The 72,089-nt window shown below is 32.3% G+C and overlaps 2 protein-coding genes across 2 annotated transcripts; one reads left to right on the forward strand and one right to left on the reverse strand.

Annotated features, from left to right (window-relative positions):
• Window positions 1–19,759: 19,759 nt before the first annotated feature.
• LOC126884612 (tenecin-1-like) lies at window positions 19,760–28,314 on the reverse strand. The gene is made up of 2 exons (XM_050650657.1): window positions 28,004–28,314; window positions 19,760–19,941 (listed from the first exon to the last, which is right to left on the reverse strand). The coding sequence occupies exons 1-2, from the start codon at window positions 28,137–28,139 to the stop codon at window positions 19,784–19,786; spliced, it is 294 nt and encodes a 97-aa protein (XP_050506614.1). The 5' UTR covers window positions 28,140–28,314; the 3' UTR covers window positions 19,760–19,783.
• A 20,007-nt stretch (window positions 28,315–48,321) lies between these two features.
• LOC114344222 (tenecin-1) lies at window positions 48,322–50,153 on the forward strand. The gene is made up of 2 exons (XM_028295068.2): window positions 48,322–48,675; window positions 49,934–50,153. The coding sequence occupies exons 1-2, from the start codon at window positions 48,540–48,542 to the stop codon at window positions 50,089–50,091; spliced, it is 294 nt and encodes a 97-aa protein (XP_028150869.1). The 5' UTR covers window positions 48,322–48,539; the 3' UTR covers window positions 50,092–50,153.
• Window positions 50,154–72,089: the final 21,936 nt, after the last annotated feature.

The following is a 72,089-nucleotide window of genomic DNA, read 5'->3' on the forward strand; positions in this document are numbered from 1 at the left end:
AAATTCTGAACCGAAAATGCTGTTCGCAGACATTTCATTAATCACTACCAAGGTTTAACAATAAATTTCTTGTGATCTCCTTTGGGGTCTTTTTGCTCCCGTTTCTTTTGACTATTCTCGTTAAGAAATTACCCGGAAAATATCACTATGACCGGCGGTGTCAGCTAAAGATTAATCTTGCTCAAAAATGCTGATGCACCGACGAAATTATAAAAGAAGTATCGACGAGCTGTATTTAGTGAATTCTACGAAGACAGTTTTGGTTATTTAGCAAAAATTTAGTATTACGATCGCTATGTAACTTATAATTTTAATAATTAAATGCGAAATGTAAGATCTTTCATCCGTCTTTGTTTATGCATATTAAAGCAAGTATATTACGTACATTGATACAAGCTTTAAATTTAAAGAATACTATTTGCTTATCATCATCAATTATAGCTATTCAATCCATCGTCAAATTATGTAAGCTTTCCTAAGGGTTCGAACATGCCGAAGATACATGGATGAGCGCGGTGTAGGTCGAGACCGCGGTAGAGGTTTACATTGACGACGAGCAGAACATACCGAAGACACCTTCCTTTCAGTGTTCTTTACGGTTCATATACAGGGTGATTGATTAGTAGGGTAAAGCTCAATAGCTCCGCTATAGTAATAGATAGCAATAAAAGTTAATACCAAAAATTTTAGCCACCTTTGAGCTTTACATTATAAAATTAGTTAAAATATTACAGGGTGTTTGATAACAGAGTGGCAGACTTAACTTATGTTTTTTTTTAAATGGAACATCCTATATTTTATTTTATATTCCAAATCCTGTTAACTTCTCCATCACAAAAGTATAAAGGTTTGTAATGTTATATAGGGTATTTACAAAGTTATAACCAATTTTGTATGAAAATCCTAACAAGTTCAACTCCCTGTATAAATAAAAATAAGCACAACAGCAATGGTTTATTAATGCCATATTTTTTTATTTATTGTCAAAATTTTTATGAATTATTGATATTGCTAATTTTCTTTATATCAAATACAGGGTGAGTCAAAACGCAAGTACATTATTTTCTCAGTAATGTTAAATGGAACACCCTATATTTTATATCATTATTTAAAAGTAACATTAACGTACTTTAATTTTTATATAATTTTCCCTATGCCCAAATTTATTATTTTTCGAGATATTTTCATTTTTCAGAGCAAATTATTTTAGGTGTTTAAATTTATCTAAATTTTAAGTAAGCCATGACTGAATTGGCAATTGAAGATTACCGATTATCAATCCGGTAATAAATGTAACACTGTAGCAAATAAAGAAATAAAAATAATTTATTAGTAATACATTTTACAAACAAAAATACAATCACTATATGCAACATTTTTGAAACAATTAAAAACTATTTTTTATGTAAATGCAACGAATAAACAAAGAAAATTAGTAATAAATTTTACAAAAAAACACACAAACACAAAATACAATATTTTGTGAAGACAATTAAACACTACTTTTTTATGTAAATGTAACAATGTAACAAATAAAGAACGAAACATAATTTATCAGTAATACATTTTGCAAAAAAACATGTTTGAAAAAATTAGAAGCTACTTTTAATAAAATATTTTTAATATCTAATTACAAGGTGTTCAAAATTATCTCCTAACACATTTATGTACGCCTAAAATCGATCATTGAATGAGCTACTTACTCTACGGAGCATTTGTAAATTAACACATCGAAATACACTTTGTATTCTATTTTTCATCTCATCCCTTGTTGTTGGAGGTATTTTATAAACTTCATTGTTAACGTATCCCCAAAAAAATCAGACCAGTTTATTAAATCTGGTGATTTGAGTGGCCACGCTACTGGTCCATTGAAAAATGAAAATATCTCGAAAACTAATAAATTTAGACATAGGAAATGTTATCTAAAAACTAAAGTACAGTAATGGTACTTTTCAATAGTGATAGAAAATACAGGGTGTTCCATTTAAAATTACTGAGAAAATAATGTACTTCCGTTTTGACTCGCCCTGTATTTGATATAAAGAAAATTAGCAATATCGACCATTCTTGAAAATGTTGACAATACGTTAAAAAATGTGGCATTAATAAACCATTGTTGTTTTGCTTATTTTTATTTACACAGGGAGATAAACTTGTTACGATTTTCATATAAAATTGGTTATAACTTTGTAAATAGCCTGTATAACATAACATACCTTTATATTTTTGTGATGGAGAAGTTAACAGGATTTTGAATTTAAAATAAAATATAGGGTATTTCATTTAAAAAAACATAATTTTGGTCTGCCACTGTGTTATTGTACACCCTGTAACATTCTAACTTATTTTGTAATATGAAGCTCAAATGTGGCTAAAATTTTTGTTATTAACTTTTATTGTTATCTATTACTATAGCGGTGCTATTGAGCTTTACCCTACTAATCAATCACCCTGTATAACCAAAACTTGTCGCAACCTGATTACAACAAGAAATGAATAAATACACCAGCCGTATCTCCAGCGAATATCACGTGGTTGAAAAACCAACAATAAACTTTAATTTACCACTCCATCAGCAGCTCGATCGCGATGTGAAACAAACTATTTTGTAAAGTAAAAGATGGTTTTGCTTGTTTTTGATTCAGAGGGATGCACAATCGCTGGACAGCTGTTTCCACCAGTCCTTTGAATTGAAAAACAGCTCGACCAACTATTTAAGGGGAATTTCAAAGATGATTGAAATTCCTATTGGGACGCGATCCAGCGACATCTCTTAAACAAATTGAAAAGTCTCAGATGCAGAACTCACCACTATAATAAAATTAAAATGGTAAATTTTTATTTAAATCTGAAACTTTTCGTGTTGAAAGTTCTTTCTGTTACATCCTTAATCTGCGACTTTTACAATTTATAAGACAGCAGACGACGAATATAGAAAACAAAAAGGACTCTACTTTATGCAGTCACGTTCCGTTTTTATTCGCCTAGGAAAAGGACAGAAAGAAACTTCGTAGTACTCAAATCTGAGTAAAGATAGAAAAGTAAAAGATGATTTTGCTGGTTTTTGATTCAGAGGGATGCACAATCGCTGGACAGCTGTTTCCACCATTTCAGGCTTCCTCAACAGCGATAACGTGCAGACCATTTTACTATAGTGGTGAATTCTTCATATGAGACTTTTCAATTTGTTTAAGAGATGTCGCTGGATCGTCTCCCAATGGGAATTTCAATCATATTTGAAATTCCCCTAAAATAGATGGTCGAGCTGTTTTTCGGTTCAGAGACTGCACGTTAGCGCTCTTGAGGAAGCCTGAAATGGTGAAAACAGCTGTCCAGCGATTGTGCATCCCTCTGAATCAAAAACAAGCAAAACCATCTTTTACTTTTCTATCTTTACTCAGATTTGATTACTATGAAGTTTCTTTCTGTCTTTTCTAGACAAATGAAAACCGAATGTGATTGCATACAGTGGAGTCCTTTTTGTTTTCTATATTCGTCGTCTGTGGTCTTATAAATTGTAAAATTCGCAGATTAAGGATGTACCAGAAAGAAATTTCAACACGAAAAGTTTCAGATTTAAATAACTAATTACCATTTTAATTTTATTATAGTGGTGAATTCTGCATCTTAAACTTTTCAATTTGCAAACTATTTTCTTTTGACATCGACATCGCTGTAAACCGCGATCATAGGTCGCGAGGGTGAATAGGTGACAAATCCTTGGTATGAGCGATCTCATAAGAAAATAAAGGTTTGTTTTGACATCGACGTAGCGACCGCGATCGCGACCTACATCGCTCTCATCCATGTATCTTCGGCATGTTCGTACCCTTAGGGTAAGAACAGAACAAGTAGGTCGAGGTGGAGGTGTAGGGTCGCGGTCGATGTCGACATCCATGTAAAACAAACAGATTGTAATGAATGGAAACGAACAGAGCAGGATGTCTACTGCTCGGCCTACAAGGATGCTTCCCTGTAATTGTTCCGTTCGAAGCCAAGTTGTCATTACCTGCGCTATGAGTTATATCTATCTGCGCTATCTGAGTTATTATGGCTATAACGAACAAACAATTAAGAAAATTTTAAACCAAAAACTCCATAAGAAAGCCCTGAAATTGGTCTATCCACCACCACAGAAAGAACCCAGTACCTTCTGCTCTATCACATATACTGGCAAGATAACAACAAAAATAGCCAGATACATAAAAAAGAAAGGAATAACAGCAGCTTTCAGAGTTAATAACAACTTAAGCAAATTATATGTTAAGAACAATAAGAGCCGAAAAAGAAAACAATTACAGAGTGGTGTTTACAAACTAACTTGAGGTGACTGTCCGAAAACTTACATCGGTCAAACTGGCAGAACCTTTGACAAACGGATAACAGAACAGAAAAGGCTTTCAACAATAGAAAAACAGACACTTCTACGAGTACATAGGCACTTCACCTTCTAATGTCCGTCCCACCTTGACTTTACAGTATAGAGAACATAGGCAATCCAGTCCTTATGAGAGTTTTTAGCGTGGTGATGCCGATTTGATCAAAAATAATTTGTAATCGAACATTAGAGGGAACATTAAAACTGTTTTAGAAAGACAATCTACAATTTTAGAATTCGTATGCGTTTAAGTTTATTTGATATACTAAAGTTATTACGCATATGAATCCTAAAATTGTAGATTGCCATTCTTAAACAATTTAAAGGGCCTAGCCGGGTAAGATGGTGAAAAGTGCCCCCAGCTCGATTTAAATTCCATATAGGCCAATTTTTAGCATATATAGAGGAACTCACTTTCTGAAATTTTTAGCCCCCTAGGTGGTCACGTGACCCCCCTAGAGCCTAATTAGGCTTTTTATGTTTTTATTTTTTATCTCAGGCGCATCAAGAGCTAGCCAAAAACTTTATTAAAAAAAGTTGTAAGTTCCAAAAATATCTATAAGAAAAAATTTTTCTTAAATTTTTTGGCGGGAAATTCGAATTTTTAGAACAATTTTAAACTTTTAAATGAGTCTGAAAAAAAAACTAAGACACTCGTTTTTACGAAAATTAATTATAATGTGTATTTTTGCACAATCTTTCACCCTGAATTTTTTCAGACTTTTAAAATTGGTGAAACGTACCTTTAAAAATAAAAAACCGCATTTTTTCAGTTTTTTTTTCGTATTTTGAAACAATTTTATACATATTTTTCAAAAAAGGTAACACTGTCACTAGAATAGGTAAAAAACTGAAAAATAATTGGGGTTTGCTTTATAAAAATTTTTTGTAAAGCCATCCATTTTCAAAATACAGGGCGTTGAAGAAAACATAATTTTACACATTTTTTACGATTTTGCTGAAACTACTGGCAACATTGTAATAAAACTTGGCGGGATTTAAGAGCTGGTTATTGTGCATATTTTGACATACAATTAATGATTTGATATTCATCATTGGCTCGCATAGGGGTAATGGTCTGAACTTTTTAAAGAATAAAGATAGTACGCCACTGACATATTTCAAATTAACAATCGTTTTTTAATTTCTCGTTCAATTTGTGACAAAAAATGTATCTTCTTATTTTTTCATACGACGCGCCATTTTTATTCAAAAAATAAAAGATCTTAACCCTTACAAAGTATTCGAACTTCTAGTAGTTTCTACATCTACATACATAATAAACTCCATACATCCATTATCAAAATTAATTCGAATACTTTGGAAGCGTTAAGATATTTTATTTTTTGCAGCAAAACAGCGCGTCGTATGAAAAAATGAGAAGATAGATTTTTTATTGCAAATTGAACGAGGAATTCAAAAATGATTGTTAATTTGAAATATGTCAGTGGCGTACTATCTTTTTTTCTTTGAAAAGTTCAGACCATTACCCCTATGCGCGCCAGTGATGAATATTAAATCCTTAGTTGTATGTCAAAACATGCACAATAACTACCTCTTAAAACCCGCCAAGTTTTATTACAATGTTGCCAGTAGTTTCGGCAAAATCGTAAAAAATATGTAAAATTTTGTTTTCTTCAACGCCCTGTATCTTGAAAATGGATGGCGTTACAAAAAATTTTTATGAAGCAAATCCCAATTATTTTTCAGTTTTTTACCTATTCTAGTGACGGTGTTAAATTTTTTGAAAAATATGTATAAAATTGTATCAAGAAAACGAAAAAAAAACCGAAAAAATGCGGTTTTTTATTTTTAAAGGTACGTTTCACCAATTTTAAAAATCTGAAAAAAATCAGGCTGAAAGATTGTGCAAAAATACACATTATAATTAATTTTCGTAAAAACGAGTGTCTTAGTTTTTTTTTCAGATTTATTTAAAAGTTTAAAATTGTTCTAAAAATTCGAATTTCCCGCCAAAAAAAATAAAAAAAAAATTTCATATAGATCTTTTTAAAACTTACAACTTTTTTAAATAAAGTTTTGGCTAGCTCTTAATGCGGCTGAGATAAAAAATAATAACATAAAAAGCCTAATTAGGCTCTAGGGGGGTCACGTGACCACCTAGGGGGCTAAAAATTTCAGAAAGTTAGTTCCTCTATATGTGCTAAAAAGTAGCCTATATGGAATTTAGATTGGGTTGGGGGCACTTTTCACCATCTTACCCGGCTAGGCCCTTTAATCTCTTTATTGTTCCAATATAAATTCTTTTTGATAAAATCGGCAGCACCGGGCTAAAAAATCTCATAAGTACTGCATTGCCTATGTTTCCTAACTGTAAAGTCAAGGTGGGACGGACATTAGATCATAACCATTCTTTTAATGAACAGTTTCAAATTCTGCATATTCAAAATAAAGACCTTAATCTAGCTTTATTAGGATCTATGGAAATTAATAAATTGAAAAATTCAGATATAATCCTGAATGACCAACTCGAGACAAACAGCTCCCCACTCCACTCTTCAGTTAAAGACTTTAAAAAGGCAAATCCATAGTAATCTAAATCACTTGAGCAAGGCACTCTGCCGAAACAGCTGTAGTCACATAGTTGTAATACATTTTGTGGAAGTATAGAAAACAAACGTTTTCAGTGTTTTGTTAAAAGATACTCATTTGATTTTTAAAAGCATCGATGTAAACCTTCTGGATGGCATCGCGCTAAACCTACACCGCGAGTTACCTACCTGCTCTGTTCTCTTCCATTCGCTAAAATGTGTTGTTTTACATGGATGTCGATATGGACCACGACCGCGATATCCACCTCCACTGCGATCCACTTTTTCTGTTCGTACTTTTAGGTGTGTACATTCATTTCTGTTCGATGTTTTTTTGCATCCATTCATGACCAGCCAGTAGCTTGTCCTTACGAGTACATCTAGTTTGAGGTCTGCCTCTACTTCATTAATTTGCTCTTATTCGCCATTCAATAATTCGCTTCTTCCAACGGTTTTTTCATTATTCCTATGTGTCCTGCCCACTTCCATTTTAACCGTCTTTTTAATTATTATTCATTCGATTTGCGATAACTGAAGGCAGTGTTGAGCATTCTTCGTTCCATGTATTTCTGAGTCACTAGAAGTTTGTGGACTCTGTTGTTGCATGTTAAAAGCTAAGTTTCAATTCCACATACATATTAAGAGCTGACAATATTACCGATCAAAAGTTTTTTCCTTAACCTTCCGATGACCAAACTTTTTTTGTTACACGGATGACCAAGGGGGGGCGGGGGGAATGACGCAGGTCAAAAATGTCAAAAATGACAACTAACAAAAAAACGATTTTTTTTTTTATTTTTTTTGGCATGGACTTTATGTCATTCAGCCAGTCGCAACATGAGTATTAGTGTCATGTGTAGCGTGTATGTTGAGTAAGTGTCTTGTTACTTTGCAAAGTCGACGTCATTAGCGTAAAACTACTTGGAATTACACATAATAGACGGTATTTTACTAAACATCAACTTCAGAATATATTTTTTATTCGTAAAATATAGGGATTTTTTTTATTTCAAAATACGAGGATATCTAGAATGATATCAAAGTCAAATAAAAAAATAATGAGTTAAAAATTGAAAATACTTTCGAACTTATTAAAGAAAATCTTAAGCTGGGGTCACAATTTCCCCCGCTTGGTCATCCGAATGTTAAAAGTATTTCGTAAGTTTAATGTAAATACTGTTTGTAATCTTTAAAATGCTGCTTATGCTAAAGAACTGATAGTGGATAGACTATATAACAATCATCCACACATAACCACAATTGATCGATTTGAGGTCGTGAGCTCATACTTATATCTGAGATCATTAACCACAAACACAGGGTCACTACAGGAAGAAATAAAACATAGATGTGATCTAGCAAAAGTCGCCACAGCAAAAATGACCACAATATGGAAGGACTGTCAAATTTCAAGAGCGTTAAGATGAGGTTGATCAACTGCTTATTATTCCCAATACTGACCTACGGATGCGAATCTTGGACCCATAGAAATTCGGAAAGAGGAAAGATAGACGCCACTGAAATATTCTGTTGTAGACGAATGCTACGAATTCCTTGGACCGACCATAGAACAAATAATTCAATTTTAAGAGAGCTAAAAGTTAGCCAACGACTCTCCAGTACAGTCCATCTCCAACAATTAAAATACTTTGGACATGTTATAAGAGGAAACACAGAAAACATGGAAAGGCTCATTACACACGGAAAGGTGGAAGGCCGAAGATCACGAGGAAGATCCCCAACAAGATGGATCGATCTAATTACAGGAATATGCAAAAGACATATAGATGAGTTAAAAGAAATGACCAGAGATAGAGATCTTTGGAGACGGACAATACACGATATCACGTCGACCAGTACACTCCCTCCGGGGGGTCAGGATTAAAGAGAGATGCTAAGGAACATCTACTTAAACCAGTCTTCAGATTAAGCTTTGATAGTTTGATTTTGATCCTTAGATAGCAGTAGTAGGACAAAAGGACACCGAAAAGACATTCACCATTTATTTTCCAGGAAGGCAGGAATGGCAGTCGAGTAAAACAAATTTTACAATGGCAGAAAAATGCTGCTCTACTGATGGCTCTAAAACTGATGAAGGATGTGCAGCTGGGGTATACGAAGGTAAACCAAGTATAAGCCTTAGCAAATTACATTCGGAACCTCGCCTGCTGCTCGTCGTAAATGGAGACTATTATTTTTATTCATTTTTCTAAAACTGCTAGTTTTTTTTTACAATTACTTTCTCGTATCTCTTAAATATTATTTTGAAAAAAAAAAACGGAAATATGAAAAGTATGTTTTCAGAAAACAGCAGACACAAATTGAGTGGTTACATAAATATTAAATCCGAACCCTCTTTAAATGCTCTAAGACTATTTAAAAATTCAAACCTCTGCAACAATCCCCTGAAAAAGGTATTCACGATGAAAATACATATCGACGCATCAGCACAAGAACCTTCGAGCAACAGCAAAAGAGCCCATATCTGATATAATATATATTTGACGAAGGAAAAAATATTTCACATAAATGAAACCATCCAATCGAGAGATATCTTCCTGCAGTGGATGTTAAACGGAAATGAACTCCGTTTTGATTGTATTGAGAGTAGTATCGGGAAGAAGGCGAGCACTCCAGGATCCAATTCGGACTTTAATTGACAGGAAATATAAAGTTTAACAGGGTTTCTACTGTTCGAGAAGTAATTGTTTTAAAGAAAAAGTATTAATAGTTTGTTCGGTCGCCGAAGAAAAAATTAACGAGAAAATGTTTCTTGTTTAAACTCGTCGAAACGAGAGATTAAATATTTTATTTTCTGTTGCCGCTTGTGTAAATATTAAAAAGTATAATTAACTTTGTAATTTAATTAAAATAGGGAACTAGAATAAAATATAAAACAAAAAGAAGACTACAGGGCGATTTATGCTTCACCACAGGTATTACCGTATCTGGAAAGTTTGTAGAGAGAAATACTAATTTTTGAACAACGAGAAATCTAGAAATAGAAACACTAAAGGGTTCTTATGCTGGAAAGCAAAATTCTGGTAACAACCTGAATCCGATCCTTCTACAATATGCAAGGCAGAAGGACAATAAATGAATAGCACGTGGAAATCTACAATATGTATTCCACCACTCGTCTATTGATCTAGGAAAATTACCAATTAATTTTGATTCCAAGCACTCAAAATGTGAGTAGAGCTAATAATTAAGTTCTTATTAACAAGTATTTATTTAATACTTCATACCACAAACAACGCAAAACTGGAGGATCAGATGCCCTAATATTAAATTCAATAAATCCACCAAGAGCTATTTCTCAGATGTCTCCCAAAACAACAACCATTTATACAAAAAATACTGTTCTTTACCATTTTTTCCACAGTTTACACATAACATGTCCAGGCTCCACAGAGATGTGCCTGTTAAGATCGGAATTAAAATCATAAAGTCAATTTGTAGATTGTTTTCCAACAATAAAAATCCTTTGTCACTTTTAGAAAAGACCAATGTTGTTGACAAGATCCCTTATTGTGACTGTGAGTTGTCCTATATTGGACAAACTGGTAGTTCAATACAAGGGCACGTTTTTTCGCATCTTAGCGATATTCCCTGCTCCAAATACTCTTGTGCACTTTCCACATATGTTCTCTACAGGACACCATGCTGATCTTGATAATGTTGAAAAATAACTTCTGAAAATGACTGAAAATAACCACTGAAAATAAATTCTATAAGAAATCCCTCTTAGAGATGTGTCACATGCTCAAACAACTTGCTACTCTGAACAGACATTGATAATGTCAGTGTAATTTACCACTCATTGATTTTACGTAGCAATTAATTTACACACCCACTTATCCCATATGATTGTCAATACCATCATTGCACTCCTAGCCCAGTAAATGAACGGGAAATTCGGCGATACCGTGTAATTTTCAGGGGCAACTCCGAATTGCATGAAAATTTGGATTTAGGTTCTACTTACCCTCAACTTCAAAGTTGAAATTGTGCTGTTGGTTGCTTTTACTTGGGGGGTGATAGTCACCCCTTCTCGGGGGGTGAAAAAACATGCGTTCTAGATAGGACCGGAAATGGATAAATTGAATGATTTTAAGCAACTTTTGTTCTATAGAGTTTTTTACGTAAGTCAATACTTTTCGAGTTATTTGCCATTGAAAATGTTGATTTTTCTAGAAAAAAAAACTACGTTTTCAAACGGTTTTTCGCAAATAACTCAAAAAGTAAATATTAAATCGAAAAAAATATCCTTAGCAAAAGTGTAGCTTATAAAAACCCAAAAAAAAATGGTGTATCAGGAAAGTTTATCAATCAAATAAAAACAAAGTTGTAGCTCATGAAAAATACGTTCTTATTCGTCTGATTCCAAATCGAATATTTCAAGGTGAAATCACCGAAAAATTAAGCACTTTTCGGGAAAAACCCGTTTAAACTTTTTTAAAGGTAAAAAAGATCAAGGCAGGTTTTGTTTATATTTGATTCAGAGTTGGACCATCATCTCCATATAGCTATTTCAGCATCCTTATGCCTCATCGGTGAAGCTCAGAAGTCTCAACTCTAGTGTTTATAAAAAACTTTGTTTTAATTGTTAACAAAAGTTTTAGCATTAAAATAAGCGAGTTACGCTCAAAATAAAGTTGGCCCTCTTTTTTTTTGTAAAAAATCATGAAAATCTCGCCGTGTTTAGCTCCCCAAATGAAATTAATCGCTACCGCTTTACAAACAATTTACTAACCTATCTATTTTTTTTATATGATCTGTCAGTCTCACCGGTTTAAAGTGTCTATTTTTGAAAGGGTTATAATTGAGAAAGCTTGAATGGGTCACTAATCACAAGTGTATGCACATTTCGAACAGCCATATCTTAACCAATTTTTGTCTTACGGAGATACAAAATGAAACTAGCGTATGTATAACAGCAAAACCTACATTTTTTTTACTCCTAAAGATTTTTCTTATCACTAATACTTTTCAAGTTATTTTGAAAAAATGAAATTTTTCAAAAATTTTTAGAGAAATTTTTTTATTCTAAAACCAAATGTTTTCAAAAATAAGCACCTCAAACCAATCAAACTTACAGATCATATAAATAATACACATACAGTTAAAATAGATGGTAAAGCCAAACGATTAATTTCATTTAGGGTGCTAAATAGAGGGAGGTTTTCACGATTTTTTTTACCAAAAAAAGTGGTCAACTTTTTTTTCAGTGTAACTCGTTTATTTTTGATGCTATAAGCTTTTGTAAAAAACAAATAATAAGCTTTTTTTCTATACTTTAAAAATGTTAATAAGGTTTTCCCGAAAAACGCTTTTTTCTTCGGTGATTTCGCGTTGAATTATTCGATTTGGAATTAGACGAATAAGAATGTATTTTTCATGAGCTACAACTTTGCTTCTACTCAATTTGTAAACTTTACTGGTATACCATTTTTTTCATTTTTTTATAGGCTACACTTTTGCTAAAAATATTTTTTTCGATAAAATATTTACTTTTTGAGTTATTTGGGAAAAACTGTCTGAAAACGTAGTTTTTTTTGTCGAAAAATCAACATTTTAAATCGCGAATAACTCGAAAAGTATTGACTTACGTAAAAAACTTTATAGAACAAAAGGTGCTTAAAACAGGTCAATTTATCCATTTCAGGCGTTATTTTAAACACGCGTTTTTCACCCCCCGAGAAGGGGTAAATGTCACCCCCCAAGTAAAAGCAACCAACGGCACAAATTCAACTTTGAAGTGGAGGGTAAGTAGAACCTAAATCCAAATTTTCATGCAATTCGGAGTTGCCCCTGGAAATTACACTCCAAAACGGTCATTTATTGGGCTATTCTTACTGTTTCGTTTCATAATTTCTTGCTTTTAGTTTTTTTTTCTCCCTCCCATAATATATGCCATATTTATGCTGTGGATCTCAGCTACGTCTGTGGCCTGTAGCCTTCTTTCTCATGTGATTTAAGTAATTTTGCTTACCTAATACATCGTCCGTCCACATATTAATCATTTGTTCACTCTTTTTCCTATCCCATATCCCGAATCTCCATAAACCATGGTTAAACTTACGGCTGTCTGTGACTAGCAATTGCTGTCTTATATTATTTTGGTTCCTCAAACCTGCACCTAATATTCAGAAAGTACACTTGCAAAATTAACCGCCCACCTTAAAAATGGGCAATTTTTGATGTGTCGAATTTTCTAAACCTGTTGTAGGATTTAAGTCATTTCCGAGGAAATGCTTCTTTTCCGAGATAGGGGGTGTTGCAATTTTTCTTACAAACTGACCATTTATTTATTACTTTAAAGCCGATTGAAATATACAAATGAAATATTGTGGGTTTTAATTGCGCATTGCTCCAAAATAGCTTTGGATTAATTCTGCCAGCCGATGGTTCTGTTCAACTGTTGAATTTTTACGAAGGAGGCGAGCACTCCAGCAACCAATTCGGACTTTAATTGACAGGAAATATAAAGTTTTACAGGGTTTCTACGGTTCGAGGAGTAGTTGTTTTAAAGAAAAAGTATTAATAGTTTGTCCGGTCGCCTAAGAAGAAAAAATAAACAAGAAAATGTTTCTTGTTTAAACTCGTCGAAACGAGAGATTAAATATTTTATTTTCTGTTCGCGCTTTTTAAAAAGTATAATTGACTTTGTAATTTAGTTAAAATAGGGAATTAGAATAAAATAAAACAAGAAGTATAGAATACTGTAGAATTATTTATACTGAACAGGTATTATTCCAACTAGAAGCAAAATATTAATTTTGCTTAATAGCTGGGGATTAAAAAATCATACTCAAGAAGAAACAAAATGATATTTTAATTAATTTTTCTTCTTCTCCTTATTCTTTTTCTCTTCATAGATATTCCTCTTCTTCTTGTTTATAGTTCAATTATCTTTTTATTTATTATTCATTCATAACAAGCAATTCTACTTGTTCACTTGCGAAGTGATACCTCTAGGGAAGGTTGTCACTGCATCTTTTGGGCGCTCGTCCAATATTTTGGGTCTAGGACGTTTCATCGCCGCCAGTTCATCGCCGGCCGATTCATCGCCGGCCGTTTCGATGCCGCCGGTTCATCGCCAGTCAGTTAATCGCTAACTGATATATTTCCGAATTTTCGACCAGTTTTCGACAGATACATTTATTATTTATTTTTAGTATTAATTAGGAATTCTAGGAAATGCGAGATATGACCATTCCCGTTGCCATACTTATACTTAATCTTTTAATAGACTTTTAAACTTTTATAATATAAAATATAATTTAACACAACAAATTTAATACTGTTTAATATCAAATTTACGGGAAGTAGAAATAGAACAATAAATTAATATAATAATAGAAATGAATAACCATTTTCATTAATATAATAATATAATAATATTTTTGATCTATTTATTTGTCATAAATTTTGAACTGAATTTAACGTCGTGTGTGTCATCTCCCATAATAGGCTATTGATTATGTACTATAGAAAGGAACTACAACGTTAACGGGGTTTTATTATTTCATATGGTCAATGAATCTCTATATATGAAAAAACCGCGGAGTGCTACCATTTAGAGGGGTGCGTTTTTGAGAAATGGGTGAATTAGTCCCTGGGCACAGGTTACATTAGGGTGAGTTCTATGCACTTTTGGTTCAAACACGTCTACATAAAAATTGTTCCTGGTTAAATTTCCTATCTAAATATAACTGTCTAAAGTCAAAGATACTTTTTTTTACAAAAATATATTTAAAAGAAAAAGCACAAAGGAACCCAAAAGAAAGAAATTTTGTTTTTTGTCCCATAACTTTTGTCCACGGGGATATAGGTATAGACATTGCTTTACAGAAAAAAAACTTACATATTTTATCTTTAAAATGGTGTTTGGCAGAGGTCATTAGGATTTAAAATTTTCGAAATATGATTTTTCAAAATTCGCCACTCACAGCAATTTTGGGAAATTTTCCTTGTTATTTCGCAAATATTGTTCTGTAAATTTTTTCTACGTAACTGTAGGTATATGCAATTGTACATGTAAGAGGAATAGAAATCAATTACCTTTAATATGTTCTACAGTATAATGTTGTACGACTTCTTTTAAAGAGGTTATCTTTTTCAAGACTTTATACTTTTAACGAGTTTTTATATTTTTTACGATTATTTTTTAATATCCCATTATAACTTTTTTTTCTACTTTTAGGTATATATTATACAATATAAAACAAAGCTTATTCTATTTACTTTAAAATGGCTTATTATAAAAATTCTAGGATTATTTTTGAATAAGATATGCTTTTTCAAAATGTAATAAGTACCTGCAAGGATTTTTGATTATAGGATTATTTTTTAAATTCCTCATTATAACTTTTTTATGTGGTTGTGTGTTATGATTGAATCTTATTTTTTATGTAATATTTTGGATCCACTTGACTCGGCCGGGCAAACTTCAAAATATGGATTAATTCCCATATTTACTGTCAAAGCACCTGCACCACAAGCTTTGCTTGAAAAAATAGCATGTAAATGTACCAAAGGATGTACAAAAAATTACGGTTGTAGGAAGATAGGAACTAGTTGTTCAATATTCTGCAAAGGGTGCATGTGCGTGGGTACTAATTGTGGGAACTCTAAGATAACTGAGGTGTCAGAGGAAGATATTGAAGCTAATGCTAACGAAGAGATGGACCTTGATTTTGAAATTTTTTTAAATTTAAATATAGATGATACAACATACACATACAAGAAAAAAAGTTATAAGGAGAGATTTCAAAAATAATCGTAAAAAATCTAAAAAATATTATTTTTTATATTAGGTATTATACAATATATAATATATAATATAATATTATTATATATATATTTAATATATAATATATTATATAAAAATATTATTTTATTTTTATATTATATTTTAAAAAATCGTTAAATGTATAAAATATTGAAAAACCATAATCTCTTAAAAAAAAGTCGTACAACGTTATACAGTAGACCATTTTAAAAGTAATTGATTTCTATTCCTATTACGGTTACCATTGCATATACCTAAAGTTACGTAGAAAAAAGTTACAGAACAATATTTGCGGAATAACAACGAAAATTGCCCTTGGAAAATTGTAAAAAAAGTACCATCGACTTTAAAAAGTTATATTTAGATAGGAAATTTAACCAGGAACAATTTTTATGTAGATATGTTTGTACCAAAAGTGCATAGAACTCACCCAAATGTAACCTGTGCCCAGGGACTTATTCATCCATTTCTCAAAAACGCACCACTTTAAATGGTAGCACTCCGCGGTTTTTTCATATATAGATGTCCAATGACCATATGAAATAATAAAACCCCGTTAACGTTGTAGTTCCTTTCAGCTATCTTATTCCGGATATTTCTTTCGCCGATTGGTGATTCATTTCTTATTATTTTGACCATACGGTTGTAATTCATTCTGCTTATGTGGTTATTCCATTTATAACTTGTACGTTACATTTTCTTCTATCTTCACTTCCTTTTAGATCTATCAGCGCACTTTCTGTAATTCTTCTCAGTACTCGCATCTCAGCTGTTTCCAGTAGTTTTTGTGTTGCGCCTATGTCGGGTCTTGTTTCTGATGCATATGTCTTTATAAGCCTTTCACTGGCTTTATAAATTCATGACTTGATCTCCGTATTGATATGTCGGTTTCGCCTTACAGTGTTACTAAGGCACCCTGTTAGGCTATGTACTTTTTGTAGTTTATCTTTAACATTTTCGTCCAGGTTTATCTTTAACTTTTGTGTCCATAACTGGACAGTGTAATTCGAAGGTATTTTATTTCCACTATTTGTTCAATACTTCGACCAGGTCGTCGCTGACTATGATTGTTTTAGTCTCTTAAATTATTTTGCTCTTATATAAAACCTGTGGAGTAGTCTTTGCAGGCTATCTTAATTTTGGGCTATTAATATTGCATCGTCGACGTAACAGAGTATCTTTATTTTCTGCTTTCCATTATGTACCTCTTTCCTTTGTTGACACTTTTGATAATTTCATCGATGAATAAATTAAAAGGCAGATGGCACAATGAGTCTAATGAGTCTAATTCTGCTTCCTATATCTGTAGGTTCTGTAAGTTGTCCCTTTATTCTGACTTCTCTTTGTTGTTGGGGCAGATGATTGCAATAGTTTTTATGATATTTATGGAAACTTCTCCATTATACAGAAGATGGCTTACTCCATCAAATGCTTTCTTCATGTCAATAAGACACAGAAATTCTGGTCTGTTATTTACTAGTTGTTTCTCAATAATTTGCTTTACGAAGAATATTGCATCTTTATACAATCTTTCACTAAAGAAACCCCATTTTTCGTCTGCTAAACTTATCCATTGATTAAACATGTCCCATATATCTCAGTTTTCTTCTTTTAATTGTTAAAAGTACTTCTCTTTCCTTATGTATACGTCCTCATTACATGCTGTCAGCGCTGCTCAGCAATATTTCAATAATTCGTTTGATTTTCCATCTTTTCCTGCAGATTTTCTGTTCTTCAGCTTTTTAGGTTTTTTGAAATTCCTGTGTAATTATATTAACTTCTTCATTTGTAGTATGTGGGGTTTCCGGTTCTTTGCCCTGTTATAAAGCGCCATACTTCCTCTAGCAGACTATAAAAATAATCCATTTCTTTTGGAAAACACTTCCAGTGATCATTTTTCTATTCTTCTTAAAATACCTCTTTTGTCTGAATTGATATATATATATTTCAGGTAAGTTTTTTTTTACTTGGAGGAAAGTAGATTCAAGGGTATTGATTTGGTTATATTTTATTTTAGTCCATTCTTTCACGGTTTTTTGCTCTAAATTTTAAAGAACCGCTTGGATTGACATGAAATTTGGCATACGTATAGCTTACTGGGGGTGACTTTCACCCCCTATTGGGGGTGAAAAAATATTTGTCCAAAATAAGTCCGGAAATGGGTAAATTAACTAATTTTAAGTAACTTTTGTTCTATAGAGCTTTTTCGCCAAGTCAACACTTTTCGAGTTATTTGCGAGTGAATATGTTCATTTTTCAACAAAATAACCACATTTTTAGACGCTTTTTCGCAAATAACTCAAAAAGTAAGTATTTTGTCGAAAAAACCGTTCTTAGCAAAAATATAGCTTATAAAAAAGTAAAAAAAATGGTGTACGCGGTAGGTCTCTGGATCTCGTAGAACCGGAGTTATAGCCAATGAAAAATAGATTAATATTCACCAAATTTCAAATAGAACATTTCGACGTGCAATATCCAAAAAATTAAGCACTTTTTGGGGAAAACCCATTATAATTTTTTTATAGTGTTTAAAAAAGCTTTATTTTTGTTTTTACAAAAAGCTTCCAGCATTAAAGTTAAGCAAGTTACGCTCAAAATAAAGTTGGTCCCTTTTGTTTAAAAAAAAAAAAAAAAAATCCGGAAGACCACCCTCTAATTAGCAACTTAAATGAAATTAATCGTTACCGCTCCACAAATTGTTTTACTTATGTTGTGTTTATATGATATGTAAGTTTCATCGATTCAAATTGCTTATTTTTGAAAAAAATTGGTTTCAAAATAAAATTTTTAAAAATTTAAATTTTGAAAAACATGTTTTTTTTCAAAATAATTTAAAAATTGTTAGAGATACCAAAAATCTCAGAAAACAAAAAAAGTCCGATTTGCTTTTCTGAATATCATGTATTTTTTTGTTTTTCTGTTAGACAAAAATTGATTAAGATTTGGTGTTTCTAAATTTGCATACATTCGTGATCAGTGACTCGTTCAACCCGTTTTAACTACAGCCCTTTCAATAATAAGGAATTTGAGCCGATGAAACTTACAGATCATATAAACAATATATACACGAGTCAAGAAACTTGTGAAGTCGTAACGATTAAGTTCATTTAAGATACTAATTAAGGGTGATTTTCTCGATTTTTTTACCAAAACCAAAAGGGACTAACTTTATTTTGAGCGTAACTTGTTTAATTTTTATGCTAGAAATTTTTTTTTTTAAACAAAAATAAAGCATTTTTTAAACACTTTAAATAAGTTGTAATGAGTTTTCCCCGAAAGGTGCTTCGTTCTTGGTTATTTCACGTTAAATTATTCCATTTGGAATTTGACGAATATGAACCTATATTTTATTAGCTATAACTCTGCTTCTACTAGGTGTAGAGACGTGATATATACACCATTTTTTAAAAAAATTTACAGGCTATATTTTTTATAAGAACGTTTTTTCGACAAAATACTTACTATTTGAGTTATTTGCGAAAAACCGTCTAAAAGCGTGGTTATTTCGTTGAAAAAATGAACATATTCACTGCCAAATAACTCGAAAAGTATTGACTTAGTGAAAAAACTCCATAGAACAAAAGTTACTTAAAATTAGCCAGTTTATCAATTTCCGGACTTACTTTGGACGAATACTTTTTCACCCCCAAGAGGGGGTGAAAAGCACCCCCGGGGCAGAAGCACATATCGGCACAATATCACTTTTTTTCTTTGACTTGTTAGCTATGTGTATGCCAAATTTCATGTCAATCCACACGGTTCTTTAAAATTTAGAGATTTTGCAATATTTTACCGTTAATGAACGGACTATTTACAAATATTCTTTTTATCCCTAATATAATACGTGTTGACTACATTAGTTATAGCAGTTTTAGCTGCGTCCTAATTTGGTATGCAACCACTTGTATGTTGGCTGAAATTCAAAGGAATATTATGGGATGTGGCATAAAGATTTTAATATTCTATTAATGATAACAAATATCATGCTAAATAATAGAAGCGAAGGTCATCAAAAAAAAAATCAAAAAATTTTTATAAATCTTTTATATTATTTTATTTTCTGCAGTTACACACTTTGTGCCTGTCGCACCATCCTCCTGCTTTGCCAAGAGTGAGGCAACGAATAGCGCATGCAGCATCATTTAACTTGACACCTTTCGCTTCCACGCTGAGTACGTCGCAGGTAAATCTCTTTACTCTGGAGTGTTCCTCTAAAAATAAACGCACATTGTATAAAAATCCTTTTAGTTATACGTTATACTAAAAAAAAATAAACTGAATACACAGAGAGAAAATTGTTTCCAGTGTAATGGACGCCAACTGAAATATATGAAAGTTGTTACCAGAAACGAAACTATGTGTTGGGGACACGAGATCATAAGTGCAAAATAAAAATAGTAAGCATATTATCTAAGTAAACGTAAAACTACTATACCTATTTAGATAATGGTAATTATAAAACTGGAAAAATGACGGAAAAGTCACGAATAATTATTATCAAATCGTCGCCTTAATACTATAACTTGATAACTCGAAATTAGTAGTTTTGAGATAAACGAGTTTAAAGATTTTAAAGATATTTGTGCTGCTACCATGGTGTTGGTAAATACGGAACTTACTCTGCGGCTCTAAAATACTGTTCCTTAACTTTTTGGCAACTGATATATTTAGGAATATGGTGTAAATTTGTTTTCCAATATGGAAAAAAACACGAAAAATTAAAGTTATCAACTTTTAGCACTACCATAATGTTAACATTTGGTAATGTCGCATGTTGTGCTAAGTCGCATATAAGTGAACTTTTTAACACAACTAATATTTTAAACATTATTTTGTTGAAAATTAGCCCTCTGCCATGGGGGTTGCCAGATCTGCTAACAATTCTCGAATTCTTGCATTAAAATGAACCGAATAAACAGATAGCAATTATGTGGTAAGTTCAATGGTTTCAGAGAAACACGTGCTAAAACTAGATAACTCGAGTTATCTAGTTATAGCATTCATTGTATGTCGTATTCACGATTATTTCGATTAAATAATAGCTTGATAACTTATCTTGTCAAGTTTTAGCACTGAATATTAGTGGCATTTGAGTTTTATCAACTTTCGTCAATCATAAATAAATACTTAACCCGTTTGAAGTGAGCTATCAAGTTTTTACACAATATGGAGGCAAATAAAATACATCTTGTGAACTAGTTATCTCAAAACCGTCAATTTTGGAGTTATCAAGTTATAGTACTAAGGCGACGAAATTATAAATTTATTGAAAATAACAGTCATGATACTAACAGGAATTATAGCAACAAAAGTAAATCAAAGAATTATCCAAGAAGAAAGGTATTATCACAAAAAAATATATGTACTTATACACAATTCTGAAAGACGAGTAGAACCTGTGCCATGCTACTATGTAACTTACAACAAATTAAATAGTCTAGGGCGCATCTGTTTTGAGATGGACGTTGAGAGGTGACTCAAATTTTTTTGCAGAAATTGCTTAAAAATAACTCAAATAACAATATTTGAGTTATCCTCCCACTCAAAATGGTCCGGAACATTGTTTAAATAATCAAAATGTCAAAATATGAAGGAAAATTTTGATTTTTTTCTTCGTTTTTTGATTATAACTTTAAAACTATTCATGTGTGAGAAAAGTTGTACGGACATAAAAGTTGCGTAATTAAATTTCCAACAATATAGAATTGGTTAAAAATTTAATAAGTAGTCACCCTTGTTGCAAAATAGCAATAATTGCAATAAAACCATACAAAAACAAGTATTCGCATTTTACGTTTTTCAACCATTTATGCTACACTTAGAACCTTTATATTTTACCCAGAAAAACTTTAGGATATAGTAAAACAACACTGTAAATTTCATTAAGATCGGTTTAATAGATTTTGCAAAATAAATTTTGCAATCCAGCTTTCGCAGAAAAAATTCATTTTTTAAAAATGTTGCAGGACTGAAAATAAAGCAGATAGCAAGTTGATTTTTTTTTGCTTATAGAAGTGTACTGTATCTTTCATTTACAATTTACAAAATTAAAATCGATTAGTTACCACGGCATCAGGAAACTTTTTAAATAAACATTAATTTTTGGTTCTACGCGCAGGACAGCGGTGTTCGATTCACACAAGTTGATTTCCACCAAAATTTCTTCCAACCTTGATCTAATATATTATTTACTTACTTTATATTTTGTTGTATTTTAATATTTTAATTCCACAAAAATCAAACTAATTGTATTATTGTTTGTGAAATATTGTTTAAACAATTGCATATGTTTATAAATAATAAACTCTTATTTTCTAAATTAAAATATATGAACAAAGAAAGTTTTTGCTAAAAAAGTGTTATTTCAAAGGATAGAGTATGTGTTTTTATTTTGCAATAAACAAATTTAATTATTTATATCGAAATGTAATAAAAATTAAAATGTATCAATTACTATCAAAGGTCATTGGAATGCCCAATCAGAGCAAACTATCCGCTGTCCTGCGCGTAGCACCAATAATTAATGTTTATTTAAAAAAATTTCTGACGCCGTGGTAGTTAATCGATTTTAATTTTGCAAATTGCAAATGAAAGGTACAGTAAACTTCTATAAGTAAAAAAAATTCAATTTGCTATCTTCTTTATTTTCAATCCTGTAACATTTTGAAAAAATGAATTTTTTTTGCGAAAGCTGGATTGCAAAATTTATTTTGCAAAATCTGTTGAACCGATCTTAATGAAATTTATAGTATTGTTTTATTGTGTAATAAGGTTTTTCTGGTTGATATATAAAGGTCCTAAGTGTAAAATAAATGGTTGAAAAACGGAAAATGCGAATACTTGTTTTTGTATGGTTTTATCGCAATTATTGCTATTTTGCAACAAGGGTGACTATTTTTTAAATTTTTAACTAATTCTATATTGTACCAAATTTAATTACGCAACTTTTATGTTAGTATAACTTTTCTTGAAAATGAATACTTTTAAAGTTGTAATCAAAAAACCAAGAAAAAAATCGAATCTTAACTTCATTTTTTGACATTTTGATTATTTAAACAATGTTCCGGACCTTTTTGAGAGGGAGGATAACTCAAATATTATTACCTGAGTTATTTTCAAGCAATTTCTGCAAAAAAATTTGAGTCACCTCTCAACGTCCAAATGTACTAATATTTTTGCAGATGCGCCCTGGTCTAAAATGGAATCAAGGAACAACAATTTGTTGAGTAATACAAGTAAAAGTAGATGATCAATATTATACCTATATACCAACATACGGTTACATAAAATTTTGTATCCTTACATAATATAATATATGTAGATGAAAAGATGTGTAGACGAAAGTTGGAAGCATTTGAGATGTGGCTATATCGGAGAATTCTTAAAATCCCATGGACTGATCGGGTCACAAATGAGGAGGTTCTTAGAAGAATGGGGAAGAACCGGGAAATACTAACCACCATCAAATCTCGAAAGTTGGAATACTTTGGACACATTATGCGAAATGAATCCAGATCTGCCCTCCTACAAGCCATCCTGCAAGGAAAAATATTTGGAAAGCGAGGTCCAGGAAGAAGAAGAACATCCTGGTTAAAAAACCTCAAAACCTGGTTCAACACAACATCTGTGCACTTGTGCAGCTTTTCCGCGTTTGTCCATTCTTTCACGGTTTTTGCTCTAAATTTTAAAGAACCAATTGGATTGACATGAAATTTGGCGTACGTATAGCTTACATGTCAAAGAAAAAAAATGATATTGTGCCGATGTGTGCTTTTGCCCTGGGGGTGACTTTCACCCCCTCTGGGGGGTGAAAAAATATATGTTCAAACTAAGTCCGGAAATGGGTAAACTGACTAATTTTAAGTAACTTTTGTTCTATAGAGCTTTTTCGCCAAGTCAACACTTTTCGAGTTATTTGCAAGTGAATATGTCCATTTTTCAACAAAATAACCACATTTTTAGACGGCTTTTCGCAAATAACTCAAAAAGTAAGTATTTTGTCGAAAAAAACGTTCTTAGCAAAAATATAGCCTATAAAAAGTAAAAAAAATGGTGTACGCGTTAAGTCTCTGGATCTGGTAGAACCAGAGTTATAGCCAATGAAAAATAGATTCATATTCACCAAATTTCAAATAGAATATTCCGACGTATAATATCCAAAAAATTAAGCATTTTTTGGGCAAAATCTATTATAACTTTTTTAAAGTGTTTAAAAAAAGCTTTATTTCTGTTTTTACAAAAAGTTTCTAGCATTAAATTTAAGCAAGTTACGCTCAAAATAAAGTTGGTCCCTTTTGTTTTTGCAAAAAAAATCGGGAAGACCACCCCCTAATTAGCAACTTAAATTAAATTAATCGTTACCGCTCCACAAATTATTTTACTTATGTTGTGTTTATATGATCTGTAAGTTTCATCGATTCAAAGTGCTTATTTTTGAAAAAATTTGGTTTCAAAATAAAATTTTTAAAAACTTAAATTTTGGAAAATATGCTTTTTTTCAAAATAACTTAAAAATTGTTGGAGATACCAAAAATCTCGAAAAACAAAAAAAGTCAGATTTGCTTTTCTGAATATTATGTATTTTTTGTTTTTCTGTTAGACAAAAATTGATTAAGATTTGAGGTTTCTAAATTTGCATACATTCGTGATCAGTGACTCGTTCAACCCCTTTTAACTATAGCCCTTTCAATAATAAGGACTTAGAAACGATGAAACTTACAGATCATATAAACAATATATATACGAGTCAAGAAACTTGTGAAGTCGTAACGACTAAGTTCATTTAAGATACTAATTGGGGGGTGATTTTCTCGATTTTTTTACCAAAACCAAAAGGGACTAACTTTATTTTGAGCGTAACTTGTTTAATTTTTATGCTAGAAATTTTTTTTATAAAACAAAAATAAAGCATTTTTTAAACACTTTAAATAAGTTGTAATGAGTTTTCCCCGAAATCTGCTTCATTTTTGGTTATTTCACGTTAAAGTATTCCATTTGGAATTTGACGAATATGAACCAATTTTTCATTAGCTATAACTCTGCTTCTACTAGGTGTAAAGACGTGACATACACACCATTTTTTTTTTAAATTTTTTACAGGCTATATTTTTGCTAAGAATGTTTTTTCGACAAAATACTTACTATTTGAGTTATTTGCGAGAAACCGTCTAAAAGCGTGGTTATTTGGTTGAAAAAATGAACATATTCACTGCCAAATAACTGGAAAAGTATTGACTTAGTGAAAAAACTCTATAGAACAAAAGTTACTTAAAATTAGCCAATTTATCCATTTCCTGACTTTATTTGGACGAATATTTTTTCACTCCCAAGAGGGGGTGAAAACTACCCCCAGGGCAAAAGCACATATCGGCACAATATCACTTTTTTTTCTTTGACTTGTTAGCTATGTGTATGCCAAATTTCATGTCAATCCAAGCGGTTCTTTAAAATTTAGAGGTTTTGCAATATTTTACCGTTAAAGAACGGACTATGTCTAGCATTTCAATGTCAAGGACAATCATGATCGAGACCGGATAAAATTACCTAGATCAAAGATCAAAAGTATTTTATACGGATCTAACTATTCATATATAAACAAAATAATACACAATTAAAATGGAAAGAGAAAATTAAAATAATAATTATTTAAGTGGGTAGGCACAACATTTTTGCCCAACGCTATTTAAATGCATCCATTTTTTTGAATCATGAGAAAACTAATAAATATTTTTGAAAAATTTAAACGCAGAATGATTGCAGTATTACCGAGCGCCGAAAGTCCCTTAGAATAAATAAAAAGTTTCTTTCGCATAAAACATTTGAAATTGAGGATCACACTAAATTTTTTATTTTTTCACCTCTGTAAATTATTAAAATAAACATTATAGAAGTTTCCACGGACTTTCGGCCCTCGGTAATAATGTAATATTTCATTTAGGGGAGTGCAATTAGAACGAAAACATGCATTCTTTCGGAAAAATTCAAACAAGCTTATATTTTTCTAAAACTTTTTTTGTTAGTTTATATACATGTTAAAGTAAAAAGTTTTACTCCAGATTTGGCGGCTAATTGTTTATTAATTGTTTAAACAATAACAATATTTTTGTATAAATAATTTTAAAATTATCCTTAAATTCATCATTTTACTTTGATCAAATTATATGTTTCTATTTTGTTTTTGATTATGCTGAATCCGAATATGGCATTGCAATTTGAAAATTCTTATACAGAAGCTCTTATACAGTGTGTCTGCGTAGCTAGGAACCACATGGAAAACTTTTTTATTGTCAATCTTACGAAAAAAAGTTATTTTAATGAAATACTCTGAATAGTAAAAAATCTCAAACTCAACCATTAGATATAAAATTGTATCAATTTTATACGAGTTATGTCAAAAACATGAATTTCGTTAAAGAGTAAAGTACCTTTATATTCCAGCATATCAAAGAATGCTATTATGAAAAGTTGTTTGAAATTAAAAACTATGTCTAACAATTACATCATCCTAATCGAAAAAAAAAATTAAATTTTTCCTCAAATTACGGATACTTATCATAATTTTATTACAATTATGATAACTATTTTATTATCAATTTTACGAAAAAAAAGTTATTTTTCATAAAATACTCTCCCTGGTCTATAATCTAAGGTACAACCACCAGACATCAAACTTTTTTAATTTTATATGAGGTATGTAAAAAATATGAATTTTTTTTAAGAGTTAAGTGCCCTTATTATTCACAATATTTTAATTAGAAGGATGTAATTGAACACTAAAACAAATTTTTTAATTCCAAACAACTTTTCTTAATAACAATTTTCGATATTGTGAAATGTAATGGTACTTTACTCTTGAGTGAAATTCATATTTTTTGACATAGCTCGTATAACATTAACTAAATTTGATATTTGATGATATCATCTTGGATTATATACGATGTAGAGTATTTTATAAAGAATAACTTTTTTTCGTAAAACTGATAATAAAAAAGTTATCAATAGGTTCCAAGTTACGCAGACATACTGTATAAGAGCTAAAAAAAATTTGCTGAAAATTTTTTGCTGAACATTTAGTATTTTTGAAGCTTATTATTAAATGTATTTTAGGTAAGTTTTACAGAAAAAAGTTTTGATCACTTTGTACAAACATTTTTTTAGCTGGTAATTTTCGGTTTTTTTATTAAATTTTTGTTATCTTTCTATATTTTCTTAAAAAGAAATAGTTTATTTCATTTCTAAAGTAAAATAATTTAGTGCATTTTAGGGATTACATCCAAAGCTTTAAAAAAGTGCTTATAAAACTGTAATAGATCTGTTCAAACTTGAGTAATACTGTCTTAAATTGGTGGTAATTCTATAAAACTACGAAGATTTCAAAAATTACGTTTTTTGAGACGTCATATCATTTGAACTAAATTTTTGAGATTTTTTTGAATGAAACATCATTTAGCAAGATGCTTGAAAGTTAAGTTGTGCAAAACTGAAAGTTTTATAAGAAAAACTGTATTAGTTACATATTTTTAAATCATTTTTAAACAACATTCATGTAAGGCTCAATTTCCGCCCACACCGTAGTTATGCCCATACATTTTATTTCTATCTATTATAACCATAAGATATCTTAATAATTCTTCTTTCATGTTTATTTTGTAAAATTTCATTTGATCCATTAGTTAAAGAATTACATTAAAATAACTCAACCATGCACTTCGCCGTACGTTAGTTTACAGTGCGCCAATGTTTGTGAGAAGGGTGACTTTAGCGTTATAATTAAAAATTATAGAAGATACAGATTTAATTTTAGAAAATTCTTTATAAAAGGTTTTTTTTTGTAAAATAATCTGAATTTTTCAATGATCAAATCAGTTTTGTTCTAAAATTTATATTTTCGGAGTTATTGAAAAAAACATCTAATTGCGTAGTTAATTTGTTTAATAAAAAACGAAGCACCCAGTTCTCGAGTAGAACGTTTTGATATATTGTTTAATAAACATTTTTTAATGAAATTACAAAAAGCTCTATCTTGTTTGATTTTTTTCGAAGTGAAAATCTATATGCACTTCCCTAATTCTGCGTTTAAATTTTTCAAAAATACTCATTAGTTTTCTCAGGATTTTTAAAAATTAATGCATTTAAGTAGCATTGGACCAAGATTTTGGGCCTACCTCCTTAATATGAGAAATTATTTAAAATCTAGACTAAGATAATATATTATAATCAATTATTACAACAAAGAATATAAAAATGTATATTTCATGTGTACAAAAGACATACCTTTTTGTTCTGGATTATAATCTTCAGGAATCAATACATCTGGTTCATCAACTTTTGGCTGTTCTTGGCCAATTGGAGAAGAATTAATGCTAGCAACAATGGCGAATAAGAAAATAGAAAAAAGTACACACTTCATCGTGTTTTTATTAATAATGTTTTTAGTTATGTATTAGATACTTGTCTTGAAGACTGATATGGTGTTCAATGAGGATATATTCTTATATACCTTTTTAGCACGGAATATACCATAGTCCAAGGGGATTTACTTTTTATCTTTACGCAGTGAATTACCATTCTCAGATATTAATGCATTAATTAATCGAACAAACAGTTCCAAACTAAAGACGACCTCGAACAATAAAAACAAAGAAAAATGATAAGAAAATTGTATTTGGAATAGTTTATCACTTAAAGCAATAAATCAAAACTTCCAAGAAGCAGACTGCATAATCTAGTAAAGTGAGCAGGTTATTGGAGAATGGGATTCACCTTGGTCGGGTTTTGCAATAACGATTATACAAAAGGATTATAAAAGAGGATTGTATTGCACTTGATTATTAGATTTTGGAAATTTTTTGTCTAATTATACAGGATAGAAAAATAAACCTATCGTAAAAATTTCAATATAATTGAAATAATTTACAGGGTAATTCAATTAGTGATGTGTTGATAAGGGGGACAACATACTCTTGGATGCGCTTGGGCCCTTTTTTAATATTTTTTGTAGTACATATTATTATCCGTTTCCGATGTTAGAATCCAACATGGTAATCTGTACTGTGCATTAGGGTGCATCGAAAAAATAAAAGTTCGAAATGATCTAATAGCGTGATAAAGTTGCTAGTGTTATTTTTCAGCATATTAGTATTTTTAAATTTTTTTTCTAAGCGAAATTTCTGCCCTCCCAACGACCTTGAATTTTATTAAATATCTGATTTTTATGGAAATTTCAATTTATATTATTTGGAATAAAATAGGTATGTGCTAAGTCGATCTAAGATCAATTAAAGAAAACTTAAAATGTTGTCAATTACAAATTTAAACGATATTTAAAATTTTATTTGTTTTTTCAGTCTCCCCAACCCCTTTGAAATATCCCGCTTCGTGAGTCCGTGCGTGTAATTTTCACTTATGTTTGGTGCGATGCCTTACTTTGTTATTATTGTTGTTTGTAAATTAAAGATTTTTAAAATAGATAAACCAGGACCATGGAGAATAAAATCAAGATGTGCTGTGGACCGCCCCATTTTTGGGCAACCACCAAATATACATGAAAATGTTTTACCGAAATACAAACAAGCGATGGAGTTTTGTGATTGCAAGAGGATAAAAACTCCGCAAGAAAGTGCCAGAATTTTCTGGTATTGCCAATGAGGTGGCAATTAAATTGGAGGAAATATGAAAAAAGGCTTTATGGCCAATAATTTAACATACAAGAATTATTCAGCTTTTAAAAGCCTATCATGACAAATATATGAAACTTATGAAACCATTTAAGAACCGGCAAAACAATGAATTTTACAAAACTAAAATTCAATGCTTTAAGAACAAAAGTAAAACTACATGTTTCGATCTTGCAGCATGCAAATGTGACACACTGATTAATTGTCTTTGTATAAAATCTCAAAAAGTGCCTCTGGATGATCGCGAATTTCTATTAAGTTAAAGGGGTCCAATAAAAATGGTAATAAGCTCGATTGATAGGGAAAACAAAAACAAATATAATTAGAGAGGACAACGGTAAAAGAAGAAAGTTACCGACGCAAAGACAAAACTTTAGCTCATGTAAAAAACAATACCAAGTTTTATGGTCAATCGATCGTGGAAGAACGCATAACACTTCTTGCGCATGAACCAGGGTGCAAATATTTCGGATATGGATATCCGCTGTCTAGTAATCAATAAGTATCAAATCCAGCTATTGCATGTGACGAAACAGTCGTAAATACTGGAGTTAAGTGCGATGTAATATATGGCTGTTATAAGAACATCTTAAAAAACCGCTTCAGAGGTTTGTATGTCTGCGACATTCAAATGATCTACCCCTTGGACATCAAAAGAAGTTTCGAGTGAAAATCTGCGAGATTTTATTAACAATCCTAACTTAGACCCTTTTAACATTGAGATTGAGGAATATCACTGCCACAAACAATGATGTGTAGAACGATGTGTCAAGCTTGTGACACAAGCTTCTCTAGCAGTTTATGGAGCGTATTCGAGGGATGGATTTATAAAAACTCTAATTGATTCCAGAAAAACTATGCCTCACTTTAATGCTAAATCGGAAGACATCTTCGAATAGAATGCTTTTACAATATTTTTTGTAATATACCTAATTTTGTACTTTGCTTTATTTTTATTTTAATATTAAAAGTAAAATTTTTAATTGCCTTGTGAAACCAGAAAATATTTTCCAATTTATAGGCTATGTATTATGTACTATAGAAAGGAACTACAACGTTAACGGGGTTTTATTATTTCATATGGTCAATGAATCTTTATATATGGAAAAACCGCGGAGTGCTACCATTTAAAGGGGTGCGTTTTTGAGAAATGGGTGAATTAGTCCCTGGGCATAGGTTACATTAGGGTGAGTTCTATGCACTTTTGGTACAAACACGTCTACATAAAAATTGTTCCTGGTTAAATTTCCTATCTAAATATAACTTTTTAAAGTCAAAGATACTTTTTTTTACAAAAATATATTCAAAAGAAAAAGCACAAAGAAACCCAAAAGAAAGAAATTTTGTTTTTTGTCCCATAACTTTTGTTCACGGGGATATAGGTATAGACATTGCTTTACAGAAGAAAACTTACACATTTTCTCTTTAAAATGGTGTTTTGTAGAGGTCATTAGGATTTAAAGTTTTCGAAATATGATTTTTCAAATTTCGCCACTCACAGGAATTTTAGGCAAATTTCCTTGTTATTTCGCAAATATTGTTCTGAACCTTTTTTCTACGTAACTTTAGGCATATGCAATGGTACATGTAAGAGGAATAGAAATCAATTACCTTTAAAATGTTCTACTCTGTAATGTTGTACGACTTCTTTTAAAGAGGTTATCTTTTTCAAGACTTTATACTTTTAACGAGTTTTTATATTTTTTACGATTATTTTTTAATTTCCCATTATAACTTTTTTTTCTACTTTTAGGTATATATTATACAATAAAAAAGAAAGCTTATTCTGTTTACTTTAAAATGGCGTATTATAAAAAAATTCTAGAATTATTTTTGAATAAGATATGCTTTTTCAAAATGTAATAAGTACTTGCAACGATTTTTGATTTTAGGATTATTTTTTAAATTCCTCATTATAACTTTTTTATGTGATTGTGTGTTATGATTGAATCTTATTTTTTATGTAATACTTTGGATCACTTGGCTCGTCCGGGCACACTTCAAAATATGGATTAATTCCAATTTTTACTGTCAAAGCTCCTGCACCACAAGCTTTGCTTGAAAAAATTGCATGTAAATGTACCAAAGGATGTACAAAAAACTACGGTTGTAGGAAGATAGGAATTAGTTGTTCAATATTCTGCAAAGGGTGCGTGTGCATGGGTACTAATTGTGGGAACTCTAAGATAACTGAAGTGTCAGCGGAAGATATTGAAGCTAATGCTAACGAAGAGATGGACTTTGATTTTGATTTTTTTTTAATTTAAATATAGATGATACACCATTTTAAAGAACAGAAAGTAAGCCCTCTTTATTGAGCAATATATCGTATACTCATGTACAAGAAAAAAAGTTATAATGAGAAATTTCAAAAATAATCGTGAAAAATATAAAAAATATTATTTTTTATATTAGGTATTATACAATTTATAATATATAATATAATATTATACTATATATACTATATATAATATAATATTATTATATACTTAATATATAATGTATTATATAAAAATATTTTTTTATGTTTATATTATAATATAAAAAATCGTTAAAAGTATAAAACCTTGAAAAAACATAATATCTTAAAAAAAAAGTCGTACAACGTTATACTGTAGACCATTTTAAAGGTAATTGATTTCTATTCCTATTACGTGTACCAATGAATATACCTAAAGTTACGTAGAAAAAAGTTACAGAACAATATTTGTGAAATAACAAGGAAAATTGCCCAAAATTGCTGTGAGAGGCAAATTTTGAAAAATCATATTTCGAAAACTATAAATTTTAATTACCTCTACTAAAAACATTTTAAAGGAGAAATATGTAAGTTTTTTTTCTGTAAAGCAATATCTATACCTATATCCTCGTGGAAAAAAGTTATGGGACAAAAAACAAAATTTCTTTCTTTTGGGTCTCTTTGTGCTTTTTCCTTTCAATATATTTTTGTAAAAAAAAGTACCATTGACTTTAAAAAGTGATATTTAGATAGGAAATTTAACCAGGAATAATTTTTATGTAGATATGTTTGTACCAAAAGTGCACAGAATTCACCGTAATGTAACCTGTGCCCAGGGACTAATTCACTCATTTCTCAAAAACGCACCCCTTTAAATGGTAGCACTCCGCGGTTTTTTCATATATAGATGTCCATTGACCATATGAAATAATAAAACCCCGTTAACGTTGTAGTTTCTTTTAGCTATCTTATTTTGAATATAATCAATAGCCTATTAAACCGAATTTATTTATTCAAGTTCTATACGGTATTACATTTCCCTTAAAAAAATACGCATATTAATGTATTTTTTCTAATTTTTAGTTGCCGTGGTGGGCAGAAAATATTTTTTTATTTCAACGAAATTTTACTAAAATATTAAATAGTGTGTTAGGCAACTTTTGTGAGCTCTAACATTTTCGTTTCGAAATAAAAATTTTTTTCGTCTGTTAACATTTTTTCAAAATTCTTAATTGTCTTGGGGGGCAGAAGATATTTTCCAATTTCGAAAAAAATTTACCAAAATACTTAACAGTTGATTGGGCAACTTTTGTGCCCATCGCAAAAAAAAATTTTTTTTCGTCTTTTTCGATGCACTTTACTTTGCATACTACTACTATGACAAAATTTGTGGTTGTTGTGTTGAACCACCTACGTACATTTTTCAGCCAGGAAATCGTTCGCCTTCCTGATCCCCGTTTGATTTCTACTGTTCCCTGTAAAACTATTAGGAGCAGTTGCAATGGCTCGCCTTTCCTCATGATGGATGTGACCAAGGTATTTGAATTTGGCTATTTTTATTGTGGCCAAGAGCTACTTTTTTTTGTATTCCTAATAAAAGCTTTCCGAAAACCTTAATTATTTTCTTTCAGGTAGCGTCGGGGAGAGACCATGACTTAATTCCGTACAGCAGTATAGGAGATATATAACATGATATTTAAATAGCTTAGGCATTTTGTGAAGTGCCGGTCTTGCTTTCTCTCTATTACACTTGATTTCTAGGAAATAGTCTTAATTTTCATTGACGTTCGTACCAATAGTCTAAGAGCTGGGAGCGGATTTTGTGCGTGATAAGTAATAAGGAAAAACTATATGGGGATATGTTGAACTAGTCGTGTACATTACTTTCTCCAACGGCCGGAAACCAGAGTGGGGGCCGAGGGTAGATATAAGGGGTCAAATCCGCGGTTTTTATTATTTTTTTGTGACGTTGTTGATAGAGATAGTGCACCAAAATTTGGGAATACCTAGTTTGGGAACAACTGATCGAAATAGTGCACCAAAATTTGGGAATAAGTAGACCATGACCATAACTAAGTTAAATCCCGAGAGCCGGAAACTAGAGTGACGCTTTTTTCTGACGCTCATGATCGAGATAGCGCACCAAAATTTGGGAATAACTAGTTCATGACGTAACTAAGTAAAATCTTTAAGGGCGAACGCTGCGTGTCCCACAAAGGGGTAGGGGCAGGGGTGAATATATACAGTATAAGTGGTTTTTTTGTGACGTTCGTGATCGAGATAGTGTCCCAAAATTTGGCAATAAGTAGATCATGACATAACTAACAAAAATCTCCAGGGGCGGAACGCTGCGAAAATGTTTGGGTTATGCTCGTCATCGAGAATATGTCCGTAACTTGCAAAATTGATTCATTGTAGAATCAAAATCCAAATGGGCGGACAGCTAGGCGGGGTCAGCTAACTTTGTTAAAAACGGTGTCACAATATTTTCATAAAAAATGAAGAGAAAAAATTAAAATTTCTTATATTTTTCAAAAAAATATTATAACATTGATTTATGCAAATAATTATAATTATTGTTCTCGAAATTTTGCGGACATATTCTCGACGACGATCATCACCCAAAAGTTTTGCATATTGACCCCTGCCCGCCACCCCTTTGTTTTCCCACGCACCATAACGTCCCTAGAGATTTTGCTAAGTTACATTATGATTTACTTATTCCCAAATTTTGGTGCACTATCCCCATTACGAACGTCACAAAAACCTCTTATAATTTTTATATACACCCCTGCCCTTACCCCTTTGTTCCCCATACAGCGTTCCGCCCCTAGAGATTTTGATTAGTTACGTCATGACCTATTTATTCCCAAATATTAGTGCACTATCTCTATCACGAACGTCACAAAAAACCCTTTATAATTTATATATTCACTCCTGCCCCTACACCTTTGTCCCCAAAAACAACGTTTCGCCCCTGGGTATTTTACTTAGTTACGTCATGAACTACTTATTCCCAAATTTTGGTGCACTATCTCTATCAGGAACGTCAAAAAAAAAACCTTATAATTTATATATTCACCCCTGCCACCACTTCCCCACGTCTTGTCGGCCACGCAGCGTTCCGATCCTTGAGATTTTAATTAGTTACGTCATGACCCACTTATTCCCAAATTATGGTGCACTAAATTATGGTGCACTATCTCGATTATGGGCGTCAGAAAAAAAATAATAAAAACCGCGACTTTGACCCCTTATAACTACCTTCTTCCCCCTGTCTGGTTTCCGGCTCTGGGGATTTTACTTAGTTATGTCATGATCTACTTATTCCCAAATTTTGGTGCACCATCTCGATCAGGAACGTCACGAAAAACCCCTTATAATTTTTATATTCATCCCTGTCTCCACCACTTTGTCGGCAACGCAGCGTTCCGCCCCTGGAGATTTTAGTTAGTTACATCATGGCCTACTTATTCCCAAATTTTGGTGCACTCTCTCGATCATAAGCGTCAGAAAAAAAATAATAAAAACCGCGATTTTTGACCCCTTATAACTACCCTCGTCCCCCACTCTGAGTTCCAGCTTTGGGGATTTTACTTAGCTAGGTCATGGTCTACTTATTCCCAAATTTTGGTGCACTATCTCTATCAGGAACGTCACAAAAAACCTCTTTAAATTTTTATATTCACCCCTGTCCCCACCCCTTTATCGGCCACGCAGCGTTCCGCCCCTGCGGTTTTAATTCGTTACGTCATGGTCTACTTATTCTCAAATTTTGGTGCACTATCTCGATCATCAGCGTCACAAAAAAAATAATAACAACCGCGATTTTAATCCCTTATAACTATCCTCGTCCCCCAATCTGGTTTCCGGCTCTGGGGATTTTACTTAGTTATGTCATGGTCTACTTGTTCCCAAATTTTGGTGCACTATCTCGATCAGGAACGTCACAAAAAACCCAACTATAATTTTTATATTTACCCCTTCCCCACCTCTTTGTCGGCCACGCAGCCTTCCGCCCCTGGAGATTTTAATTAGTTACGTCATGACCTATTTATTCCCAAACTTTGGTGCACTATCTCTATCAAGAGCGTCACAAAAAAAATAATAAAAACCGCGAATTTGACCCCTTATTCCATGTCTTGATACGACGTAGATTATGAATGCTTTTTGATAGTGTATTCGTCTCTTGTTTAGGAATGGGTGCAATTTCAAGCCATTTTCTAAAATAATCCATTGAGACCAATAAGTACTCGTTTCTTCTCTCTGTCATCGAGAATCGAGAAGTTAACCGAGAATATCCACTGCAAGTAGTTTAAAAGGCTCTCTGAAAATATATTCTGCCAACTTCTTATTCTAGCGCCTTTTGTACCGTTACATAAATCTCATTTCTTACAACAATCTTCTACACTACATCTCGGCGGAAATTGATCCAGTAAACTCGGTCTTGAAGTCTGGCTAGTGTTTTTTGACTCCAAAATGTCATCTAGAAAGGCTGCTATAAAGTTCGTGCAACATCATTTTAATTTGTGATTTTGGCAGTACCACTTGTTGAGCTAGATGTACTCTATCCGGAATTTCCCACTTCCCATATAATAGACCGCTGGAAAGATACAGAGATTCACATTGCGCCCAGCACGTCGTTTTAGTTCCACTGTATTTGGTTATTTCCTGCCAAATAAGTCTTCTGTTCTTCATTTTTAGGTAATTCTCGTATGACTTTTTAGTAGTCCATTCTTTCACGGTTTTTGCTCTAAATTTTAAAGAACCGCTTGGATTGACATGAAATTTGGCATGCGTATAGCTTACATGTCAAAGAAAAAAAGTGATATTGTGCCGATGTGTGCATTTGCCCTGGGGGTGACTTTCACCCCCTTTTGGGGGTGAAAAAATATATGTCCAAAATAAGTCCGGAAATGGGTAAAATGACTAATTTTAGGTAACTTTTGTCCTATAGAGCTTTTTCGCCAAGTCAACACTTTTCGAGTTATTTGCGAGTGAATATGTTCATTTTTCAACAAAATAACCACGTTTTTAGACGGTTTTTCGCAAATAACTCAAAAAGTAAGTATTTTGTCGAAAAAAACGTTCTTAGTAAAAATATAGCCTATACAAATGTAAAAAATGGTTTACACGTTAGGTCTCTGGATCTCGTAAAACCAGAGTTATAGCCAATGAAAAATAGATTCACATTCACCAAATTTCAAATATAATATTTCGAAGTGAAATATCCAAAAAATTAAGCACTTTTTGGGGAAAACCCATTATAACTTTTTTAAAGTGTTTAAAAAGAGATTTATTTCTCTTTTTACAAAAAGTTTTTAGCATTAAATTTAAGCAAGTTACGCTCAAAATAAAGTTGGTCCCTTTTGTTTTTGCAAAAAAAAATCGGGAAGACCACCCCCTAATTAGCAGCTTAAATGAAATTAATCGTTACCGCTCTACAAATTATTTTACTTATGTTGTGTTTATATGATCTGTAAGTTTCATCGATTTTAAGTGCTTATTTTTGAAAAAATTTGGTTTCCAAGTAAAATTTTTAAAAACTTAAATTTTCAAAAATATGTTTTTTTCAAAATAACTTAAAAATTGTTAGAGATACCAAAAATCTCGAAACACAAAAAAGTCAAATTTGCTTTTCTGAATATCATGTATTTTTTTGTTTTTCTCCTAGATAAAAATTGATAAAGATTTGGTGTTTCTAAATTTGCATACATTTGTGATCAGTGACTCGTTCAACCCCTTTTAACTAGAGCGCTTTTAAAAATAAGGACTTTGAACCGATAAAACTTACAGATCATATAAACAATATATACACGAGTCAAGAAACTTGTGAAGTCGTAACGATTAAGTTTATTTAAGATACTAATTAGGGGGTGAATTTCTCGATTTTTTTACCAAAACCAAAAGGGACTAACTTTATTTTGAGCGTAACTTGTTTAATTTTGACGCTAGAAAATTTTTTTATAAAACAAAAATGAAGATTTTTTTAAACACTTTAAATAAGTTAAAATGAGTTTTCCCCGAAATGTACTTAATTTTTGGTTATTTCACGTTAAAGTATTCCATTTGGAATATGACGAATATGAACCTATTTTTCATTAGCTATAAAGCTGCTTCTACTAGGTATAGAGACGTGATATATACACCATTTTTTTAAATTTTTTACAGGCTATATTTTTGATAAGAATGTTTTTTCGACAAAATACTTACTATTTGAGTTATTTGCGAAAACCGTCTAAAGGCGTGGTTATTTTGTTGAAAAAATGAACATATTCACTGCCAAATAACTCGAAAAGTATTGACTTAGTGAAAAAACTCTATAGAACAAAAGTTACTTAAAATTAGCCAGTTTATCCATTTCCTGACTTTCTTTGGACGAATATTTTTTCACCATTAAGAGGGGGTGAAAACCACCCCCAGGGCAAAATCACATATCGGCACAATATCACTTTTTTTCTTTGACTTGTTAGCTATGTGTATGCCAAATGTCATGTCAATCCAAGCGGTTCTTTAAAATTTAGAGGTTTTGCAATATTTTACCGTTAAAGAACGGACTATAGGTGTTATCCTCATATTTACTCTTTTTAAGATTTTACAGGCAAGTCTGATCAGATCATTCTTTTCCTCCCGTTTAACTGTGGTTATCAGCGGACTTCTTCTTTGGTTAGGTTTTATTTATGTCCCAAATAGGGGGTCGCATAGAAAGAATATCGGCATAGTTCTGGAGACGCCCATTTCAATATACTACGTCAAAGATATACAGGGTGTCTAGAAACTCTACCGACAAACGAAGACAGGAGATTCCTCAAATAATTTTAAGACAATTTAAACAAATTTATCTATTCCGAAAATGCTTCCTAAGGGAGCTAGAGCTCTTTGAAGATGGCGTCATGTAATTAGTTTTTCTTAAATATCTCCAGAACGCTTCTATTTAGAAAAGCGAAAATTGGTATACTTATTTACTTTCAAGCAATGAATCGATTCCATCCATTGCGAATTTCTAGTACCGGTCATAGGCGTCCGTTTTGGGTAGAGCAACGGTTATTTTATCGCCTAACTTTTTTTCTTTAATTTTTAAGCATTTTTGACCCTGAGTTGTTAAATTGTGAGCTATTCTAGTACTAAAAGTTACTCTTACTTTAAGTCGATAGGATACACTGTTTTCTAGAAAAATCGATTTGAAAATTTTTCGTTCCTTGAATTTCAAAAAAAAGTTTCAAAAAAAAATATTTAGAAATATGAAAACTGGTACATTTATTTATATTCCAGAGATTAATCTATTTCACTATTGGCGAATTTCTAGTACTGGTCATGGGCGTCCGTTTTGGGTAGGTCAACAGTTCTTTTATAGCATAACTTCATTGTCTTTCATTTTTAAGTATATTTGACACTAGACTATTCAATTATGAGATATTCGAGCATTAAAAGTTACTCTTGGTTTAAGTTGGTAAAATACATCGTTTTTTTCTAATTTTTTTTTTCAAATTCCCAAAACTAAAAACTTTTAAATCGATTTTTCTAGAAAAAGGTGTTTCCTACTGACTTAAAGTAAGAGCATCTCTTAGTACTAGAATATATCACAATTTAATAATCCAGTATCAATAATGCTTAAAAGTTGAAGACAAAAAAGTTATGCGATAAAATAACCGTTGCTCTACCCAAAACGGACGCCTTTGACCGGTACTAGAAATTCGCAATGGATGGAATCGATTCATTTCTGGAGAGTAAATATGTGTACAAATTTTCGGTTTTCTAAACAGAAGCGTTCTGAAGGTATTTAAGAAAAACTAATTACATTCAAAAAGCTCTAGCTCCTTTAGGAAGCATTTTCGGACTAGGTGAAGTGGATTAAATTGTCTTAAAATTATCTGAGGAATCTCCTGTCTTCGTTTGTCGGTAGAGTTTCTGGACACCCTGTATAATGTTTGAGTCTCTCTATTCAACAATCAATTTGTCCTTCTGGCTTTTCAAAATTCATTAGTAATCGCTATGGTTACGACAGTTCTAATTATATTTTTTTATAAAGGAAAGTCTGAAAATATTCTAGGACTTTTAGCAACAGCTAGGACATATTTTCTCCTAGCAGGTCTCGACAAGACTTTTTTCCATGTTTTATTCTAAAATATATTTTTGTTTAATTGTTAATGAGAAAAGTTCCTTGTGGGAAAGTAGGAGTTCGGGCTGCTAGTTCAGAGAAATAAGGAAAAAAATATCATGTTGGTGACACAACCCCCTACCGGCCAAAACCAAATATTTTGAGTAGTACGGACATCTGTAATAATAACCTATATGTTTCCTGCAGCCGATTTTGATGATATACATAGTTATAAACAAATGAAGATCAAAACACGGTAAATTTTCGCTTTTTTCGTCTATTACTAAAAAGTTAAGCACTTTAAGAACCTTCTTATTACACGGAATGCTGAGACATCTGGTGCTTAAATCATACCCTAAATTTCAAAGCAATCGGTCAAACAGTTTAAAACTTATTTAATTTGTTTATCCCAAAATAATTTTTTTTGCAACACTATAAGTCCGAAAATTATGAAGTTACAGTAATACTTTGGATAGTTCATGAAAGAAGATTCACTCTATTAATTTAATTATTACAAAAAAATGACAAAAAATAATTCTAAATATTGCAAAATTATTTTGCAAAAATATGCGAAAATCCATAAAAATGGGGGGCTAAATTCGTGCCTAATTGTCCTAGGACAATAATTGTTTTTCTTTCTAAATGTGTATAAAAATTCAGTCTTTCTAAATATGAAAAATTAATTTTTCTACAAGTAACGGTTAAAAAGTTTTTTTTGTTCTGATTCTGGCCTTGGTTTATAACCTTTAGCCAAAGTTAAAAAGTTATTCTAATTGTTTATGGGTAACCAAAAAATCAACATGTTTTTGCAAAATAATTTTTTTTTTTTTTTTTTTATTTACAATTTGCTTCAACCACAAGGGTTATTAGCAATGAACTGTATTTACATCAAATTACAAAATTTAGGTATATTAAATTTGGTTAATGAGTCCTATAGTACGTAAAAAATTAAGAGTCTTACATGAATTACTTTCACTTAAACAATCTTTAATTGTGGTTGGTAACTGTTGATGTTGCCGTTCTATAACGTAGAGGGGACAGTCTATTATTATATGTTGCACTGTTAGTTCACTATCACACACATAACACATCGGAGGGGCTTCCTTCTTTAATAAAAAGTCGTGGGTGATCTTCGTATGACCAAGTCGCAATCTGGACATGAGCACTTGGTCTCTTCTCTTTGTAGGATGTTTCGACGGTGATATACTTTGTTTGATTGTTCTTAATGTAGAGTTTGATTCGTTCCAATTTGTTTGCCATTTTGTCATGATCTTGTTTTTAAAATATTGCTTTAGATCAGTATGAACGCAAGTAGTTATGATGTCTGTTAAGGGATTCTCACTCGCATTTTTTGCTAATGTGTCAGCTTTATCATTTCCACTTATCTCGCAATGTGATGGTACCCAGAGGAACTGAACTAATCTTTGATTTTGTTGGCATATCAAGAGTTCCGCCTTAATTAAGAGGAGGATAGGATGTTTGGGGTATACCCGCCTCAAGGCCGTTAATGCACTTAGGGAATCGCTAATGATTATTGAGAATTTGATGTCATGTGTGTTAACAAACTTTAATGACTGGAGGATAGCAAAGAGTTCAGCTGAGAATATGGAGGTTTGGGGAGGGAGCTGGTAGGAACTGTTATAGTTATCTGTTGTGAAAGCCGCTCCTACTCCATTTGCAGATCTGGATGCATCGGTATAAATATGGATGTGATCATTAAAACCATTTAATATCTCTAATAATCTCTGATTGAAGATTTTTGCTGGTGTGTCACCTTTCTTGAATGCAGATAGGTTTGTATTACAAGCAGGGAGAGCAATTGTCCATGGTAATATGTGTTGGCTGACTTTAAAAGTATTGTAAGTGTGTGGAATTATTGTGTCTAAGCTCTGTAACGTTGCTCTCACTCGATGATAAAACGGAGGATCCAATCTTTTCCCACAATTAAATGTCGATGGAAATCTATCTGTAAATGTGTTTTTATAAACAGGTACATGTGGGTTAGTTGATACTCTTAAGGCATACATGAGGCTAAGGTATTCTCTCCTGAGTTGAAGGGATGGTTCGCCTGATTCAACATACATACATTCAACTGAGCTTGTGTAGTGTGCTCCCAGTGCAATTCTAATTGCTGAATTATGAACTGTGTCTAGCACTTTCAATAGTGAACCTTTGGCTGAGTTGTAGGCAACAGCAGCATAATCTAGTTTTGAACGAATTAGGGTTTTGTATACAGTCATAAGAGTTTGGAAATCGGCACCCCATTGTTTATGAGAGATACTTTTCATTAAGTTAAGGCCGTTTTGAACTGACAGACGGAGAGAGTGGATGTGGTGTTGCCAAGATAGTCGGCTATCCAGTTTTACTCCCAAGAAGTTGATCGATTCTGAATACTTTATTGGTAAATTTTTTAGGAAGAGTTTCGGTGGATTTACTTGTTTCTTTGGAGTTTTACTGAAGATCATTGCTTTCGTTTTAGTGGGTGAAAATTCTAGGCCAGTAGTATTCGACCAATTCTCTAGTTTGTAAATGGCTTGCTGTATATGGGTCGTCATTGTTGATATATTTTTACCACGACAGAATATAACAAGATCATCAGCAAATAGACGGGCTTTGACTAATGGGCTAAGTGACTTAGCGATGTCATTGATGGCAATAAGGAAAAGTGCAACACTAAGAGTAGACCCTTGAGGAATACCGTTTAATTGGATTTTAGAGTCTGAAAGAAAGTTGTCTATTCGAACTTTGAAGTTTCGCCTATATAAAAAATTATTAATAAACTTGATAATATTTCCTTTAATCGACCAACTTGACAGGATTCTTATGATATCTGATCTCCAGATTGTATCATATGCACGCGTTATATCAAAAAATACAGCCAGACATTCTTGACCACATCCAAATGACTCATGAATTACAGATTCAATATCCACTATGTTGTCTAATGTAGATCTGGACTTTCTAAATCCACTTTGTATAGGGCTAAGTAGCTGTCGATCTTCTAGGTACCACATTAGTCGGTTGCTTGCCATTTTTTCAAGTACTTTGCACATATTAGATGTTAGGGAGATTGGTCGGTAAGACTCTGGGTCCGATTTATTCTTGCCCTGTTTAAGAACTGGTACAATAATGGAATCGTACCAATCAATGGGGAAAACATTATTTGTCCAAATGAAATTATAAAGATCCAAAAGATATTGTTTTCCTTCCGTTGGCATAGCTTTTAAAAATGTCGTAGGGATGTTGTCAGGCCCTGGGCTAGTGTCTTTAACTTTGTTTAAAGTTTCTAACAGTTCATCCATCGTAAATATGGCATTTAGAGGTAAATTATTGTGGTCATCAAGATTTATACATGCATTATTAAATTTATTTTTATGGGCTAGGAAACTTGTAGATAGATTTTCGTCACTGCTATGTTGTTGGTATACGTTTGCTAGTACGGAGGCTATTTCTTGCTTAGTTGAATAAATATGGTTATGATGTTCTAGGTAATGAATGGTGTTAAATGATTTTTTCCCGTACATTCTGCTTATCATTTGCCAAACCTCAGAAGTCGGGGTAGATGAATTTAAAGATGATACATAATTTTTCCAGGCTTCTCTCTTACTCTTCTTTAAGGTGTATCTACAATACGCCCTTAATCTTTTGAATTCTAGCTGGTTATTTAAAGTTGGGTGCCTTCTTAATTTATAAAACGCCTTTTTTGACTCTTTAATTGCTGCTTCGCAGTGGGAATTCCACCACGGGACTGGAGCACGTTTTTTTGGAAATTTTGAATAACCTATGGACTCGTGAGCTATTGACGTTAAAAACTGTACGAGATGGAGTACTTTGGAGTTAATATCAATGTCTGTATCAAAGGGCTGAACCAACTGAGAAATTTTTTGTGAAATTAAAGAGGAATATAGAGACCAATCTGCATTTTTCAGACACCATTTATTGGATGGAATTGATGAGGAGATATGGTTATTGTTCGTAATTAGGATAGGAAAATGATCGCTTCCATGCAAATGGGATGTCACATCCCACGACAGAGTTGGTTGTAAGACAGGGTCACAGAGGGATAAATCTATTGGGGATCCATTGCCGGTGGAAATATTGAACCTTGTGATTCTTCCATCGTTAAGGATATTCATATTAGAATCTGTAACAATTTGTTCGATTTTACGTCCCAAGGAATCTGTTTTTTTACCTCCCCAAAGTATATTGTGGGCATTAAAATCGCCTAATACAATACGCGGTTCTGGAATTTGATTGAAGAGTTCAGTTATTTCTTTTATGGACGGGTCTAAGTTCGGAGGAAAATAAATATTACATATATTGACTTTGTGGGGGCCTCTTATAGATACTGCTGTTGCCTCCAACTCAGTTCTTAAACGTATTACTTCGGTATTAAATGAGTTATGGACATATATTACTACTCCCCCACTAGCATGGCTAGCAGTTATTCTGTTCTTATAGTACGGAGTATAGTTTCTTAAATTATGACAGTTATCTTCTTTGAAGTGGGTTTCTTGTAGGCATATTACAGATGGTTTAAACTTAGCTATAATTAATTTAAGTTCTTCTAAATGGGTGTAATACCCATTTAGGTTCCATTGCAGTATACAGTTGAATGTTGTATTAAATTTCAGCAGAGGCGTCGCTGCTGTATTCACTGTGATCAGTAGAGAAAGCGGATAATAATAGCTGTTTATTAATCTTAGTTTTTAATCTTGTACAGCGACTTTTCAGATACTTGGGAGTTAATGCTGGATGGATTTTAGTTAAAAAATTGAGTAGTCCTTCGATATCTTCTGTATACGTTTTTGCAATGCTGAGAGGATCTGCAGAGCCGTATGCATTTTCAAAGAAATCAATTAGTTCTTCCTGGGTTAAATATCCGTTGTCAGAATTATCTTGGAAAAAAGAACTAGTGCATTTAATAAGATCTTCTGCTAAAGTCTTATTATCTTCAGGAATAGTTTTTGCTTTCTTAGATTTACGCAGAGGTTCTTTAAATGGGTTCTGGTCTACTGATGTTGAAGGAGACGTTATTTCTGACACCGCTCGTTTAGACGATTGAGTGTCAGAGGGTGTAGGAGGTTGATTTTGGCTGTGATTATTCATTTCAACATTATCTGGCTGGATAGGTGTTTGAATGGGATTTGAATCAAATAGAGAAGTATTGGTTGTTTCTTTTGATTGTGGACTGGTGGATTGTTGCGAAGATTGTGAAGGATGGATAGTTGGCTGAGCATCTGTTATGATAGGGTGGCAATTTTGGATATAATTTGGTTGAGCAGTAGGTGATGAATTTTCGATAGATGCTTGAGTGTTTGTATTTTTTTTGCACTGAGAGGCTAGATGACCTTGTTCTTTACAAATGTAACAAGACTGTTTTTCAAGTGAAAAATAAATTCGATAATTGATTTGTTCATAGTTAATTAATATAGACTCAGGAATATTTTCCAGATTTTTAGGAGAAATGTAAGTATAGCGTCGGAAACTCAAGATATGCTTAAATAAAGAGTTAGTTGTACCTATTCTTAGAAAATCCAATGGAGTTATTTGATGAATTGCAAAATTTTGTAGTTGAGTCTCTATAATACTGTGAGGTATTGATGGGGGGACATTAGAAATTATCAGTTTTTCGCTTGGTGTGACTAACTTCCTGGCTTGGATACGTTCCTGATTGATTACTATTGTTCCATTATCTGTTCTTAAAAATTCGGTGACTGTTTCTTCAGTAGTAAAATATACGCAAATACGATCGTTTACAATCCTGGAAATGGCGAGAATTTTATTGGGATCGACTTTAGTTGCTATGGCATTTAAATAATCTTCAATTTTTGTATTTGGAAGTGAATTGAATAAAATGGCTTGGTTTTTGCTTGCGAATTTTTTGTTAGGTTGAGTCAGAGCGGTTGAATATAATTTTGATTGATTGGATGGATTAATGACATCTTGAGAATTTTGAAGTTCAGAAGATCTCTCCTCTGAAATTTCCTGCATATTGGGCCTATGTTGCCTGATTACGGCCCTTGTGCTTGGACAGGTTCATTAGTAATTAAGCTACTTAATTACCTCGTTACTGGTATTTATAACCGTTGTTTACTGTTTGTTGATTAAAAAATAGTAATAAAGATGATCTAACTTACAGTTTGATCCCAAAATCGGATTAAGCACTATATAATACACTATTATACCAACTTTGATAATTTTCTAACAAGTAAAACCACCTTAATTTTGATAAAAAACTAAGAGCTAATCGGAAACACTGTTTACTAGTTAAGAAACCAGTTTCGAATCCGCAAAATAATTTTACACTGTTTAAAATTACGTTTTGTTATTTCGCCGGTCAAGAATAAGAATGATTTTGTTGGAAAAACACGCATTTTCCGGGCAACATTTTCGTCGAAGTAAATCAGGAAAACACGTCTCTATGCAGAATTTTATTACGGTGAATTTTTATTTGGATGTTTTTGGTATAAAGTTAAAATGTTTGGAGTTATAGGGCAAAAATTAAAAAAAAAGTTTTTCGGGTGCCATTTTGCTTATAAAAAAAGTAGCACACTATCTGAGGATTTTGCATACTTATATTATTAATATGTACAATCATAAGATTCGATTCCAGCAATAAAATTGCATTTAAACAAATTTGCATATTCATTTGTAAAGTATCAACAGAAAAAATAATATTTATGATAAAAGGGACTCAAAAATGTTATTATATGGCATTATAAGAAGTTATTTTGATTCAAAACAAGTTTTTTTATCAAATTCTATAGTGTACAAAACGTTAAAATACCGTTTTTTTAATTTTCCTCCATTCCCAAAATAAATCATAATCGATTTGGCTGAAAATTTGCCCACAGATAGCCAAAACATAGGACTTTAAGTGGTTACAAGGATCTGAATTATATTAGAATACCCAAAAATTTCATGCAATAATATTAGACTAAAAAGTATATTAGTCCAGTCGGGATAGCTTTTGACCTTGTATGCTGAGCTGCCCAAAATTTTATTTTTCTAATCTTTAACCCTTAAATGCCCAAGAGTGGGTAAAAAATGTCCACCTAATGCGTATTCCCTTGTAACATATTTATTACGTATTAAAAAATTTTTCAAAAATTATTTATTGTTAAAAATACAGCCCTTTATCGAATGTTAATTTGGTTTTACCGATATTTTTGAAAATAAAAGTAATATCTTGAGTTAAATATGGGTGGGCATACAAAGTACACCCTTGGTAAAACTTGTTACTAAAGGTTTCTCTAAAATTTCTCGTTCGTAGGAACATAATCCATTTAATTATCGACGTATACTTACATTATCAACATAATTATCCACCAATGAGGAGGCTGAAAGGAAGAATGTAGAGAAAATCGACAAATCTGGAATATTGGCTTTTACTGGTATGTTAATTTTGATGTACATTGTAATTTTGTTGTAAGGTTTGTAAATTGTTTATATTAATATTTTAGAAGATGCTGTGTTTATTAAGCATAAGATTCTTAAGTTTAATCCATTTCCAACAACTCTCAATAAATATGTTAGCTATTTTCGCGGTGGACATTTTTTACCCACCCTTGGGCGTACATGGAACCTAAAAAAGGTTGGGCGTTTAAGGGTTAAGGAGGTCAATAGTAGCCTAAATTTAAAATCGCTACTGAATTCTCCCGTTACGTTATCCGCCATCTTGATTTTAAAGGAGAACCGTTTTTGCTCAATACCTCGGCCATTTTTAACTTTTCGACAAAAATGTTAGGAACTGAAAATGTTCCAAATAAATCGTATTTACAATTATTTAAATTTTCTTTTTAAAAATTTTTGTCGTGAGGTCGATGTTTTCCGAGTTAATTGTACTTACATTAGAGGCCTATATTTTTGACTATGATATTGCATGTAACTTTTTTGGTATTATAATATAATTCAAATCCTTCTAACCATTTAAAGTCCTATGTTTTGGCTATCTGTGGGCAAATTTTCAGCCAAATCGATTATGACTTATTTTGGGAATGGAGGAAAATGTAAAAAACGGTATATTAACGTTTTCTACACTATGAAATTTGATCAAAAACTTGTTTTGAATCAAAATAACTTGTTATAATGCCATACAATGACATTTTTTTGAGTCTCTGCTATTAAAATATTATGTTTTCCATTGATACTTTACGATAAAAAATGCAAATTTGTTTAAATAAATACCAAATCACTGTAAAATCGCTTAAAATAACATTTTCACACAAAAAAAGAAGAAATGTTTATTTAAATATTACATATTTATACTTAAATGTTTTATTTCTACATCCGGCAGATGCTAGATACCAATTTTTAGACAAATCGGACATCCAAAAGATTTTTTGATCCAAAATTGAGTGATTTGGAATGAAATCACCCTGTACAATGCCCTGTATAACAGTTATTGCCAAAATGAACAAGGTAAATCCCAATCTCCAATAGCTAGTTCACTTTTACGTGATTGTGATGCAATTCACTTCTTGGAAGTTTTGTATTTATTATCGCCATAAACTGTTCCAAATGCAATTTAATGCAATGCAACGCGCTTTATGTTTTTAGTCAATGTTTGAGGTCGTTATTATTTTCCAATCGTTTGTTATCGATATGTATTGATTCATTACCATCTGGAAATGGTAATTCACTGCGTAAAGATAAAAAGTAAATCCCCTTTGCCTTTTGTTGTATTTCTTTGCAAAAAGGTATATAAAGAACGATCCTCGTTGTCCTGGCATCAGTCTTTAAGACAAGCATCTAATACAACTAAAATTAAAAAAAAATATTAAGAGAGACACAATGAAGTGTGCAATTTTTGCTATTTTCGTGTTAGCAATTGTTGCTGGTATTAATTCTTCTCCAATTGACCAGGAAGAGCCAAAAGTTATTCCACCGGATGTATTTATTCCAGAAGATTATAATCCAGAACAGAAAGGTATATACTTTGTACTTATGAGACATACATTTTTTTGTTCTTTATGTAATATTGAATTTATAGTATCTTATTAACCATTTCAGATTAGTATCTTTGCATTCTACAAATTATTTCATGCCTTAGCTAATTACGTCATCCGAATATTTCTAAATTTTTATAAAATCCTCTTTTTCTTTTAATTTTGTTTATCTTCAGAAATGATTTTTGATCTATATATTTTTATATCGTCTTTAGCCTTTGCATTCATATGTTTAATGTGCAGAGAAATGATTTCTTCGATAAATGTATTCTTTATAATACAAAAATATGTTCCTTCTTATTCTTCTTCTTCATGTTCTTTATTTTTGAAGAACATTGGCCATCACGGCCCATTTTCCACTCTGTTGTTTTAAATTTTTCAACCAGGATATCGACGGCGGAGGGGCAGGACGTCGTAACTGACAAATTTGCATAAAATAAGTTATTTTGGTTTTCGCTTTAGAATAAGTGTAGCTGCACCACTTAACCAGCAGTTTAAGTTGGAAAAATTTCAAGAAGGCTTTAAATTACAGAAAACAGTACTGCTAAACATAATAAGATACGCCCTAAATGAAAAATGATTCGGTTTTTTTGGTCTCCTGTAAAATCATTATTTTGCACTTACGAGTTCCTGCTTTTCCGCCGTCGATAAGCGTCTTCTCGCCGGTCCGTAATATCTTCCCCTTTTCCGTGTAAAACCAATCGCATTAACTTATGTTATTCATTTCTTACTATGTAACCAACGTAGTAACATGTTTTCTTTCCTTCATTGTGTTGAGTATTTCTTTTTTTTTGTTATTAACACGTTTCCGTGCTTGTTTTGTTTGTTTTTTTTTGCTTTATTTAACTCCATATAAAAGTTCTAAATTCTGTTCTCAGTTTTCCATTGCATAATAATTTTTCATTTTCTTAAAATCGCTAGTGACCATCTCAACTCTCCTTTAACGTAGATTGTTTCGTATTCAATCTTGTTATTTCTGACAACTACGAATTTTATCTAGGTTATCTAAATCGGTATAATGTATCCTCTTTTAGATGTTTTTAATAAATTTTTTATTTTATTCTTATGATCTCTTTTCCTCAGTACATGGTTTCTCTTCTGGTAAAATCTTTCATATTATTTTAGGTTTCATATTATTATTTTCATTACACAGGAAACAATTTTCTTTCTTTGTACATAGTATATTTTTAATTTTAATATATCTAGGGGTATCCTTAAATAATGTGAGTTTATTTTTAGAGGAACACTCCAGAGTAAAGAGATTTACCTGCGACGTACTCAGCGTGGAAGCGAAAGGTGTCAAGCTAAATGATGCTGCATGCGCCATTCATTGCCTCACTCTTGGCAAAGCAGGAGGATGGTGCGACAACCATAAAGTGTGTAACTGCAGAAGATAAAATATAAATGTTTTATAAAAATATGTAATTTTCTTATAAATATGCAGAATATTTATGGATCACCTACGTCTCTTTTATTTAATATTGATTATCATTCTTATAATGATAAAATAAAGATCTATGCGATTTAAAAAGTAAGCCAATGGTAGTTCAATGAAAAAATTTTCCCTGGTTACCGTTCTACTAGATCCTTTGTATAACTTCACCAAATCTAAAACCATGGTTTTCCTAAGATTTATTTTCCGGCCTCCACCTGGTGCGTTTCCAGTATAGGCTGTTCAATAAATTTTGCGGTTCGACGAGAGAAAGACAATTTTATGGTTTGACATACACTTTATTATTCAGTACTTATAGTCTCCCTGAATCCATCAATACACTTGTTCCAACGAGATTCCAATTTATAAATTCCACCCCTGAAGTGAGTATCTGGAAGGGCTGCAAAATACGCTTCCTCAACTGTTATCTACTCATCATTTGATAAAAGACGCTTTCCACGCATAAATTTTGTTAGGTATTGAAACAGATGGAAGTCTGTAGTGGCCAAATATGATGAATAGGGTGGATGTTCCAACATTGCGAATTTTAATGCATGGATTTTAGCCGTTGTTAAAATGCTCATATGACACGGTGTATTGCCTTGATGAAAAAGGAATTTTTCTTCTGCAAACTGGGTCTTTTTTAACGAATATTTTTCTTCAGCTGGTCTAAAAGGTTGAAATGATATTCAGAACTTATTTTTTTACCAGCTTGCAGGTAATCAACAAACAAAATTCCTCTCGCATCCCCAAAAACTGATGCTAACACCTTCTTGGCCGATTTCTGGACGCGGAATGCACTGGTTTCTGAGCTGAAGAACCAAATTCACAATACTGTTTAGCCTCTTTTGATCCAGGATCATAGTGATAGACCCAAGTCTAATCATAAATCGGTCCACAAATTCTACTTTATCCTGTCGAAAACGCTCTAAATGTTGCTGAGAAAATCGCATTCGAATGTGTTTTTGTTCAGTTGTTAGCAAATACAGCACCCATTTTGAACACATCTCTCTGAGCCGCAATACTTCAGTAAAAATACTGATTTCACTTCCCAATGAGATGCCTAGGGCTTCCGCTAAATCTCTTTCTGTTACCTGATTATTTTCCAATAACAGATCCTGTCTTTTTTACCATTTCTGCTGTTGTAACTCTTGTTAGTTTTTGAACGTCCTCAATGATGGATCGTCTTCAAGGCTTGTACGACCACGCACGTTAAAATTCAGCAATCCATCTTTGTACTACACTAGTTGAAGGCGAAGAGTCCTTACACACTTTCAATATTCTCATATAAATTTCCTTTGCTTTGAAGCCTTCCAAAAATAAAAATTTAATCACTGCACGACAATTGATTGTTTCCATTGTAAAAATACTGTGACACTTCGATAGTGAATGGCTTTTATACAAAGAATTAATTGACAGATTTAAATGTGTGTGTTGTGTTTTATTGGCACTGGTTTTCACAACCAACTGGCCAATCAATTTCATAATGATTTTTGATACTATAACTTATCACTAACTCAGGGGAGTAATGTATAGTGTGTGTGTTGAGTAAGTGTCTTGTTACTTTGCAAAGTCGACGTCATTGTCTTTGCAAAGAGACGCTAATTGTTTCCGAACGTCTGCGGTCCCTCCGGTGAGTACCGATCCCACAAGGACAGAAACTATTTTTCGATTATTAATTTATAATAAACGAAAAATTTCTGACCCTGGTGAGATTCGAACTCACGACCATTCGGACCTTTCGATCCAAAGGTAGGCGCTCTTACCACTGAGCCACAGAGGGGGTGACAGATTTAAATGAAACTTCCCATACTTTCATATGGAGAGTGTACCAACATAACAACATAAAATTAGGCTAGTAGCAATGCCCTCTCTCATCGAACCCCAAAACTTATTAAATATGTAAAATGACTGTAGTGTAGGAAACAAAGGTTGAACCTTGCAAAATGGACACAAGTCCGGTTTTATTTTTTTTCTGGTATATCAAGGGGTGCTTATTATAAAACTAACTTTTTCTGAAAAAAATTCGCGCCGGAAGCCCCCTTTTAACCCCTTTAAAGGGGGTAATTTGTGGTTTTTGTGGAACGTAGCCCTTCCTGTACCTTTTATAAAAAATTCTTTTATAGAAATATGAAGAGGACTATATTTTCCACGATTTATTTCCCGACAGCATCTGTCTATCATCCACCGTTTAGCAGGGGTGGCGCCCTAAAATTGACAAGTTTTTAAAAAAGATGTTTTTAAAAAATATACATTTTTCCTTAACTGTAACGGAATTAAGAAGAAATCCTGCGACAATTATTCTCAAATAATTGACTGATTTTTTGGTATAGGTTTCACTTAAGGGTAATTGCCCTTTTTTTAATTACAGGGTGTTATATTTTAAAAAACCCCTTTTTATACCATCTGAAACGTTTATGGTAGAGTAAAAAAACTTTCAGCGATTACCCATGTACTGATGCTATTTACAAATTTGTATAATGTACCCCCATTTTTTTCCCGGGACCACCCTAAGAAAAAGAAGAATTAATAAATAAAGTGATTTTCTTGGAATCCTTCACACACACTGCCCTTTATTAATATGCTTCATATATCATTTTGTGCACGTTATTATTACCCATGCATGGACACCAAAAGCGATTTCCTATTGCAACCTCTGTAGCTAAAAAAAAAAAATAAATAAAATGGGGGGTTTTTAAAAATATATATGGTTATTGCAACATCCCTGCGGAAACCACCCCTATCCTTGAAACTATACTGCAGAAACTACCCCTATCCCTTGGCGAGCATGTTTTTACGATTTTCTCATTACCTATGCATTCTTTTTAAACAAAACTTAAAGAAAGTTAAAGACCACTATTTACTCTAAAAATTAGGCCCTATTCATTTTTTTTACATAAGCAACCGTTACGGCACAGTGGCGCCGTAAACCTCATATATGCTTTGGCGGGCTCCAGTTTTTGTTTTTTTTTTCGTCATCTGTTCGTTTTATTGATAAATTACTTATGTAAAATAACACAACACAGTGTAACCTACAAATTATGTCTTATGCACATTTTATAATCTTTGCGCCCAAAGCCACAGTGGTGGCCCAAAATCAATTTTTGCATATTTTCGCCACCTACACGCATTTTGTTGCATTAATGCTACCTTAATAGCACAATATTCACTTTTAAGTGGTCGCTAAGCAGTGGCGGGTCCAGGAAGGGGTGATGGGATGATTGCCCCCCCCCCCCATCAAACCAAATGATATTATATTTAAAGATTATAAAATTATTCATTTATTTTTATATAAATTTAGCCAATTGGCACCCCCCTCTTAACGATGCTGGATCCGCCACTGTCGCTAAAGCATAAAAAGTACGTCATTCTTATAAAAATAAGAATATAAGTAATTCTAAAAAATAAATAAATATTTTTATAATTTGTAAATATAATATCACTTGGTTTGAGAGGGGGGTGATCACCCCATCACCCCTCCCTGGATCCGCCACTGCTTAGCGACCACTTAAGGGTCAATATTGTGCTATTAAGTACTATTGCACAGTACTATAAGCAGTATTATTGTAGCATTAATGCAATAAAATGCGTGTAGGTGGCGAAAATATGCAAAAATTGATTTTGGGCCACCACTGTGGCTTTGGGGCGCAAAGATTGTACAATGTGCATAGGCCATAATTTGTAGGTTACACTGTGTTGTTTTATTTTACATAAGTACTTTATTAATAAAACGAACAGATGACGAAAAAAAAACAAAAACTGGAGCCCGCCAAAAAATATATGAGGTTTACGGCGCCACTGTGCCGTAACGGTTGCTTATACGAAAAAAATGAATAGGACCTAAGTTTTAGAATAAATAGTGTTCTTTAACCTTGTATAAGTTTTGTTTAAAAAGAATGCATAGGTAATGAGAAAATCGTAAAAACATCCTCGCCAAGGAATAGGGGTAGTTCCTGCAGTATATTTTCAAGGATAAGGGTTGTTTCCGCAGAGATGTTGCAATAACCATATATTTTATTGAAAAGCACTATTGATGAAGCGTATGCCCATATGGATCAAAAAGCAAAAAACAAAAAAAAATGTCAACCCCCCATTTTATTTATTTTTTTTTGGTTACAGGGGTTGCACTAGCAAATGGCTTTTGGTGTCCATGCATGGGTAATAATAACGTGCACAAAATGATATATGAAGCATATTAATAAAGGGCATTGTGTGTGAAGGATTCCAAGAAAATCACTTTATTTATTAATTCTTCTTTTTTTTGGGGTGGTTCCGGGGAAAAATGGGGGTGCATTATACAAATTTGTAAATAGCACCAGTAGATGGGTAATCGCTGAAAGTCTTTTTACTCTAAAATAAACGGTTCAAATGGTATAAAAAGGGGTTTTTTAAAATGTAACACCCTGTAATTAAAAATAGGGCAATTACCCTTAAGTAAAACCTACACCAAAAAATCAGTCACTTACTTGTGAATAATTGCCGCAGAGTTTCTTCTTAATTTCCGTTACAGTTAGGGAAAAATATATATTTTTTAAAAACATCTTTTTTAAAAACTTGTCAACTTTGGGGCGCCACCCCCGCTAAGCGGTGGATGATAGACATATGCTGTCCAGAAATAAATCGTAGAAAATATAGTTCTCTTCATATTTCTGTAAAGAAAAATTTTTGTAAAAGGTACAGGAAGGGCTACGTTCCGCAAAAACCACAAATTACCCCCTTTAAAGGGGTGAAAAGGGAGGTTCCGGGGCGAATTTTTTTCAGAAAAAGTTAGTCTTAAAATAAGTACCCCTTGATATAGCAGAAAAAAAATTAAACCGGACTTGTGTCCATTTTGCAAGGTTCAACCTTTGTTTCCTACACTACTGATCAATTCTTATACCCTCGGTATAAGTTGGACACCTACAGTTCTACAGTCTGAGCCCTTGTACCCTTTTTTTAAGATACTGTTGAATATGTGTAACATTGTACGTTAAACTTTAGCATTGAACAGAACTTCTACGAAACAAAATATAATATAGTTTATATTAGGGTACATATGATCGGCATTAACCGCTAGTAAACCATGCATGTTGTGATTTAGTATTGTATATAAAAACAGACGAGAAAACGCGACGATTCATTGATATCCATTGTTAGTCATTCGATGAAGCAATAATACACTAATCGGGACTTTGTTATTATTTATATAGAGACCGTTGTTATGGTTAAATGAACACTTAGTGGAGTCACTGAAGGTGGATATGAGCTATTACCTCCGATTTCGTTGAACCTCCATCGATTTGGATGAAAATTGGGGAGTGGTTAGAGCATATCTCAAGGAACAAAGGTGACATGGTGCCAACTTGCGCTTTTACCATGGGGGTGGGTGCCACCCCTTCTCGGGGGTGAAAATTATTTTATTAAAAATAACCCCATAATTCGATAGAGGAACTAACTCTAAGCAAAATTTGTTATATAAAGTTATTGAAATTAATCATAACTTTTTGAGTTATTAAAGATTAGAGATTTTAATTTTTCTTGAGAAAAATGCACGTTTTTAACCGATTTTTTATAAATAATTCAAAACCTATAAGTTTTTACAAAAAAGTTATTATTACCAAAATTGAAGATAATAAAAAATGAAATAAATTTCTTACTAGAAAAACCTTTTAGTGTTAACTAAAAGTGAGTTATAGGTAATTGAATGTATATTTCTCTCGGCGACTACCCAAATCTAAATATTAAAGCTTAAATAACGGGAAAATTATGCATTTTATAACACAAACTTATTAAATATTTGTCAAAGTATTTAAAAATATCTATCAGATGAGCCCACGAACAAGTTGATAGCATTAAAATTTATGCTCCAAAAATTTTTCAAAATTTATCTTTTAAAAATTTTTCCAAAAAATGTTATTGTTTTTTTTTTTAATAATTCCGTTGATTTTGAGACATGAGATTTGCCTAAAAACCATTTGAAAGCTGAAACTAAAGGCTTTTAAACCACGTTTAATTTAATTTTCTAAACCCCTTACTTTTTTACAAATAAAAGGTTAAATTGCCCGGTTACATGGTTCTCGCAAGCAAAATTTAAGCTTTAAACGTTTCTATCTCGGTTATTTTGTACCCTACAGAAATAGTAAGACAGGTAAAATATTTGATACAGAAAAAACTAAAACTTAATTATATATCATTTTTGTCGTATATTAAGTATTTTTGGAGTTATTATTAAAAGAAAATGAAAATTACACTAATCTGAAAAATTCTGATTTTTTTAAATTACATCTTTTTTTCAAAACAATGCATTCTAAACCGGTCAAAATTGTTGAAATCATTACTTATGCTATTATAAAGAAACTTGTAAGAATTTCTATAAATTTTAATTTTTGTGGAAATGACGATGTTTTATTTTAACTTTTTCCAAAAAAAAAATCCAAAGGGTTCTCTTATTTTCATCATAACTTGGTATTCATTTTATAGGTATTCGAAAGTACTTTGACAAGTTTTTAGTAGGTATATTTTATAAAATGCATCGTTTTCCCGTTATTTAAGGTTGAATACTTAGATTTGCGTACTCGTCGAAAAAAATATACTTTCAATTACCCATAACTTACTTTGAATTAAAATTAGTGTAGTTCTTTAAATGAGAAGTGTATTCAACTTTTCATTATCTTTAATTTTGGTAATAATAACTTTTTTGTACAAGCTTATAGTTTTTAAGTTAGACGTGAAAAACAGCTTTAAAACATGCATTTTTTTACGAAAAAATAAAATTTTTTATCTTTAATAACTCAAAAAGTATTGATTTATATTAATAACTTTATATAACAAATTTTGCTTAGAATTTGCCCCTTTATCGATTTATGGTATTATTTTTAATGAAATAATTTTCACCCCCGAGAAGGGGTGGCATCCACCCCCAGGGTAAAAGCGCAAGTTGGCATCATGTCACCTTTGTTCCTTGAGGTATCCTCTAACTACTCACCAATTTTCATAAAAATCGATGAAGGTTCAACGAAATCGGAGGTGAAAACCTTCATTGACTCCACTAACTGTGAAGTTCAAATATAATTATAGTGAAAATGGAGGCATTTTATTGAATGCCGGACTGAGGGCGCTATAGCTCTGCCACCAGACGTATTACTGACACACATGGTTGAGATATCACGGATTAGATTGGATAGGTATCTGTTGTTTGTCGTTCAGAAAGTGTTACTTAATCGTCAGGCTATTGAACTGGAGAAGTGCGGAAATACTGCAAGGAAACGGTTTTTAGTAACAGATTCAAATGGTATTTATTATCTTCTTCTGTAAGTGCCGTGTCCCAATTGGAGGTTGGATATCGTCACTATCTTTATTCTACCTACCGCTACTCTGAAGGGTTTCATATAACTGCATTTAATTAAACCTTCTTCTTCTTTAGGTGCCGTGTCTGTATTCAGACGTTGGCCGTTGTCATGTTTACAATTTCCTGAAACCTCTCTCTATCGGCTGCTGCGCGAAATAATTCTTCTACTGTGCAGCCACACCATTGTCTAATATTACGCGGCCGAAAGTTTCTTTCGATCAATCCATCTCTTTCCCTCCACTTTTCCTTGTATTATAAGGCGAAGCGGATGGTATTTAGGTCCTATAACTATAAATTAATATGGCCGAAGTATTCTGTTTTTCTCCTCTTTTTGATGCTTATGAGCAGACGTTCTGAATTAATCATTTGAAGAACATCTTCATTGAAAGTGTGCGAAACCCACGATTTCTTTAGGATTCGTCGATAGCACCACAATTCGAATGCTTCTGTTTTGTTTAGCACTGGCGTTTTTAACGTCCATGTGTCACAACCATACAATAAGATAGACCACACATAACATTTCAGGACCTTTTTTCGAATATTCATCGACAGGTTTCTGTTACATAAAACTGGTTTCCAGGTCATAAAAGCCTTCCGTGATATTTCGATCCTAGTTATTATCTCTTTATCAGAGTCACAATTTACATTTAACCAGCTGCCAAGGTACTTGAAATGATTCACCCGTTCTAATTCCTCTCCATCAAGAGAAAGTTGACCCTGATCTACATTAATCTTTCCAACTACCATCCACTTTGTTTTTAAAATGTTGATTTTAAGGCCTCTCCGATAACTTGCTTCACTGACTAGATTTAGTATGTCTGAAGATCTTGTAAATTTTCAGCAAGAATGGCTGTATCGTCAGCTTATCTAATATTGTTGATTACTTCTCCGCCTAGCCTTACTCCATTTTGTCTGTCATCTAAAGCCTCCCTAAAGACTTTTTCAGAGTACAGATTAAAAAGGGTGGATGACAAAACAGAACCTTGTCGTACTCCACGTTTTATCGGTAGTTTTTTGTAATATAAGTATTTCAGCAGTCTTATATCGGAGTGGTCAAGTCCTGCTGCCCGCAGACAATCGGAAAGTGTATCATGTTGTACTCTGTCGAATGCCTTCTCGAAGTCGATGAAACAAACATAAACGTTCTTTCGGATTTCACAACTTTTTTGTAAGAGCATGCGCATACAAAATAGTGCTTGTCTAGTTCCTAGACCATTTCTAAATCCAAATTGCTTATTACCCATTCTAGTTTCGCACAGAAGGAATACTCGGTTTTGTATAATACGTAAAATTATCTTAAATCTGTGACTCATCAAACTGATTAGTCTAAAATCGCTACATTTGGTGGGCCTGCTTTTCTTTGGTAATGTTATAAATAGTGACTCCAACCAATCATCTGGTATTTTTCCTTCGTTGTAAATGTTGTTGAAAAAAGTAGTCAAGTAGGTAACGTTTTCCTAATCTAAAAGTTTAAGTAGCTCAACAGGGATTTGATCTGGTACAGATGCTTTATTGTTTTTGGCTTGTTGTATTGCTTTTATGACTTCCGACTTCAGTATACTGGGACCTCTGTTTAATTGGTCGTCACAGGTTGTATTTGGAGCATTTACTCGAGAAGCATCGTCAAAAAGGTCACTGATGTGTCTCTCCCATTCTTTGCGCTGTTGTTCATGATGACAAATTTTTCCGTCTGCGGTTTTAAGTACGTGAGCATTTTTCAATTTTCTAATTCCGGAGGTATATTTAAGTTTATTGTGGAGGTTGAAATGTTTATGCTTTTTTTTTAACCATTCCCTTAAATTCTTAACCATGACACTCTCCTTCCTCCTATACTCCTTCAGCCTCTTATCTTTCCCAATATTATCAGTCTTAGCATTTCATATCACTGTCTCATCATTACGTGTCTCAGATATTGTATCTTATATATTAATAAGTTAGGGTAGTAATATATGACTACTGTAAGGAAAATGAACGTGTATTCCTCGATTTACACTGTATTCTCATAAGACATTAGTGTTTCAGTATTCGAAACACAAGTTCCCGTTTATATTTCCTGTTCTATAAACCGAGTTCAGCCCTTATTGTCAAGCAAAACTTATTATGTCTCATCTAGTTGGCTGGTAATTTAACGCAAAGTACCTGCGAATGGCAAATTGCTAAACATTGTGCAAAATTCTTAAATTAGCTGAACGTAAATTTTCAAAAACTAATTTTAACTTGCAAACGAGCTAATTTGGCATGCTAGGGAAAGATAAGTGTGATCTGGAAGCACAACACGATAGGATTGTGCAGCAAACTCGCCAGAACGTGTTGCGACAGTTGCAGTAACGAAAAAAAAAAAAAAAAGATAAATAAAACTTATGTTTCTTCCGCTTTCTATTTTTGGCTCTAGCAAAGTTGAAAATACAATTTTAAATAAAATGTGTGAATAGTAAAACATGAAAATGTATTTACGACTTTTTTACTTAATGCATTTTTGTTAATTAATATCGAAAGAGTTTCAAAAAGCTTAAAATAGTTTAATGATATAAGATGAATTTATTAAAGATAACGTCAGACATTAGACAGATGTTTGTAATAAGCATGTAAAAGCATGTTTTAACTTCGACCTATTTGTGCAGAATTGTTCTCAAATAGTTATTTATGAAACAGTTCGTAAAGTATGCTTTTGCGACCGCACGCGATGTTTAGAGCACGAGCAAGAGCGAAGTGACTGCTATACATCGCTATACAACATAGCGAGAGCAACACTAAGAGGACTTACAGGCAGAAAAAGCAAATTAAGACTAAAAACAAGGTTAAGATTGATAAACAGCATTATACTACCGGTATTAACATACGCATCTCTCGCATGGGGACAAGTAAGTAACACCCACAAAAAGAAGATTCAAGCGGTCCACAACAGCAGCTTGAGAGAAGCCGCCAGAGTCCCAAGATACGTAGCAGAAGGATTCCTGTTCAGAGAACTCCAACAGGTGAGAGTCACCGAAATTATGACAGACAAGGCAAGGGTCAAATTCGCGGAACTGGAGCACCACCCAAGTCACATACTGCGAGAGATGCTAAGGTATGATGAGTTCCACCGATGGAAGCACAAACGTCCGAAACAGCAAATAGTGGAATAAAGTGAACAAAAATAAAAGTAAAAAGTGATAGTTGTCAGTTCATAGCTCGAAAACAAGTGCCGAAGAGAGCGTTACACACGAAGATCCAACACCACGATCACCTTCAAAGTAAGACAATTATAGAAAATTGTAGAAGGGCGCAAGCCCCCAAAAATATATAAAATATAAAAACGGCGTAAGCCCCCAAAAAAATATAATAAAACCAAAAAAAACACATAAAAACTTGAGCAACAAGTCATTGGGCAGAGCCCAATAGGGCTCAGCACAATGACTTGGGGCCCAAGCAAGCAATTTTAGTTACCGCGGATCAGTAAGTAAGATGATAAAGGCATAGAGCGCTTCACGCTGGCCTAGTTTTTTGCATTTGATTAGGGTACCACATGGAATCTTATTACCCAGGATTCCATTGTGAAGAGCATTTGGCTACGATAGTTGTGCCCTCATCGCGCATCAGCGTGCTATGGGGGGGGAAAGGGATGGCCTGGGGCATTGGAGCGAGGTGAGGTGATCCCTGTTTATACTCGGGTCAAAACACCTCGCCACAATGAATTGTTACACCCGAATGTACTCTTTCGTGGACATTCCCACAGGTCGGGTTGAATCAAATTGCTTGCTTGCTTGGAGTTCGACTTCCTCGCAAAACTTTTACCACGAGTCTCTTTTGGCTTTTTGGATCTCCTTATTATATTGCGTCAGTTTTTCTCTATAAACGGCCCACTTCTGGTTGAATTTGGCTTTACTGAATAGTCTTCTTACATCTCCCCTAAGCTTTTGTAAGCTTTTCTTTCCTTTATTTTCTCTCTCTGGAAAATTCTCCTGGTGAGTGGCCAGAAGAGCTCCGCTCACCGTTTCGACTGCCAGTTCGAGATCGTCCCTATCTGTTATGGTGCCGATTCCTCCCTCAAGAGACTTCTCGAGTGAGCCTCTATAGTCTTCCCAATCCGTCTCTCTCGGGTTCCTGAATCTTGCCACCATTCGAATCGAAGTAGTTAAATCGAATCAAATGTGCCTATGGAACATGAAGGTTTTTTCGGTCGGAACATGAAGGTATCATACGTTTTTTACGGCAAAGTGTTATATCTAAGACTTCTCTGCGCGTGGCCGTAACGAAGGTAGGTTTATTTCCTATATTGGCTCTGTCCTATGTATAAGCCCATACTTAAAATGAACTGTAGTAAAAACTCACCTCGACTGTTAATGTTCGGGCTCCCCCATGCCAGATGGTGGGCATTGGCATCACATCCCAGTACTAGATGAAGGTTCTCCCTTCGGCTGTAGGTTATAACGTCCTCTACTATGCTTGGGCGGAAGACCTTCTTTCCAGCGAAGTGGGCAGAATGGACCAACCATCTTTTACTACCTTCCTCGGTGGAAGCGGTTAGAATACCTGTAACAAAGTCTCCGCAGCAAAGATCCGGAATCAGTGTACAGTTTACTCCGTTACCATCTTCAATGCGTGCTCGAGGTATCTCTCCTTTCGCATCGTATAATAACTTACCTTGTTGTGGCTTCAAGCCTGCAACCACCCCTCCGTTGTGCCATGGTCTCAAACCTAATATAAGAAAAACATTTATTTTCTTCCACCCGGTGTAAGCCCAAAAAATAATTTTGACGAAACCTTTGCACAACAGCGTAAATAACAAAGAAAAATATAAAATAAAAAAATTAGCTAAATCCGTTAATCAGTTCAAGATAAAATTAATATTTAGAGTGAGCATACATTTTTGGCCATGCAAAACTTTTGCGGTTAAGTTTATAAGTATTAGACCAGCACTAATCTGTAAAAAAAAACGTGTATTTTTGGATGTGAGAGGTGGCATTCGGATTTTTGCGGATAAAGTTAGGTGAGACCTTCAGTAATAATAATTGACCTATGCTCCTTCTCAAATATACTCGGATCATTAATAAAAAAAAAATAAAATATTTAAAAATTTCGAAAATCATCGATTTTTTCTGTTTTTTTTTGCTTATAACTTTAAAACGGTTCGTTTTGGAACAAAGTCGTAGAGAAATAAAATAAAGATAATTGAATTTTGTATGATATGCGACTGGTTAAAAATGTCTTAAAAGGAGGCAAAATACGCCTGTTGTTATTCAATTTTTCTTGACCACTTTGGTGGCACTTAGAACCTTAGTAATTTGCTTAAAAATTCATATAACTTACTTAAATGGTCTACCAAATTTCATTAACTCGACCTAATAGATTTTGCATAATAAATTGGCAATGTAAATGTTGTTAAAACAGTTCAAATTTTTTAAAATCTTTCTGAACAAAAAGTAGACCATTTAGAAGTTAGCTAATTTTTTCACATATAAAAAGGTGCTCTACCTACCTAATACAATTTAACCTTCCGATGACCAACCTTTTTTTGTTACACGGATGACCAAGGGGGGGGGGGGCGGAAATGACCCCAGGTCAAAAATGTCAAAAATGACAATTAACAAAAAAATAAAGTTTTTTTTTTTAATTTGGTTTTTTTTTTTGGCATGGACTTTATGTCATTCAGCCAGTCACAACATGAGTATTAGTGTCCTGTGTATGTTGAGTAAGTGTCTTGTTACTTTGCAAAGTCGAGGTCATTAGCGTAAAACTACTTGTAATTACACATAATAGACGCTATTTTACTAAATATCAACATCAGAATATATTTTTTATTCGTAAAATATAGGGAATTTTTTTTATTTCAAAATATGAGGATATCAAGAATGATATTAAAGTCTAATAACAAAATAATGAGTTAAAAATTAAAAATGCTTTTGAATTTATTAAAGAAAAACTTACGCCGGGGTCACAATTTCCCCCTCTTGGTCATTAACCGAAGGTTAAAGAATTAAAATGGGATTATCTAAGGGGCCTCAGCAATGTTTTAAAATTATAAACAATTTTTTGGCTTATAAATAAATAGCTTTGTTTAATAATAAAAAAAATAATTTTTAGCAATGCAAATAATTAAAACCGGTATAATTTGACTTAAACTTACAAATGCTGTCAGCAGAATTGTTATTTTATATTTTAATCAAAAGTTATTTTTCGGTTTTTTTTTAATGTTCCACCGCGTTTATCCCGAAAACTATGCATCCCACGAAAAAACTTGTAAGAACATTTTTTGCTTATAATTACCCAAAAAATACAAAAAATGTTTTATTTTGCGAAAAATCGATGTTATGTAATTCCTCAAGTTTTTTGTTTATAACAATCTTATCGACATCCGGATCAACTGTTACCCAAAAAATTCGTGTTCTACGGTTCAAAATACATAAAAAAACTTGTAGTCTAAGAGCTAGTGAACCCTCCTACTAACGGTCGTCCTGTAAGACTAGAAATTTTTCTAGTGATAATTCATAGCACACCAAGGCTAAAAACCATGACCTGGCAGGCCTCAGCGGTGCACGTGTATCTACCAGGTGAATCGAAAAGTGCAAATTTAGGGGGTAAAATAAACTTTCTCCTGTAAGGTTTAAATTTAAGTATGTGTTTGAGTAAGTCAGTTAGAAGAAATGTGTACAATGACAGACGATTCTGAAGATCATAAGACCTTGCCAGGAGAGGGGAAAGATTAGGGTTTTTCCTAAAATTATTCTTTTTGCTTCGAACAAATTTTTTTTAGGTTTTTTGAATCATTCCAAACAGAAAACGTCTTTAGTGATTTTTCTCTTAAGTTAACAGTTTTTGTTATATAAGCGATTGAAAATTTTGAAAATTGCGAAATCGGCCATTTTTAACCTTAAATAGTACATTTATCTAAAAATTTCAATGTTGCCAAGGTACGTAGATATTCTTTAAACATTGATTGATGAAATTCCGAAGAGTTTTTTGCAATAAAATATCGAAAACCCCTTTGTTTTTTAATTGGTAGTCAAGCGGGTGCGACACTGTAGTATAAGTGAGGACGTTTGAGTTTGCATAAATTCGTTATCTCGAGAATGGACAAGTTTCAAGAGAAATCCTCAGACAGGTCGATTTTTATTTTTGAATTAGGACTTTCTGGCATATATATAATACTAGTGACGTCATCCATCTGGGCGTGATGACGTAATCGATGATTTTTTTAAATAATAGTAGGGGTTGTGTGATAGCTCATTTGCAAGGTTATTTAATTATCTATTCACTTATATAAACATTAACATAATTATTTATACATGGTGTACAAAAAAATTTTTTCTTCTATTTGTCAAATTTAATCAAAGTTAATTTAATAAAAAAAAATTTTTGTACACCCTGTATAAATAATTATGTTAATGTTTATATAAGTGAATAGAAAATTCAATAACCTTTCAAATGATCTATCACACAATCCCTACTCTCATTTAAAAAAATCATCGATTACGTCATCAAGCTCAGATGGTTGACGTCACTAGTATTATACATATGGCAAAAAGTCCTAATTTAAAAATAAAAATCGACCTGTCTGAGAATTTGTCTTGAAATTTGTCCATTCTCGAGATAATGAATTTATGCAAACTCAAACGTCCTCACTTATACTACAGTGTCGCACCCGCTTGATTAGCAATTAAAAAAACAAAGGGGTTTTCGATATTTTATTGCAAAAAACTCTTCGGGATTTCAAAAAATCAATATTTAAAGAATATTTACGTATCTTGGCCACATTGAAATTTTTAGATAAATGTCCGATTTAGGGTTAAAAATGGCCGATTTCGTCATTTTCAAAATTTTCAATCGCTTATATAACAAAAATTATTAAGGCTATGGGTACATAATTCGCAAATATTTTACGGCTATCCCTACTTTTTCTGTCTTTACACAGCAAATTACGTGTAGTAAAATTCTCACTGGTATGGAAACTGCAGATATAAACATTAGGTTGACAGTGACATTGTCATTAGAAAGGTAGAGATGGCTATTTCGGTTTCGTTCAGTTTTTGATTGTTGTTGGATAACCTTTACTTGTATAAATGATAGGATTATTTTTACACTAATTATGTATTCAGTGGTCATTATTATTTATATACTATACAAATAGTCGAAAAAAAAAGTTGTAAAGTTATTTTAATAATATCCTGTTACCATGGAAAGCTTAGATAAGGTCAATACTATCAAAATTAGATAGACGTCATATCTAGGACACATAATGCGCCATAGGGAATTTGAGCAGCTCCAGGTAATATTAGATAGCAAGATCGAAGGTAAAAGGGGTAAAAAGAAAAAATCTTGGCTCCGAAACATCACAGATTGGGCTCACATAACAGGAAATGACTTAGTTCATCAAGCCAAGAATAGAGAGAAATTTGCCATATTGACCGCCAACCTCAATAGAGAAGTCACTTAGGAAAAGGAGCCGAAAATATCATTTTATTTTTCTTCGAGAAAAAAAAAATCGTTAAAACTCTCCGTAAGAAGCGAAGCCTTTTATTATAAAATCTTAAAATCATCTTTATGAAAATATGAAGTCAACATTTAATAATTCACTCAAGAAAATGGGCGGAATGCATAAGACGTAGTAGATGCTATTGCTTCAGCAAATAGTCACTACTTTGTAGCATTTTCTTTTACATAAAAGTAGGTTGCTTTTGTTGAGAAGAACTTACTACACAACAGAAGTAGCTACTACTGACCAGAAGTATCTACTACAAAGCGTAGCGCCAGCCGTGTCTGCATTACACCAATCGTGATGGAATTAGTTTTCCGTGTGCTTGTGATTTGTGAATTCACATTTTTACGTACCAAATTATTAGAATTGTACATGAGTAAAAATGAGTGACTCAGATCCGAAGCGACAAAAAAGTTACGCGAGGATAAAAATGAACAATTGTTATTTGTTAATCTTCTTCACAATTATTAAATTTTATTTGATAAAAGATTGACCCAAAAAATTAAGAATCTTCTTCTTAGTTTGTAAATTTTTCTATGACACACATTCATAAATGCTGCCATATTGTAACAAAAAAATACCTTCGCCGAAGACGTCCACCCACCAACTTCACTTAAACTAAAGCAAAATACTACTAAACAAGCACATACTTCAAAAGTGTAGTACATTCTTCTATGTAGGCTGGTAAATAGTAGCAAATACTACGGAGAAAAGCAAATGCTTTTTAAGTGTAGTGAAATCTTCAAAAATGTAGTACGTACTTGAAGCATTAGCATTTACTACATTTTATGCCACCATGGGCACTTTACTTTATAACTAAACTCGTACCTATTTACGGTTATCTATTTACGGTACCTATTTAATGACTTGAAATACTTAGATTTTCCATAAATAATATATAAACAATAAATAACTTTTTATTTATTGTACGCTTTAAATAAATTATTATTTTTCAAATACACTATCAATACTATTTAATAAACAACTCTGATTGATTTTATTATCATCGTAAAAGCGTTAAAAAGCAGTAGCAGAATGAACTGCTATATCAAAATAGCGGGTCGGACACATCTCTACTTGTCACTGTCTTGAGTCTTGTCATAACATTATATTCGAATGAGTGCGTTGTATGACAAAGATAGCGAATGTTCGATTTCCACGGACATGGTGTCTATTTTTTTCGAATCCTGAAAAAACTAATAAATATTTTTAAAAAATTTAAACACAAAATGAAAGACTAAATTAGTATCGAGAGCCGAAAGTCCCTTAGAATATATAAGAAGTTTCTTTCGAATGAGCTATTTGAAATTAAAAATCACACTACATTTTCTCTTAGATTTTCACCCCTGTAACTTATTAAAATAAACATTATAGAAGTTCTCAGGGACTTTTCGCCCTCGCTAATAACGTAATCTTTCATTCTGCGTTTCAATTTTTCAAAAATACTTATTAGTTTTCTCAGGATTCGAAAAAAATGAATCCCCATTTGAATAGCATTGCAGCCGAAAATACGTACCGATCCTCTTAACTTAGGAGAAAAATAACTAAAGACGTTTTCTGTTTGGAATGATTCAAAAAACATAAAAAATTGTTCGATGCAAAAAGAATAATTTTGGGAAAAACCCCTAATCTTTCCCCTCGCCTGGCAAGGTCTTATGCTCTTCAGAATCGCCTGTCATTCTACACATTTCTTCTAAATGACTTACTCAAACAAATATTTAAATTTAAACCTTACAGGAGAAAGTTTATTTTACCCCCTAAATTTGCACTTTTCGATTCACCTGGTAGATACACGTGCACCACTGAGGCCTGGCAGGTCATGGTTTTTAGCCTTGGTGTGCTATGAATTATCACTAGAAAAATTTCTAGCCTTACAGGACGACCGTTAGTCGGAGGGTTCACTAGCTCTTAGACTATTGGGTAAGTCTATCTAAATAAAAGAGCCCGTAGCAAACCCTCCTGGACACAGCACTAATTTGTTTATAAGCCAAAAAATTGTTTATAAATTTAAAACATTGCTGAGGCTGCTTAAATAATCCGATTTTAATTCTGTAAAGTGCATTGATAGGTGAAGTGCTTCTTTATATGTAAAAAATTGACAAATCTTTGTATGTTCTAGTTTTTGTTGTGCAAGATTTTAAAAATGTTAATTTTTTAAAAACAGTTTAGATTACAAAATTATTGTGCAAAATCCATTAAGTCAATTTTAATGAAATTTGGTGGATAGTTTTAACATTACAAAAATTTTCTAAGTAGGAAGGTTCCCAGTGTAACCTAAGTGATGGAAAAACATTGAATAAGGACAGGCTTGTTTTGCCCCCTTATTTTATATTTATTGCTATTTTGCAGCAAGGGTGTTAAATTTAGACATTTTTAACTAATCATAACTGATAGCCTTTGTTTTATTCCTATGCGACTCTGTTCCAAAATGAATCGTTTTAAAGTTAAAAGCAAAGAAAGTAGAAAAAAAAACGAAATTTTTTGAAATTTTTAAATGTTTTATTTTTTTATTAATGTTCGGGTCATATTTGAGAAGGAGAATAAGTTAATTATTATTAACGAAGTTAGCACCTAACTTTATCCGTAAAAATCCGAATGCCACCTCTCACATCCACCTAAAAACAAACCCTTCCTGGTCTCTATGTGATTTGTGATTTATTACAAAAAAATCTAATACCTAATTAAAATGAATATTGCATTTAATTATTTAAAGACGTTGCTCTGGTATTCTCTCTATGGCAAATGCTGTCAAATATGCCTTACTTTCGAAAGAATTCGTACTAGAAAAACGTAGAGAATTTTGTACCAAAATTTACACGAAACATTTATAGAAGTAGTTAGAGTTCCTACGTGACCTTCTTGATATCAGTCGACGGTCGTGTTCTCACATTCAAGACTGGGAAGGCACATCTGCTCCTCCTCCAACTTAGTTGTAATGAAGATTACCACTCTTCGGGGACCATCTTTGAACTGCAAACTTGGATAATCAGCGAGCCCGCTAGGGGTAAAATCCCAAAACTTGAGGAAGGCGGTCGCAATTTTGCGTAACGACGTTGTCGTTCTTTATTATTATTAGAAATAAACTCACAAATAGTCGAAAATATTTAGATAATAGGACAAGCTAAATTAAAACAGAAGTGACGATAAACATCTACAGTGATGCGGACGCTAATAACCAGCAAAATAACGCAAAAGATGGAAAACATAATACTCTGTGGAATAAATACAGATGAAACTGGTAGAGGTGGGAAATTATCGATAGAAACCTATAAATTTACATTAAATCGTTATAGACGTTAGCTTAAGAACTAGTTGACTTCAGTCATATTTATACATTCGGGTGCAAAAAAATCGATCCAGTGAAAATTTGGTTATTTTTGATGTCTCGAATTTCCTAAACCTGTTGTCCGATTTAAGTGATTTTTTTACCATGATATTATAGTAGTCCAAGGTAATAAGGTTTTTTCCATGACACTTAAACAGACAGGATACTGACGCGTTTTTTCGACAGGTAATACCTACAAGAGCACATTGTAGCTATTTCCTACGTAGGATCTGGTGGCCATTTTTATTTATAAACAATTAAGTGTCAAAAATGGCATTTTTCACTTTTTTTTCAAATCAATGGAAAACAGGGAAACCTATGGTTTTTTAGTACAAATATCTTAGATATTATGAAAAAACTTTAAAATGACGTATTACAAAGTTTGATGTACTCATTTATTGTTAAGAGGATCGGTACGTATTTTCGGCTGCAATGCTATTCAAATGGGGATTAATTTTTTTCGAATCCTGAGAAAACTAATAAGTATTTTTAAAAAATTTAAACGCAGAATGAAAGATTACGTTATTAGCGAGGGCCGAAAGTCCCTGAGAACTTCTATAATGTTTATTTTAATAAGTTACAGGGGTGAAAAACTAAGAGAAAATTTAGTGTGATTTTTAATTTCAAATATATCATTCAAAATAAACTTTTTATATATTCTAAGGGACTTTCGGCCCTAGGTAATAATTTAGTCTTTCATTCTGCGTTTAAATTTTTCAAAAATATTTATTGGTTTTTTCAGGATTCGAAAAAAATGAACACAATGCCGTGGTAATATTTTCCAAATCTATCTTTGTCTTACAACGCACTTAGCCGAATATAATATTGTCAGCATATATTGTCAGTCAGACACTGACAATCAGTGACAATTTTAAATATTTGACATTGCATCGGGAATACGCTGAGTTATTGATTAAATATTATTGATAAATATTTGTATTTGATAAATAATTGATTTAAGACGTGAACTTAATAAAAAGTTATTTATTGTGTATTATTTGTGGAAGATCCAAGCAGAGAATACATCAGGATAATATATTCTGTGATCCAAGTATTTTGTTGTTAAAGATGTTCAAAATTGTAAGCGTTCCATAACAATATATTATTAAAAAATCACTTTAACACTTTTCCTCTTTTCTCTATTGAGTATTAGTCTTTGCTGTACAAATAAATTATTACAATCACTGAATACATAGTTAGTGAAAAAATTATCACATTTATTAACTGAATTAATAATTTGCAATTATAAAAATAACAGTTATCCCAGAACATTCAAAACCCATCTCTTTAAATTAATGATGAGATTTTCAAGTAGAATGACATTCTAGTAATGTTTACATATGCATACCAGTGTGAATTTTACTACACGTAATTTGCCGTATAAAGACAGAAAAAGTAGGGATACACGTAAAATATTTGCGAATTATGTACCCATAGCCTTAATATAATTGCGAAAAAAGGTCGGAATTGCAAAAAAAATATTTTTGCAATAACTGTTGTAAAAATTAGTCTACAGCTTTGAAATTTTCGTCAAATAAGGGTTCTGTGGTGCTTAATATGTGATAAAAATTTCAAAGAGATTCATTCAATTGTTTAAATTATATTCAAACTGTTTATCCCAGAGACCATTTTTTTTGCAATAACATAAATCAGAAGAAAATGACGTTAGAACCATTCAACAAGTGTCAAATGAAAGAGCATGAGCTATATTTTCAAATTGGTTTAAAAAAGTGAATAAAAAATGCAGTTATTAGTAATAAATAATTATGCAAAAGTATCGTAAATCTTTCCTTATAAACTTTTTATTGTGTTATATAAGAAATTATACATATTTATTACAATTTTTTATCAGTCTATGATATAGATAACATTACTTGGTAGTTGTGCACGTAAAACATGGTAAAAAAGTTATTTTTTTTTTGAAAAAAGTTATTCAAAAGTTTATAAAGAAAAATTGACGATATTTTGCATAATTATTTATTACTAATAAATGGATTTTTTGAAGTTATACTTCTTTAGGCGCGATTGAGATTGAGGCTGAATTTATATTGATCTGCGCGCATGCGCACACCGACAGTTTGGTATTAGTCTTTATACGGGCTCTGATTGGGTGTTGAAATGATCTGTCAATAATTGTTCAATATGGAGGTTATCGGTAAACAAAAATGTTGTATAATATATTAGTTTTTATTGTTGTGAGGACAGAAATAAAATCAAATTTATAATTATAGTGACTTTTTAAATAGTTTTGAAAAGCCACATATACGTAATTCTAAATGTTTGAGTTGTATTCCAATAAAAAATTATCTTCATACCTATTTGGAAAATGTAAAAAAAATAATGTACTTACCTAGTACTTGCTATGCTATGCCCCTAGTAGGCAATGCTTTAATTTACATAATCTGATTACGAACAAACTTTCTACAAATTTTCATCTAATGTATCGTTTTCTTACTCTATATATTGTTGTATTTTAATTCCACAAAAATTAAACTAATAAAAATTCATATAAACAAAATGTCAAAAAGTTGTTCTGTTTGTGTATATTCCCACATGACGTATACACGAAGGTGGTGCAGTTTGAAATCGCTTCGACTCTCGTACGGCAGGATACACGAGAAGTAGGTTCAAGCCCAATGCAAGTTATATCATTTTTTTATTTTTTTTATAGATTTTATGATTTTAAGTGTATTATTATATAATTTTTTTCAGAAAATACGTATTTAATTAAAATTTTTGGCAACAATTATTGTTCAGAAATCATTTGTGGCATTTTTCAATGTGTTTGTATGTGATTTATTCTTTTATTTTTTTAACTTTTGGTATTGTTTTAATATAAATTTTTGAAAAGTAGTA

The sequence above is a fragment of the Diabrotica virgifera genome, chromosome 1 (assembly GCF_917563875.1).
Source record: "Diabrotica virgifera virgifera chromosome 1, PGI_DIABVI_V3a".
Taxonomy (NCBI): domain Eukaryota; kingdom Metazoa; phylum Arthropoda; class Insecta; order Coleoptera; family Chrysomelidae; genus Diabrotica; species Diabrotica virgifera.

Coding starts and splice junctions, on each gene's coding strand:
- LOC126884612 (XM_050650657.1), bottom strand. CDS start 28,139: ATGAAGTGTGTACTTTTTTCTATTTTCTTATTCGCCATTGTTGCTAGC. Junction 19,942..28,003: donor TTATAATCCAGAACAAAAAG/GTATGTCTTTTG, acceptor GTTTATTTTTAG/AGGAACACTCCAGAGTAAAG.
- LOC114344222 (XM_028295068.2), top strand. CDS start 48,540: ATGAAGTGTGCAATTTTTGCTATTTTCGTGTTAGCAATTGTTGCTGGT. Junction 48,676..49,933: donor TTATAATCCAGAACAGAAAG/GTATATACTTTG, acceptor GTTTATTTTTAG/AGGAACACTCCAGAGTAAAG.